The following is a 72,089-nucleotide window of genomic DNA, read 5'->3' as shown; positions in this document are numbered from 1 at the left end:
AATTATTTTAATTAATAGCTAGCATGCGCAAAAGTATTCTTCGTCCATGGGGTAGTTATTATATAAATCTAATTAATATGAATTATTCGCAAAGACATGTGCGAATTTATTCGTTTGTGTTTTTAGCCAGTACGTTCGAACAAAATGAAGGTTTTGGGAATACCCGGTAGCTTGTAAATTTGCTGACTACGATCCGCTAATTAGCGGGCAGGTAGCTACCGTCACTGTTTACTATTTGCCTTGGATGTGTATGTGTATAATTTATGACTATGGTTGAAAAATGGGGGTTGGCGAGGAATGTGTTCGTAGTGCATATGTATGTATATGTATAGGTATATACATATAGACAGATGCTGTAGAATGATGGATACGGTTGGGGTGCGTCTAGTGCCAATTAAAAGTTGCCGGTGCCATCGTTGTCGTAGGCAGTAATTATGTTAAATATCAAATGCAATATGATCATGGCGGTGGTGGTGCTGGTAAATTAAATTAAATCAATGCATTTTTAACTGATTGGAATACATATCTTTGTGCGTATTTTTCGAGAACATAAAAATGTCCATTGTCTAAATAACTGCATGATTAGATTCTTGGCTGTTTTTACAAGCCTCTTATATGTTTGCCTTTGCTCGTTCGTCTGACAACATTTGGATTTGATATCCTACATTCTTCAGATCGTTTTGAAAATTTTGCAATTTTGCGCGGTTTGGTTAACAAATTATGTATTAAAATCAAATCCGCCAGTACGGTGGTGAAAAATAATCGTAATAGACAAGTTTAAAAAATGCTACAATTTTGACCATCTCGACGACTAATGGTAAGTTGCCGTATTTATTTACCTTTCCGTGATCCTCTCGCTTTGTCAGATTTTAATTGTTTAAACACCTGTAACTTTTTCTTTTCACACTATATTTTATACAATTTGCATTATAGGTTCTCATTATCTCTCATATATATTTTTACTTCTCTCATAGGTTATATAATGAATTTTAAATTTTTTATATTTTAATGGTGATTCGATATGCTTGTTATGGCCAAATACGTTAGTCTCAACTATCATTGTGACACTGACATCTCGCTGTACGAATCGGTCGATCTTTTTGTTGTTGTTTTTTCCGTATATGTCGGAGTTTAAAAAAAATTGACAACTGTTAAATTTTTTCCCTTTCAGAATACTAACTCAATAAACTATTACTTACAGTAAGTGAAACATATCTATGTATGTATGTATATCTTCGTTAATTTTTTTTTACAATTCTCTAGAAGTGTTTACAAGTTTTCATTGGCTTTTAAATTTCAGTTTCAAATATTAGATTGTAGAAAATCCCATTTATATTTAAATACTAAGGGTCCCGTATCTGAGTATTCGAATACTTTTTATACGGACTTATTTTTTTATTTTAAATCTACAGTACATTTGATGAACCAGATAAGGATTCTCTTAAAATTTTAATAATATCTTGATCTTTCTAAAACTACATCTATATATGTAATTCTACCCCAATCCGGATAAGTAGGGTCCAACGGATCCACTCGCCTCTTAAAATTTCAATAACTCTATTATAGAAAAAAATCGTTAATATCGTTCTGCGTCTTCCTTTATTAACTAATTACATTATTTATTTATTATAATAAAACATTTTAAAACTTATACGTTCGTGAGAAAAAAATGAAAGAAATTTTTGCAACGTAACCGGATTCAAGGGTTCATTAATCAATATAAATCATATTATGACTTTTAAAATCAATTATCGTTCATATAAAACCAAAATAAGCAATAAAACATTTAAAAAGCAGGCCGATATACGCAAGGGTCTCACGGTATTCGTTTGTGTTATAAAATTGTAGTATCCGCAATAGGGTTAAAGATTACTGTTCGATATTCAATTATATTATACTAGTTGCCCGTGTGCACACAATTGTGCATAATATCGCAATTTGGATCAACAGAATTAATAATTTAAAATTTAATTAATCTTTTTGAAAACAAAAATTCGTATTTTTTATTACTTACCTCTTCTTAGCTTGCAAACGATTTGGTCGTGTGACGAAGTTTGGGTTCTTATCCGATCGTTTTCAAACTTTGCCATTTTGCTCGGTTTGGTCATCAACATAAGTGGAAATGACGTCGGCCATTACCATGGTGAAGAATAATCGTAATAGACATGTTTGAAAATACTGCATCTTCCTTCACGGTGACGTTTATCGTGATGTCTATCGTCCACACTGTCCCATTTGTCCACATCGTTTTTTCCCGTTTCGCACCCCTCTCGCAGATTGAGCACTTTGCTATACTCATGATCAAAGTTTACGGAGAGAATTGGTGATTTCTTAATTAGGTTTTTTATATATTGTCTTATTTTATAAACCAAATATAGAAGAGGTTAGTTTTTAAAAAAACATTATTTTTATATATATTTTTTTTGAGTTAGTTAAAATTTCTTACTTTTTTTGTGTGTATTTTTTTCATTATTAATTTATTATTTTGTTTTTGTCGGCCGATCATGTGAACAAAGTGATATGCCGCGTCTCTTTCCACGATATACGATTCCAAGGGGAGAAAGAGAGACGGAGCATGGTGTTAACAGCGAGTACTTCGTACAAACGCACGCACGCACGCATTAGACAATTATTATATACGATTTGAACATTTTATAGCCCTATTTAAAACGCTTTGATTTTTAAATTTTTAAATGCTTTTTATTATTACAAAATTATTTTCACAATACATCTTATATATATTTTAATAGATACTGATCTACCGATCATTTTCTATTTTACAATTTTAATTTAATTTTGTAAGTAACCATAGTATTATATTATTATAATGTTAATGTACAGCATAATAGAAAAAAGAGCTCAAAAACCTATGACCTTATTAACTTAAGTAGTGGTGAGGGTTGTCGAAAAAAGAGTTGTCCAGAGTTTTTGGAGAAACAATGGAACAATTCTATTAAATTAGGCTTTACACAAATTTGGGAGATTCAACTACATTGCTATGGCGTCTCTTAGCCAAGAAAACGACACGTTTTCGGAAACAATAAGTCAGCCGGTTAACGGTGGTGCAAAAGACATCGACTTACTTTATGTCTCGACAGAAATTCACTAAGTGAATACCAAAGTGCTTCAACTACTTTGTGAGGAATTCTATGAAACGGGTCAAGTTTCATAAGACTGTTTTATTTTTTTATTATTGTTATAATATTCTGAAGGGGTTTTATTTTGTGTAAATCTTCGAGGAGGCACTTTGCGATCGAGGAATTTAAATTTGATTTAATTCGTTCCAAGGCTGCACTCTCGGATAAAAGCCGCGTTAAAATATTAAACCGCGAGTTGACACTGCCGCGAGAGTACTAATTACACTTAAATTACATTAAATATTTAAGTAATTATTTAAGTTGCGCTCGCGAGCCTACTTTCGAGGAGGCTTTCGTGCGAGCTAACTTTTCGAGTGCTTGAAACGAAACGACCGGCCATTTTCCAATTTAACTTTATTCTCCATTAAGAATTAGGCGTTCGCACTTTAAAGCGAATTTTCACTAAGCACGCTGATTAGGGAATAATTATATGTAATTATTGGGAGTGTAAGAATGCACTGTCGGCCGTTAATTTTCTTCGGTTTCGAGAGGTGGTTCTTTATTTTGAAGGCAACCTTGTATCTTACCCGTCTAATTGTGTCCAAACTTACAAAAGTAATGTTCAATTAAGTAAATAAAGCGTAAGCGTTATACTTGAAAAGTTCTGACATTTTTTACTTACACTGTCAGCTTGCTTCTCAAACTTTCGAGTCAGTAAAAAGTTTTCACAATCCTTCGAAGTATCGGCTGTGAAGTGTATCAATATATTATTATTTTATGGATTCTTTACAATGAGTAGCATTTTTAGTGTCTTATTTTTCGTTCTTATGAGATTAAAATAAGGAATGGAGCATTTTTATACAATAAAGATATACGCAAATTACTGGTTGGTTTGGTGAGCAATCATCAAATCCTTGGAGAGTTGAGTTTTGATATTCCCAGCCAACTCTGGTACATTAGATGCCGTAGTTTGTTCTCTTCTCGTGTAGCACGAACCAATTTTATTTCTTTGTCACCGTCGAATGTGGCACAAACTCCTACAGACTTCTATTGGCTTGGATTTTTGAAATCTAAAAAATGCCGATTTGTTTGAGGGATTAATTTTAATTTGACATCGTAAATGTTTTTTTTTATATTGTATTGTTTTTATATGTTGATTTATTTGTTTCATATTTTATCTTATCTTTGTTTATAATCTTATTTTGTTTTTGCATCTATGATTATTCTTGATCCTTTTTTTTGCTTAGCCATGTCACTATTGCAAAATTGTAAATAAATACTTAAAAACAGTTCGTAAAGTCAAAATATTTGTTTTTATTTTGATATTTGACTCATGATTTATATATTTAGGAAATATAATAATTTAAATTTTGGACCAAAAATTCTATTTGCCAAACGATTATTCTTGCTTCAAATAGACATATTTATTTTTCAATTTAAAACGGCATATGTATGTATTTGATAATGTTTTTTTTTCATTTAAGAACTATGAACTATAAACTATGATGACTTTTCTGCAGGTGGAAATGATTTTTTTGTTCATTGAGATAATCCTTTGACATTTTTTATAACGTTGGCCACTTTTTTATATGTATGTATGTGCCTACAATGGTAATTCGAACAATGGTATATTTGGCTGCTCATACACGGCTGAATTTAAAAACAATCCTGGATGATGGAAGCCAAAGGGAGGTAGACGAGTTTGGGTGGGGGATGGGATCCTTTGAGATCCTCTAGCTTCAGGCCGTTTCGGCCGCTCTTCGGCGAGTTGAAGAGGAGTTTTGCGGTCGGCCGGGCAACGCCTGCCAGCTCGGACAGTACTCACTCAGTGGATGGGTGGGTGGGTGGGAGGATGATGGGTAGCTCTTTAGGCACTCTGTCAAGCGAAGAGCGACCGCTGACAAACAGGGGTGGGCTTTTTGTAGACAAATTGCACACCCCTCGCGGCGCCGCGTTTGTCCGTCCATCCGTCCGTCCGTCCGTTCGTGCCCACTTCTCGGGAACAAAACAATACAAGAGCTGACGTTCGCGCACTCATTAACTCGTGTTTTGTTTTATTTGAAAACACGCGAATGCATGCCTTTGACGTTTGACAGCAGGCTCATTTCCGTCGCGCGTTCGGTGCGTAATTTTTAATTATGTATGTACATACATGTGTACATACATCTATACATGTTTTCCGTTGTCGTCCAAAGCGGAAAACGTGTATATACGTACAAATGTCAAATAAAATATATCTAATCTACAAAAAGTCTATACTAAAAATAATGTTAATATTAAATTAATAAATTTAAAAAATAAATCAGAAAATTTCATTTCAAAAATAATAATTCTTGCTACATGTATGTAAGTATCAACCTAGAAATTCAGCCCCTTAAAATAACCGGTATGTGTGAATGTGTCTGTACGGTTCAATATCGATTTTTGTTTTGTGACCGTCTTATATTCCTCAAATACATAGATAAAGTCATGGATTGGTCCCATCCAAATTTTTTTTCTTATCACACAGATATGCCACTTGATAGGACGCTTTTAACAGGGGATTTTGAATTGTTGCGCCACATAATTTTGTGATTTTACCACTGGCATCAAATCGAGCTTTCTTTAACTTCAAAATGATTGATTTTTGAAAACATCTTGGAATATAAGATGCATTGAAGTCGTTGCATACCATATTTTTCTGTTGTAAAAGTGAACTCGTAACCAACATCTTTCCACTGGCGCACATGGGGTACGCGCACCCCGGCTAAAACCACTGGTAGTGCAAATGCAATTTTGTTGTTTCGAGAAAATCGAGTTTGAAGTATTGAAGAATTTTGAAATGTTTATTAAAAATCATATAACTGGAGTGTAACATGGCGAAAATAAAGGCTGTTTTAAATATTTTGTATTTTATTGATTTTTAATCAATATAAAATATACCGTAAATCCTTATTTTAGCACTTGTGGTCTTTTAGGGGTTTTTAAGGCACGTACGTCACTTTCTATTCTCAGGATGAGAACGGCCTCCCTAAATCGTCGTGAATTTTTATCGTTAATTTGTTTGCTTGCAGCTGCATCTTCTCATTTCCGTTCTTCTCTGTATGTTTGGTGGATGGAGCTACTCCAACGACCGCCTTAAGTTTTCTTTAACTTTCTTAATATTAATATTTATTATTATTATTATATGTACATACATATATTATTATTGTCATTTTATTATATTTATTTATTTAATCATTCATTTTTATTATCCATATATTATTTACATATATGGAAGATGGGGATTGCACTATTCTCCCTATCGTATGGAATAAAAAGTTATTATTATTATTTACAGATATGTCAATTTTGCACAGCAAAGATATGAAATATACGGGTATTTTTGCGTTCTCAGCCCAAAATTGCCATTTTTGCACTTATGGTCCTTTTGTGTTGCATGGTCGATATGTACATATACATACATACATGTGTGCATGAAAACAAGACGAAAACTAAAATTATTTTAATGGCCTCTAAAGAATTTTTTTATTTTCAATATATTTTTTAGTTATATCTATTTTAAATTTTGATTTTTTACAATATTTTATACACAACTTCATAAGTGGTTCGTCATAAGTGGTTGGTTCATAAATCAATATTCTGCATATTGACTTTATTCTATTAAAAGACTTTCCCAGAAATTTTTCATCGGTAATCCAAATAGCCTTTATGATGTTTTTTTTGTATAATACAAACATGCTTGTTGGCATAATATTATCCTCTATCGATGTTAATAACAGTTATTATTGAGTTTTAAATCAAGTTGCTTCTGTATAAAATGTGCCGGAACCTTAAATATTGTCTCGGAATATCATGTTTTTCCCCATAAGGCGATTTATAAATCTCATTACATTACAGCTTCATAAAATTGCATATTTATCACAAAAATATCAAATTAGATATTGCGCTTCTCAAATGTTTTCGAAAGAAAAAGTAAATGTACATGTTCATGAATAACATTCAACAAGTGTGAAGCGGACAAAGTGAGTGTTTTCATCATGTAATACATAATACATATTTCAAAGATAGGTGATTAAAATTTTCTTCCTTATATTATTCGCTTATAATACAATTAGCTAAGTGAAATTTAGTGTACGTATTAACATTATTTGTATATATGTACATAGGTAGAAATAAGTTATTCGACCTGAAAATATCAAGTAAATAGAGATAAAATAACAATGTACAAAATGCGGCTTTTACAAGGCACTTTTTCTGGTTGAAATTGGCTTTTTCCCTGCTGCTGATTGAATGGTCATTTTCGCATGTTTTGAATTTGTATTTTCGTTTACATCAAAAGCAACTTTGAACACAAAGCTTGAAATTAAAATGTCAAGTTCAGCTGAGGGGTGCAAAAGTGTGAAATCATTTTGCACATATACGAGATTTTATTTGGCCCTATATGTATGTAGCTATTGTACATGTGATTTCAATATTTAAGTGAGTTATTACACATATTTGTAATACGTTGTGTCAAAATTGCCAGATTAATGGTGGTTAAGCGATATGTGCAGATCAAAACTTTTACATGTCATCTTTGATGGTTAGAACGTTTCAAAGTGTTAACGGTGTGTAGAATAAGGCAACATTTATAATACCCGTCTCTTAGGTTCACTAGTTAAATCCTGACCTCTCGGTGAAGAGGGTTTATAGACTTCAACAAATAAATGTATGTAGTATATCTACATGTGTTAGGGTGACCATACTGTCGTATTTGTAAAATTGTTTGATTTGTCCATCTACCGAAGCACAGAAGATTTTTTTTTTTTTTAAATCGCTTTGTGATATTATTTTTATCATTATTATTTTTGAATAACTGTAAAATACGATATTATATTATATTTAATATTTTATCTTGTTTCATTTTCATCTGTTAAAGAAATGGACGCTCCGCTATAAATTATATTACTTAACAAAAGAAAAAAATAAATAGATCAAAATTTTCAGTTGCACATAATTTTCGTTTCGGAAAATTTGTAGTTATTTTAGTAATTAACTTTACACGTTTCAGAAAAAAAAATCGGCCAGCGGCACGTGAACATTGAATATAATGTTATTTTTTATCTTGTTTCTATTTTTATTGTACACAAGAATCGTAAATTTAAAATAAAATATAATTCCTTGAAAATATTAGTGATTATAATCGAGGGAAAAATTATTAAATTTTTGGACGTATAGCACATTTTTTGTTGCTGGACAATCCGGGGCGTCCCGTTTTGAGTCCTGCTTATTTAAGCGCACCCTAACTTATTTAATATAACCTATATTATTATTTACCTATATATATATATATATGCTATATACATACATATGTATGTTCGTTATATTGATATTTTCCGTTTTTACTACTTGAATTCTACATATGTATGTATATTTAAGTCAGACTAGATATAAATTTTTTGCTCATATATCAATACTTATCTGTAGAACGAAGTAAAATCGATTCTTTTTACTTACGTATATGTGCCTTATACCTTGAGAAATTTCGATTTTTATCTGATTTGTATCCAGTATCGATCCCTGACTCGTTTTTATAAAATGTATGTGCGTATCTAGGTAAAATGAAGATAGTTCAATCATCGCTAATTTTAATCACGATTAATCTTTGCATTTATCGGGAGACAGCTGATTGATCTACAATATTGTACAAATATTTACATACATATAATAAATCTTACTAAACGAACGAACACGCAAGGCGCTCACTCACGAATAGGGATTGCAAAAATACCGACATTTTCGATATCGGTATAACTGAAAAATAAATTTCGATACCAGTATTACCGGTACTTCCTGTATTGTTTATATCATTAATTAATTGACAGTAAAAAATACCTGTACGCCAGGGTAACGATCGATTTCGTAGTTTTTAGTCATGGGAGTATTGTTTTCAACAAGTAAAATGGATAATTTTTTTAAATAATCAATACAACCGGTATTTTTTAAATACCGGTAGCACTGAAAGCCAATGTCCAATTCCGGTAGTACCGGTATCGCTACTATCGGTATTGAAAAGCCTACTCACGAACATGGACACACAAGATGTGTGTCCATGGATGGACCGTAACTATTTCATGAACTGGAATTTTTACTAGCCTTGTTTTATGATTTGTTCCTTACTTTCAATACTAACATAAATTTTAAATCAAAATAAGGTGTAAGTTTCGTGTGTAATTGAATTCAAAGCATTTAAATTTGACTATCTACGGCAATGTTTTTGTACGAACGCGTCATGTCACTTTAGTGAATACAGCAACATTGTATCTATGTACATATGTAGATAGACCCACTTGGCACAAATAAACACACCCACATATTTCACAAGCGATGCGGCAGGAAATATCTCTTGTCAACTCCGATAGCAACCAGGTTTTGCAAAACAGATTGAGGATGCCGCCCTCTCTCCTCCCTCCCACTATACCACCCCCCCCCCTTCGCGGGGTAAAACCTGGGCGTACAATTCCACCGGTGGTGTCGAGCACAACGCTAACAAATAGACGTATTGTTGTTTTGACACAGTGCCCGGGCGTCTGGTTGTTGGTGTTGTGCTGAAAGAGATCAGTCACCCGTGATGTATCGCGTTATTAGGGGTTGGTTGTGGGAATGGGACAGTGGGGTGGGTTGGTTTGTCGGTCGGAAACGCGACACACCATTGTGCAACTCGAGTGCCACGAAGCTCGCGTATGTACGTACACGTCGAGACAACCCTTCAGGCGGGCCCTCGCTTTTCAGACCTGTTTCAGCCCTTGTTACTGATTTTTACCAGACGAAACGGTCTTATTTTAACAAACGCCGCAGTTGTGGGTCATCCCATTCAGAACAGGAGCGCGCTCCAATTATGCAAAAGCGGCACTCGTCGCAGATTTTGAATGGATGATGAGTGATTGCCGTGTATTTTTATTTTATCTTATACGGTGGTTCGATGGCTTGTTTTAAAATTTCACTAATGTCTTGAATGTTTCATTGAAGCAGCTATAGCTTTGTGAAGGCTATATGGTAATTAATATGCCGATTCCTTATTTTGTAGCATGTACATATGTACATATATATATATACCATATGTATATATATATGTATATACCTTTTTGTTCGTTAGCTTTAATTCGTACATTGTTGATTAAAAGTTGTACATATTATTAAATAATAACACATATTAAAATTTCAATGCTTTATCACATTTGATGTGTGTATATATATATGTATATATATATATATATATATATATATTGGAGTTCGGTCTTTCGTGTCATGTGAGGAGGACGTGCTTCTGCGTTCCTCCCGCTATTACTCGCTTAAACCCGGCTATTGCACGAAATTTAACTTAACCATCTAATCACTTATTTTACTAATTGCATCCTAGTATAATTTAAGTGTAAAAATAAACAGCAAATCGGTCGTAAAAAGCGGTTTTATATCAGTTATTTCGAAAAATTTTGTGCTAATTTTTGTGTCAAATCGGTGTCAAACGAGATACATCTCCCTACCTGAATACAAAAAAAGGGTCCTTCGCCAGCCAAGTCGGTCCCACAGAAGCAATAAATCTTCCACATAATTGCTTCCAGCCAAAAATCTTTAACGAACTTTACTTAATAGAATAATAGCAAACAGAAACGGTGTTTCCCAACTGTCTATCAGTTCTTTTTCATATTTAAATTATATTAAAGTAATTCGTGTAATTTTATATACTTTACTAAAGTTATTATTAAAATATTAAATTGCAAACCGCACTCACATATATAAATCCGTTGTCTCCAAAGAGGCGTCTCACGATAAAGATCTGTAAAAAAGTAGTATAACAATTGCTAATCTATTATTATCATAACTAACTACTTTCACTTACAAAGTAACCCTGTTAAATGGCATGTAATAACTCATAAGTGATCCAAGTGATACCTAGGATGACTATATGTCAAAGCTGACCACAGAGAAGAGTTTATGGCGGTAAGAACTCACTCCTTGAATGGAAATCTCTCTCAAGTACCGCCTTTTTCTCAACACATCTTGGATAAATGCGAGAAAAATAATATCCAAACCTCCAACAAGGTAAGAGTGACGATGGATGATAGCTTAGCTAATAGAAACCTGTATTTAGCCACGTACAATGTAAGAACGTTATCGAGTGAAGGAAGTGTGCTTGCATTAGAGAATGAACTAGAAAGTATCAAATGGGATTTAGTAGGACTTAGCGAAGTAAGACGAAAACAGGAAAACCAAATAATCCTAAAAAGTGGTAACTGTCTCTACTGGAGAGGGCTACCAAATGGTAGAATAGGAGGAGTAGGGTTTCTTATCAATAAGAGAATAGAAAGAAATATTATAGAAATAAACGACATATCGGAACGTATATGCTATGTAGTATTAAGAATCTCGAGCAGGTACACTTGTCAAATCTTCCAAGTGTACGCCCCCACATCTAGCCACCCAGACGAGGAAATAGAAGACTTCTACGAAAAACTACAGGGCGCATACGATAATAGCCGCCACCACTTTAAAATAATCATGGGCGACTTTAACGCAAAAATAGGACAAAAGGCAAACACAGAAAGAGCAGTAGGCAATTTTGGTACCGGCCAAAGAAACGACAGAGGCGATCGCCTCATAGAATTCGCAGAACACAACAGGCTCTTCATCACTAATTCATTTTTCAGGAAAAACACCAACAATAAGTGGACTTGGGAGAGTCCTAAAGGAGACAGAAACGAGATCGATTTCATCCTAACAAATGCCCTGCACTCCGTTAAAGACGTTAGTGTTTTAAGTAAAGTAGATATAGGCAGCGATCACAGATTAGTCCGTGCCAAGATGGCCATTAATATAAATTGCGAACGTAGGAAATTAATAAAAGGATGCAGTAACTCTCCAGATTTCGCTCAACTAAGGTCTAGGAAAAAGGAATTCGAACTCGAACTTGGAAATCGATACGGGAAATTAAACCCAGAAGCAGACATCGAGGAATTGAACACTGTAATTAGTTCGGTTCTAACCTCAACAGGTAAGAAATTAGGTGGTTTCAGGAAACAGATTAAATTAAGCAAAATTTCAGCGGAAACAAAAAACCTAATTAAGCATAAAAGGAATTTAGATAGGGATAATAATAAGCAAGAATACAATCTAGTAAATAAGGAAATTAAGAAGAGAATAGTCAGGGATGTCAGGGATTTTAACAGCAAGCTAATAGAAAATACCATTAAGAATAACCGTAGCCTGAAAAAGTGCAAACAGGATCTTTTCTTAGGCAAAAACCAAATGATCGCAATCAGATCAGAGAGCGGAGTAATAATTAGGAATAGAGAAGAAATCATAGACAGAGTTTACACGTTCTATGCAAAACTATACGAGAACGACAACGGCCAATTCCCCACTCTGGAATCGACACACGGCCAAAGGGTTCCTGCAGTATTGCCTAGCGAAGTAGAGGCCGCGCTAAAAACTGCAAAGAATGGTAAAACCCCAGGGGAAGATAATATTCCCATCGACTTACTAAAATGTGGCGGCCCCCCCCTAATTAATATCTTAGCTAGGCTTTTCAGCAAATGCATCCAGAACCAAGCTATACCAGAAGGATGGAATAACGCAACTATCATTTTAATACACAAAAAAGGCGACAAAAGCGATATCAAGAACTACCGACCCATTAGTCTACTTTCAGCGGTCTACAAGCTCTTCACGAAGGTTATTACAGAAAGGCTGAAGAATATCCTCGACGAGAACCAACCTATAGAGCAGGCAGGGTTTAGGGCAAATTTCAGCACAATGGACCACCTCCAAGTAGTTGGCGAACTAATCGAGCGCGCCAACGAATATCAACGGCCACTGTGCCTAGGTTTCGTCGATTATGAGAAAGCCTTCGATACAGTTAGTCATAATGCAGTACTTAACGCTCTAAAAACACAGGGAGTGCCGGAACCCTATGTGGGACTGTTAGCTACAATATATAAGAATGCCACAGCTTCAGTTAAAATTTTTTCAGGTACAGATAGATTTAGCATAGGAAAAGGAGTAAGACAAGGAGATACAATCTCGCCCAAGTTATTCAATGCGGTGCTTGAGGGAGTTTTCAGGAAATTGGATTGGGATACAGCCGGAGTAAGCATCAATGGTCGCTTTTTGAGTCACCTTCGGTTCGCAGACGATATAGTTTTAGTAGCTCGTGATTCAGCTGACCTACTTATCAGACTAACACAGCTGGACAGGGAAAGTAGAAAAGTAGGATTAAAAATTAACGTAGATAAGACTAAACTAATGTTCAATAGTTATTGCATGCCTGATAGCATCCCCTTAGATGATAAACCAGTAGAAGTAGTAAATAATTATTTATATTTAGGTCAAATAATTGACATGTCTGGTAGTAAAAATGAAGAGATAAAGAGACGTATGAAATTGGGGTGGAGTGCATTTGGACGGATGAATGCTGTTTTTAAATCAAAAATGCCACTCTGCCTGAAGAAAAGGATCTTTGATCAATGCGTTTTGCCAGTGATGACGTATGGATGTGAAACTTGGACACTGAACGCCAAGATGCAAAATAAAATCCAATGCACTCAAAGAAGTATGGAACGCTGTATGCTTGGCATAACGAGGAAAGACAGGAAGCGGAACACGTGGGTGAGAAATATGACAAGGGTAGTGGACATAGTGGATAGAGTGAAGAGATTGAAATGGCAATGGGCGGGTCACGTAGCTAGGAGGATGGACGAAAGGTGGACAAAAGAAGTGCTTGAATGGTACCCGAGAGAAGGCAAAAGAGTAAAAGGAAGACCGCAAGGAAGATGGGTGAACGAAATTAGGAAAATGTGCGGAATGAGATGGATGAGTGTTGCGCAAAACAGAGACGAGTGGAAGCGTGTTGGAGAGGCCTTCATCCAGCAGTGGATGGCGAATGGCTGTAAATGATGATGATGATGATGATATATATATATATATATACAGACGTTACTCAGCGAAGTATGGACACCGCGCAGATTACGCAAATTCTAAATTCACCGCTTTATTGTGAAAAGTAGGTTCGTGAAATTAAAACAAATATGTGTTTAAAATGATGATACATAGTTTATTTATAATATTATTACAAAAAATATATAAAATAATTAATATTTTGTATGTCCACCCTTATTATTTAGACACATTGCTATTCTCTTGGGCATACTCTCGATACAAGACGCAATGGTTGATTTTATTTCAAGATCTCCCTGCCACAGAAATTTTTTTTTGTTTTAGCATATTTTTATTGGTACATTGGAGCTTATTTAATTTCATTTTAAGGGTATGCCAGACATTTTCTATAGGATTTTAGGACATTTTCTATAGGATAGGGAGAAAGGAGAGGTAAATTGTGGTTGGACATGATTTTTTTCACAATTTTGGATGTGTGGCGGGGTGCATTATCTAGCATAAAGTGCAGGAGATTCCCATTGTCAATTTTGTTTTGCTTTGAGAGCAATAAAGTGTCTCACAATACAGTTATACATTGCGAAGCATTCATCATCTCTTCTACAAAATACAATGGCCCCAGACCTTCCCCACTAATTGAGCCCCAAATCATGAGTGACAGCGGGTGTTTCATTTTTTTTATGACGCAGGACTCATTTTACCGCTTGCCGACTCGCCTGCTTACGTATTGTTGAATTGGTTTCATCAAATGAATTAAGGACTTGTCAGAGAAGTGAACCTTAAAAATGTTAAAAATATCGATTAATTCAATTCATTCAAAAAAATTAAACAAATAATTTAATTTCAATTAAATTACCCCTTTCCAATCGTCAAGGGTGAAGTGTTGATGAAGTTTCGCCCAATTCAGTCTCGCTTTTCGCATTTTTTGGGTTAAAAGTGGTTTTTTTACTGGTTGTCGACTTTTAAACACAGCTTCGGCGAGGCGGCGTCGGATCGTATTGACCGAAATATTAATATTTGCTTCCCCCAAAGATGTTTTTATTCCTTTTGCTGTAATGAACCAATCACTGTTTACGACCCCGACGATTTTTCGATCAATTCGTGGACTGAATTTTCGAATGCCACGACAATTCGTCCGCCGGGTGACGGTGGGGTCATCATTATTTTTCAGTCTGATACTGATTTTATGCACAGAACCATGACTAATCTTCTCTTTTTTGGCAATAGACCAAAGAGAAAACTGTCCAGTCTTTAATAATGCCACAATACTGCTGATTTTCTCTTTCGATAAATCTTTATTCCCCACTATCTAAAAACAAAAACAACAACAAAGAGGGGGAGTTTTACAAGCAATTTTAAACTAATAATAAATTTATTTTAAAAGTATAAACACTTTAACTTACTTGGGAAATACCGTAGAAATGCAGGATAAAAAATATCTTTGATTCAATCTTCACAAACACTTTTTTTTCGGAAGGAAGCAAACATCTCTGCTGACCGGATTTCGGACACGAAGTGTGCTTTTACACTCAATTGGGTTTTAAAATATTTGTATGAACAATACTGCACAAAATGTTTTGTAGACTAATACAATAGGATACTGTGCATCGTTTAAAAAAAAAAGGAACCCAAAATGTCATTCATAACGGGAGCAGGTACAAAAAATACCCTTCTCTGACCACTGTATGAACTTCGATGAGTAAGCACTGTATATACATAAGTAACGGCTGAGTTTAATTGTTTTGTCAATTTGATCCCAGACTAATATTTGACAAAATAATTTTTGCCTCCCTATATACATACATATATGTAGGTAGAATCTACATATGTATATCTCCCGTGATTTGTCGATAACTATATCATATACATACATATGTATATACATACATACATATATAGCTACAGCCTTAGCTCTCTAACTATAGACTTATTAGGAAACCAATCTGTAAGTGGATGGCCACTTTAAGGCTTTTCAAAAACCTTGAATAGACCCGAAGCTTTTTAAGAAAATTTTTGACATCCCCAACTTCATGAATATTTTTGTATAATATAAAAGCAAAGCAAACTCATAAAATATTATGGCCGTAAGCAGTAGTATATTGTTGTTACTATCGCTTACTGTTGTAGAGTTTTATATGTAGTGTAGAAAAAATATTAAAGAAATTGTTGATGTTTCAAAAATACTCGCGAGGCTTGGGCCCATTACAAATAATAGTTTCACTCACCAAAAAACATTATTTATAGCCTCTAGTAAAATAAATATTTGTTACAGTTGAAAGGTACAACATTCTTAGGAAAATAACGTCAAAAGCTGACCTGAAAGAACATATCTGAATTTTTATTTACAATATGTTATTTATATATGTATGTATGTACATATGTAATATGTATTATAAAAGTCCCGAAGTGAATATTTTGATTTTTCCGGTATACACACATTCAGATTTATGGGTAAATAAATAAATAAATTCGGCAACGTTACTGCACTGGGGAATCGTCTGGCTTCAATGGCCAGTTTTATCATTTTTTTAAACCAATTCTGCGGTGGATGCAGCGAAAAGGGGAACGGTTTTGAAAATCACGCGCTGAACGTATGAAATAGTACAATTCCCAGCCGGTAAGCGCGGTGTATCGAACACGGAAAAGCCATTCTGACATTCATATTATGTGACGTTTTCGCTTTATTATGATTTATGCCCTTCTACGGTTGTAATAAAACACGCCGACTTTATCGGTCGTTCTTTTTTATTTTTATTTTATCACCGAAACGCATAAGTTTTCATCAGAAGCCGACGCTTTAGGGTTGAAACTATGTGAAACTTTTCATTTCGTTTGCGCGCTCCGTCTTACTTATACCCTTATTCTACATGCATAGTAATGAGTATGTTTGTCTTATTAGATATTACATATAATGTTATCTTTTTTCTTTTTATTATTTTTTTACAATATTAGTTTTTTTCAAATTTAAATTATTTTTTTTATTTTTTGTTGCAGGTTAATCCTATGCAAGAACAGAAATACCAACGGAGATTTTCTTAATACTGGTCAGTTTTATTTACTTTATTTATACTTAAAGCCTATTAGATTGGATATGATAATAAATCGTACTCAGTGGGCTAAGCTGTGAAGATATGATATTGGTTTATATTTGTTTGTGCGTCACCAAAATTGGAACTCTACATAAACATACATCGGTGGAATTTTCAATTTTTTTATTTGCAATCTGTTTATTTTTTGATAAAAATTATTATTGAAGACGTCCAAATAAATTCGAAAAGAGTTTTTTTAGAAGCCTCATATTCTCATAAAGGCTTTATTTTTATTACAAGCCTTATTCAATTTTTAGCCAATGGATAATGTTCGACAAGTGCTATTTTCATTCCCTAATACGCTCAATCGAAATAATTATTATTTAGCTCTTCAAGAGTCTAATATATGTATGTATGTTTGTATAATATATGTATGTATAATATATGTAAGTATGTTTGAGTATTTGATGATAATTTCGAATTGGGTCAAATTTAACGATACACACACGATAGAATGGGGATGGGGAGGGTGAGGAGGGGATGTGGTTTATAATGTTTAGAGGGATAATTTGCACCGTGGTGGTGGTCATTGTGGGGTGTTGAAGTGCGGAGCTTTTAACTCTCGGTGTCGTTACGACCGCTAAAGGCGTCATAGAATGTATGTAAATTTTGCACCCCGTACATTTTCAACGGCACGGACAGGGTTAACGTAACGGTCGGCCGGCACGTAGGTCACTGCATACCGTAACAAATTACGTTACATTCTTACAGGCCATCTCTTCTGCACATTCTCCCTCCTCTCCCCCCCCCCCCATCTCTTTGGTTCTCATACCGTATGGAAATAAGGCGGCTTAACCAAATTAAAAGCTCCGGCGGTTTGCGAGCTTCGGTCGCATAAATTGTGTCGGCTAATTTCGACAGGAAAATCGCCCGTTTTGCACAACGTTTCTGCGAAACGGTGGCCCGCCGGAAGTTTATGAAAATGATGTGTGTGTGTGTGTGTGTGTGTGTGTGTTTCCCGGTCGTGTAATATTGTAAGAAGTGACGGTGGTATTCATAATGAGACTAGCTGAATTGCCCAGCGTTGCTCGAACGGGTGAAAGCTGTTAAAAAACCACTCTAAATGTGCGGACAAAAACACACCGCAGTGAAACGGAACAAATTCAATATCGTATAATGTAGGTATTTATACGTTTATGGTGATTATTTAAGACATTTTTTTTAATCTTTTTAATATTAATAAGAAAAGTTTATGGGAATTTAGGTGAAGTTTCTAATTATATAATTTGTTTGATCTTTTTGAAAAATTTTCATTTGTTAAAATTTGACAGCTTTATCTTTTTTTAATTACCAAACCGCTCTTTATCCCTTTTTTATAGTTGAAGGAATCATTTTAAAATTAAGTTAACTGTTTGGCGAATTGAAATGACTTCTGTTTCAAACGTGCTGTTAATTTATTTGTGTATTTTATTTTTATTTATTTCCAAAAACAAGCTTTTTGAAAACGAAAATATAATAATATTTTTTTTATAAAAGTTAAGTAGTGGTTATGACGTTGAGCCGCATTCAATTAACTATCATTATTAATTACATTTGTAAAAATTCGGATTTAAAAATAGTCATTGGAAAAGACTTAATTCAATGGTAACAGATATTGTTTGACAGTAGAAAGTTAGTGGGTTAAAATCCCGACCAGTAGGCTGCTGGTGAAATCTAGATTGTTAATTAATCCAGATCATCGGCCATCTCCTGTTAGAATTTACGATTTTTAACTTCCTTAATTGTTGCGACAGCTCCAATAAAATCGGCATCCTTCCTCTCAGTGTTTCGCAAATTCGATGCATTTATTAAAGTTTAAAATATGTTTTTTAATGCTTAAAATACCTATGTACAATGTTTGTGAAAAATAAAAATTTGTGTATCCGTGTAAATAAATAAATAAAATATTTATATTAATATAGTAAATATACATAAGAATAAATAAATAACTTACTTATGGGGTTACAAAATTTGATACGTGTAGTACGAATGTGTGTAGGTGTAACGCTGTTTGAGCATAATAATTGGAATTCGGTTAAAATTCCATCAAGTTTGTTGTCGGCGTAAACTTATTTTTCCGTCTTCATTTCGCGCCAGGAATATTTCGCTGAGGGCTTTTTCCACCTTGAATTTTCAATTTTCCGCAAAATCAAACTAAGACACAAAATATCTCGGTTCGCTTCGTGCAAAACGTTACTCCCCCAAGTAACAACAACGGTGAATATTCGACGATGTTCACCCACAAAATTTAATTCGACGCTTTCGCAAATGGTTGGATAGATAGTAATAATAGTGAACGTATGTATGTATGTATGTACATATGTATGCAAATTTGCTGTGATAAATTACAATGAATTTCTTGCAGAACAGTCGCGTTGAATTCACCTCCATCCGTTGAGAGCGATCAATCTTGCTTTGGAGAGTTTCGCAGCGCGTAATGAATGTGCGTTGTATATTATGCACGATAGTTTCATGGGGAATTTATCGAACATATTTACTGGCAGTATCACATAAGTGTTCAGAGTATCGTGTATTTACCACCTATGTATAATATATCTACCATCGCCCTTCTTTTCGAAAATATGTTTACAACCCAGCGGGTGGGATGAGCAATTTAAAGAAAATTGGTTTCCCTCCAGTCCCCCCCTCTCGAACGCGGAAAATCTGCGCGTAAACAAGTTTCAGGAAACTTAGCTTAACCGCGTGTATCGTCTAAGAATATAATAGCGATGTATACTTTATAGATTATATTTTATTCAAACCGAAGGGATGATATGGAAAAAGTGATGTGTTATTTCTTCATACATATATGTATGGTATTTTTTGTTACTTTTAGTATTTCATAGAACAACAAATTTCAACAAGAAAATATAATAAGACATATAATATTTACAATTTTCTCATGTTTATTCATAACCAAAAGTAAAGTAAGGCTATTTTCATCTTTTGAAATCACATTGGTTGTTATGAAGGGTCTGTTCGAGCTCTTTTATCGTATATAAGAAGTTAAAAAAGTATTGACAAATCATTTTCAATTACTGACCTCCCATCTTCTCTTAGTAACTTGTCCGATACCGAACGTTGGTAATCATTTTTGCAATGATGATTTTGTTGGCCGCCACCTGGAATAGTGCACTTGATAGTGGTACTTGAGTTGAACTATTGTCTCAGGTTTTCCAGCCAGGACGTGCTTCTTCTTCCAAGGCCTCTGCTTCCTTAGATATTGCCTGGAATAATAAGATGCAGGAGTTGATATGTCTCAGGATATTGCAGTACGTGACCAAAGTATTCAAGTTTTTGTCTTGGTCACGCTCATTTGTAACCTGATCTGTTCAGCTTATAAGATCCACATTTTAAATGCTTCACTGAAAACCCAAAAAACTTAATTGGATCTTAAATAATTATATAAAACTATCCTTTTGTTAATTAAATATGTACGCAAGTATATGAGCCGTCATATTTGAAAGTGGTGGAAGTCCAATTTTCAGTTCCAAAAACACTACTTATACATATATATATATATACATGTACATAAGTATTTGGTATCAAATACAATGTTATCACAATATTGGGGTTTCTTATTAATCAATAGATTGAAAGAAATATCGATATTCTAGAAAATGATTCATAAAAAGGTGGAATCATTATAATCAATCTACTTAGCGTGGCAATGAAATGATCATAAATGAAACTACCGACATTCAGAAGTCATTCAATTCCAGATCGCGGAATATAAGACGGCCAAAGTCCATTCTTCTATTCACAAATTCAATAATGAAAATCGTAGGTCACATTGAATGTGGAATGTGTGTTTCTTTTTACTTTTATGTCTCGCTTGAGATACGTATAATGAAAGTTTTGACTTTGGATAATGTGTTGAACGTGCGATGAAACTGCGTGACAAGAGACAGCTCTCGTCGGTCGGCTAGACGACGTGTAAAATATTTGACACAAAGGTATTCTTTTTTGTGATGTTCACATATATGTATATGTTATATGTATGTAGACTATATCTACTAGATGAGGTGTATATCTGACTTTTATTTAAATCGAGTTCATGTTTCCGGAAATATCATGTAAAAATCAAAACGTTTAGAATGCTTCATATTTCTCGGGGGAGAAAAGCGTGCTTGACATGCCGTCGCGTCAAATGGCGTACGAAAATTGTTATATTATTATTTTAGTTCGGGGTAAAGAATGTTGAGACATGCTTTGAAACTATTTAATTTTCGTGACGAAACTTAGCGAGTCTTAAAGTTTTGTTTAAAATTTCGGCTCTCTGGTGAGCGAGCGTATTATCGTTCGTACCTTTTGGAGGAAAACTTGTCGTCAATTTGGTAAAATTTTAAATGGAATATTGTTGTATATAATATGCACATGTAATAATGTGACGATAACCGTTTTTTTTTAATCAATTAAACGGTCAAAGGTTTCGCTAACGACGGGAAATGTCGCCGGTTTGTTAGCATTTATCGGCAAAACGGTATGTCTGTGGGTCACGCATGTAATTTATTTTCGACTGAGCACAAAAAAAAAATATAAAAAGGCGCGTTACAGGAGATATATCATGCAAAATGACAGGCACAGACTGTGAGACCTCACGCCAGCAGAAAAAAGTGAAAAATAAATCAACTAGGGACTACATTTTTCACGGCGCGTTTCTTTACGCAAAAGGACTTGACTTTTATCTTTACACTCTACACGGATTTAAGTGGAAAGCGTTGTAAATATTTAGCGATTTATATATGTATTTATACATATGTTTATGAAATCAAAATATTAAAAATTGCTTCATCCTTGACCAAAATATGATTTGTTAACTAGCAGCTGGCTGGATAAAATTTTTCAATATTTCACATACATATTACAAATTTTCAAATTGATTTATACTTGCTATATTTTTTTATACCTGATAATGTTATTCGAAGATGCCATTATCAGGTTGCCCCTTAGTGACGTCTATAGTATTAAGCTTGTATATATATAAATGTATATTCTTAATTTATAATTTTTTTTAAATCATATTCAAATAGGGGGTAGGATGGTTTTTTTCAACTTTATGAGGAACCGTCTCAATAATGACATCAGATAAATTTGCAAACTCTGATAGGAAACCTAAATAATCAAGTTTGACCAGCAGCACTACACATAATACTCGGAACAAATTATTTTCAATTGAGGTCAACCCTTGGAACAACTTCGCGGTGCTTAACATAAACACCACCACCAAGCTATGCTGATGGCCAAATTTAGTATTTATTCATGAATTTTAGGTCGACGTGGAAATTTGAAACGTGATTTTATTTTTGTAATCAAATGTTATGTTAGCACTCGCAGCAATGTGATGGATAGCGAGTGACCAGGACTTTTATTTTATTTTATTTCTCCAAATACACTGAATGCAGGGTCTTCTTTTTTATGTATTCCTCATCAAAACCTCTATGATTCGAATTATGTAACTTCGAAATAAATACATAGATCAATATTAGCAGGAATAATTATTTTTGCAGGAAGCCCCTTTTACACATGCTTTACAGAAGTCAGAGAGAGGGGGAATACAGTACACGCCGCTCTCAACGGTCAGTGTGAGAATGATATCCGACTTGGAATGACTTCAGCCGTTATTTTTTAAATTTCTTTCATTTATTTTTTATTATTCAACGCTTAATGATTTTTATAGTTAATTATAATAATGAGCCTCGTAGATTTTGCATTATTTTAATTTAAAATACACATTTTGAACCGAACGCTTGGCGACCAGCACAATGGCCAACGGATTTTTTAGAATAGTAAGACAAGGTGTAATACGTAGATAATTGTCAGGTGTCATAAAAGTTAATTATGAAGTGGGTTAATACTAAAAATAGAAACTTTTGACATCATATTTAAAAAAAAAGTGTATTTTCATGAATTATTATGCTGGGGGCAACTAATATTTCACATAACCGTATAAATATTATCTTAAGTAGATCTTGAACGATATTGAAAATATTTACACGCTTTGTTAATTACGCATTCAGAGTAAAGTTTTCATCGTCTCTCCCCTTCGTTTCTCGCGTTGACTTCCGGTTGCGATAATAAAAGCATCAATTCTGTTAGCGCCAGGAGTGTAGATAAGCGCAGCGCGTAAAAATATGCTATAGTTAAGCGATAATTTGAGTTGTAAATCATTTCGCTCGCGTTCCCGGAACGAGAGTTGCTCTCTCTAACCAACCCCCGAAAGCCCCCTGTTTTCTCACCCTCCCCCCCCCCCATCTACGTAGGGCAGCGAATAAATTGCCCGCATAAATCAAGTAATTATTCCCGAGGGGGTCCTCGAAGGCTTTGGCCGAAAGCGACGCGGTTATGGTTGCCACTTTGGCCGTTTGAACCAATTAAAAAAAACGAGAGCTTGTTTGTTTGTTTTATTTTTTCATTTTTACTGTGGCGAAAAATACATTAGTATGTATTATACAATTCGTTCATATAAATAATATACACACATCGGAATCGGGTGTGAGATGTAAATATTTCACATATGTATATGTATATATGACCTGCGTATATTCATATTACATGCACACGTATAATATGTACATACATAGAGTATGATGTTATTGTTTGTGCTAATTCGTATTTATTTATGTATGTATGGAGGTTGACCTTTTCGTTTGTCTGGGTCAAATTTTGTAATAAAATTTTAGCCCGTTTTTGTTGAGCCGATTGTTTTTTTAATTTTACGCGCATATACATATGTATATGTGATAGTTCTAATGACAATTTAATATTATTTAAAAATATATTTTTTCCCTCCTCAACAGTCATATTAACTGCCAACAAGAGCTAATAGAAGTCATGTTGTATGAATGGCATCTGCTTACTAGGTTAAGATATCTATTATCAAATAACTCAATTGAAAATTTTGCCTAAAGAAAGCTTAACCATTTTGAGTCGTAATTTTATAATGACGTCATAATTATTCACAGCCATTCGCCATCCACTGCTAGATGAAGACATCTACAATATGCTTTTCAGTAACCCTCATCCATCACACATTTTTCTGATTTCATACACGCAAATCCTTTGTGGCCTTCTTTGCACATTTTACATTCTCTCGGGTACCATTCGGGCACTTCTGTATCCATCTATCGTCCGTTATTCTAGCTACGTGATCCGCTCATTGCCATTTCAATTTATTTACGCTCACCATTACATCAACCACCTTTGTCATACTTAATCTACGTATTCCATTTTCTACCTCTCCTCGTTATGCCAAGCATACAGAGTTCTATACTCGGCATAGCTCTACAGTGAAAAAAGTTAATAGGTAGATTTTAAAATTTACAAAGAATATGTCATACAGAAGTCTTGAACAAATCAATTTTATTAATGATGTTCATTAGTCATTCGTGCGAGCAAAATTCTAATTTGCTTTTCCTCCACTAGGATTTTCAAGAAAAACATGTTGTGCCAACCCTCTTTCCATTATCGCCATACAAAGTTGAATAAGAACATCCTATACCACTACAGTTTCGTATATTTTTTTTACCTCTTGGCGAGGTAAAAGAAAAAAGTGAGTAGATAGATGAATAGGTACTCGAACTTTGTGAACTCCACTGCCGAAAAAGGCCAATCGACGTTATAATGTTCGCCAATACTTCAACTGGCCTTATATTTTACATATATTCTTTGGAGTACAGTTTTATTTCGTATATACAGTATTATACACATGTGTGTATTTTAGCTTGAAAATTCAGTCCTTCATAAAGTCGCGTTTAAAAATTTACGAGTAGGGCCAATTGTGTCCTATATCCGATAGCAGATGTGTCTGCCGTCTGGCTGCCGACCCAACCGGTCGAATTAAATTCAACCGGATTTAATCCAGGGAAATTCCCCTCGATATGCCAGCGGATCCCGTAATCAATTGAGCGAGTGGACGGATATCGAGAGACAGGAAACTGCAATAACCGCCACTACCGTCTCATAAAAATTCAGGATCGAATTTAGCTAGCGATTTTTCCGCTACTGGAATTTACCTTCCCGGGGGAAACCGAAGTGCATTTGAAATATTGTGGATTCAATTTTCCATGCGATCCTCGATATAATACTGTATTTTATTCGTGTCGTGGTAATATTGTTACAGTAATATTAAATTATTCACAGTTCGAGTATCCTTATTTTAGATACAATGGATGAGGAAGATTACTTGATGAGCGATGAGTTTGTATTTACGTGTATATTCACAGTTTTGGAGACTTTTATTTAAATAAAGTAAAAATCGATAGTTAAATTTTACGAATCATATTTATATTTGCGCTACATGTATGTATAATATATAGGAGGGTTTACTACAATCCTTTAACGTTTGAAGAGATTTAATCATTACATAATTGATATTATATGTTGGTTACTTCAAACTTATTATTTTTATTTTATTCAATTAATCCCGTCTTACAGATTGCTCCAGTGTGATGAGTGTACTATACAGATCAAGAAATATCAATTATAAATACCTAGTTATTTTACAATTTAGATAAATACCACATCTATGGTCAAAAATTATACAGAAGCATTAGACATGGCAAATACGATCAAAATCCAAATCTATGGAAGAATTTGCTTCATTTATAAAAATCAGTGAAAAATGGAGATGCTGAATAACTCGATTTTTGCGAGAGAGTTGAGACTGGGATGCCAATTTGTAGGAACTGTTTTAGTGAAAATCGGGTAAATTGGCAAAATCAGATAGGAAAAGATCAACCTGGCGTCACATATCCAAGATCTGGCCAGCAGCACCGAACGGATTGAACCCGTGCTCACTTTGTTCGAAAGCATTATGCTAACCACTAAGTAGTCTATGCTTCTGGATACAAGTACATACATAGATGTACATCAATAGTCTGTAGTATAGTTTCGTTTTAAGTAGCATAGATAACCAACCACATAGACCAATTGTTAGCATGTAATGCTTTTAATTGTGTGGTCTCGAGTTCTCTCCTGTATGCTGCTGGCTAGATATGTAACTCCGAGGTTGATTGTTTCCTATCAGAATATCTGGTTTCATTGAAATTGTTCCAACAAATTTGCAACCCTGTCCATCACCCTTTCACAAAAATTCGAGTTATTCAGTATCTCGATTTTCGCTAGTTAGAAAATGATAAAAAAATGTCGATAAACGTATCTGTGGCTGTTAATCGTTTAACCCTAGATTTCGTGCTTAATAAATAGGTGTACGTACGGGGTTTGGTGCATCCGCTGTAAAATCGCCAGATTAACAGAACGGCAGCTTTAAACGTAATTATCGTTTTCTCGAATGATCTATTGCACATCAGATGATGAGTAACCTTTCGATGTGCACAGTTGCAATTATTAAAATTGAGTTGGATCTTTCTGACGAGTTTATTAAGGCAAGATTCGGAACTTATCGAATCTTCTCTTATTAAACTTGCTTGAAAGATCCTACTCAATTTTAATACTTACCATTTTAATAATTGCATCTGTGCACATCAAAAGGTTACCCGTCATCTGATGTGCAATCTATCATTCGAGAAGACGAGAATTGCATTTAAAGCAGCCGTCCGTTAATCTGTCGTTCAATCTGTCTGGCGATTTTAGAGCGGATGCACCGCATCCGTACGTACGTATACCTATTTAAATGTTTAATAAATTATTATTAATCTGTATTAACAATCAGTTAGATGAGTGTCCATGATTGATTCAATAAATAAAAGAAAGTGTATAACTAAGAAAATTTTGTAAACAGTTTAAAATAGATCCACATTTATCCTTAGCCTTAATTACCGTTAAGAGACTAAATTAGAAAGATTTAAGAGACTAAATTAGAAATTTCGTGCTTACGAGGAGTCTTCTGTTACTATTCTGCTAGATTTCGTATAATTTGTTCGTAAAACACTCCGAGCAATTATACAAATGTGTTCGCTCGTTTTACATCCCGGATACTCTGAAGGTGAGTTTTTCGGCGATTTTTCACGTCGTTTTAGCCGCAGATTAAAACTGGGAATTTTCTCCTCGTTATTGTGTCCATTAAGGGCACTCTTTCACAGTGGCGTTCGGTGGCGGGGGTAGTTAGGTGCTTTACGTCCGGAAAACTAGAGCTAATCTCATCATCATCGCACGCTCTAGGACGACTCCCTAGAGCTGCGACTACCCTCCCGCGCTGACCCCCCACCGTTAATAATAATAGAAGTCTCACTCTCGGGGAAAACCCCTTTTGGGAGAACAGGGTTCCGCGACATCCGGCTCAAATTACCTCGTTTGCAGACCGCCGCTCGTATGGGGCCTCTGTATGCAAAAATTAATTGAAATCTTTCGTAACGAGTGACATATGCGGCAAACGGTGTGAAAATACATACATATATTTTTAACGTAGAATCACTTAATTACGAGTATACTCGTAAGTATCACCGTTAGCCGCAAAACAATACATATGAGCTGTTATATTTGAAAATGGTGGAAGTTCAATTTTCAGTTTCAAAAACACTCGTTTGTGTTTGACTTAATTCACAAATTGCTATCCATTATTTTAAATTGATATGTCTAGAATATTGGAAAAGTAAAGTAAAGGTATTACAGGCCGCCAGTATTTTTAAATATTGTTAAACCTAAAACATTATATTTAATGTTTTGCGAGATATTTCTCGAAATGAAGCAAAGTGGACTATGTCCAAAGTCGCTATAACATCTATATTCTTAAATATAGCAGTAATTATTCTTTAAAAATAATAAATAATCAGTTGAATTTGTATTTTACAGTCGGTTCGTATTCGTCATCAACATCATTTACAGTCATTCTCCATCCACTGCTGGATGATCTCCAACACGCTTCTATTTGGCTCTGTTTTGTGCAAATTTCATCCATCTCACACCACACATTTTCCTTGCTTACTTGTACATTCTTTCGGGTATGATTCCAGCACTTCCTTTGTCTACCTTTCGTCCATTCTTCTAGCTGCGAGACCCACCCATTACAATTTTAATCTCTTCACTCTCTCCACTAAATCCGCACTCTTGTCGTATCATTTCATACTTCCAGTTTATAATATTGCATTAAAATGATGTAAAAAATGTATGCAACTTTGAAAACCCGTAAATTAAAAACTATTTAACTATACAAAATAATTCTAGCAATCCTAAATTAGGGCAGGGCTTATTTAGTCATGTGATTTAAACACAGTTCGGGCTTCGTATTTTATATTTGTTTTTTGGACAATTTCATGATTGCCGTTCAATTTGATTTTATTTGATCCAATTATTGAAACGGTTCGAAACAAAACCGTCGTTTTTTTTCTTTTTTTCAATCGCATTGAAGATACTTATTGGATAAGAAGACTTGTTAGCCCATGAGACTTATTCTTAGTCTTTTTACTTTTACTTTGCAATGTATGAAATGTACAAATATATGTATATAATTTCAAATTTTTGTGAAAAAATTAATAATTACGTAAAAGAAAACCAATCGAATATTTAATCTCGTTATTTTTTACGTGTGTAAAATATTTTAAGCGGCTGCACGGTGGTTGGCAAAAAATTTCGTCACAGTCGATTTTGCAATCAAATTACGAAATATTTTTACTTAAAAATAATTTTCCGTCCAAAAAATAAATAAAGCGGACCGCAATTTAAAAAGCGCCCAATGGAGTGTCGTGCGCGATTTCCTCCAAATTGATTTTTAAACGAAAAGATTGTGTCGATTTCCTCAAATTGGCGTTTTTCCGTTTCCGTCGACGCCGATCGGCATTGTCGCATCAATATATTTATGCTAATTTAGGCAAATTAATCAATTTGTATGCTGATGGCTTGTTTACAAACTTGCCGCGAAGACGGGACTATGGAAATTTTGCAGACTGGGAAATTCGCTCTCAAGACCATCAACTATGTCGATTCGCACTCCATAGATCACCCTCGTTTAGCAATAGAAACCTCACAATTCAATAACTGAATCCACCACTGATATCGCAACGATATGTGCTATTTTTTTTTTAATTTCGAAAAAACAAATATAAACACACAAAGCAATCGAATCAGTATGCGAAACCATGCTCATCGTTTGCAGGGTAGACTTGAGTGAAATTGCCGAGAGATTTTCTCCGCTGAGCATAAACCACACCTACCGTTCAAATGTATATTCGAGCGTTCGATTTTCCATTAAAAGTTTAATATTGAAAATAAAATCAGGTAAACTAAAAAAAAGTAAAAACGCGAGCGTCAGAGATAAAAACTAATTTGGTTTTTCGTTGCGAGAGCAAGATTAAATGTAGAACATCAAACTTTTTAAGCACAGCGAAAGCATAGGAAATGAAACGTGCTAAGATAAAAACCGTTTTTTTCTCTCGTTAGATTGTTTAATTTACAACCGTATAATCGGTTGGTATAATGTGGTGATTTGATTGATTTTTATTGTGCCTTATGAATTATGTATGTATGTATACGTTACAGTCGAAGTGTAAGTTTCAGTTGTAATATATTCCAACTGGCTGATCATTCATATTCGATTTCAATGAAACTAATAGTAAATTATAACTCTACCAGCGCAAATACACTTTCAACGATGTGTTCCAGTTGTAATATAATAATTGAGTTTTGACAGTTCTGATGTTTTTACGAATGTTTTAGAATTCAATAATGCGTTAATGTTTGCTAGGTATTACGAATAAAGGTAATGAGTACCGTTTTACAATAACTCTAAGAATGTGTTCAAAACAATAATGTGTCTTTTCAACTCAATTTACTAGTCGAGTGACGTTTTTACGAAAACCTAGCTCCTCCATCTAACCTGGTACCAACTTATAGTTGAACTATATTTTCAGTTGTAATATATTTTGAGCAGTTGGAATGCAATTTGTTATCTGAATCACTTACGTGGGTTAGACGGAACATATTCCAATTAGTTAAAATATGTTACAACTGAAAATACACTTCAACTATAACGATAGTTGGTACCAGGTTAGATGATATATATTCCAACTTGTCAAAATATATTACAACTAGAAGATAACATGCTGCAAGCCAGCAGCATGGCTCGGTGGTTGGGCTTTTACCTAGCATCGAGAAGTCGCCGGGTTCAAACCTGTGAGTTGACATCGATTAAAAGGACTTTATTCTGAGTATATCTGTAATGCTGCTGATCAGACTTGGATATTTATGCATCCAGGTCAATCGTTTCCTATCAGAATTTGCCAATTTTTCTGATTTCATTGTTGAAACGGTTCCTCAATTAAATTGGCTACAAACCATCCTTCCTACTATGTCACCACTATTTTAGTATGATTTATGTACAAGTTTAAATTCATATGTCTCGTTAATTTAGAGTTCTTCAGTGACATAAAATTGCTGCATTGTTTGTAATTGGCCAGGAAGGCGCATTGGGGTTTACCTGCTAGGCCTTCCTGGTATATATGTATGTATGTACATATGTAAAATAACATAAATATGAAATGGTTATACAACACAACTTATTTCATACATTAAATAGCGGTGTCGCATAGAAAAGTATGTATTTCATTTTTAATTCATGCTTTTTTATAGTAACTATTAAATACGACCAACGTTCATCTTTGAACCGTTTGTCACAGACTAATATAGACAGATCATAAATATCACATTTATGTATGTGTGTATGTACACATGTATTTCGAGCAAAACTTAAGCTCGGGTCAAAACTTTTAATTTGCGAGATCGTCTCTTTTGCGCCAGGCTGTATCGGTAGGATTCCGGCAAAAATGAGCTTTCAGCCAATATTTACCCAAGAGAATGGATATTACTCGAAAATAAATGAAGGCAAACCCTTTCATCGGCCTGGCATGTTCGATAATGTGGGACGCCATATCACCCTCGCCCAATCTATAAAACCCGATATCTAAAAAGTAATTTACCCTTTTAGGCTTTTTCGTATGAATAAAAAAACATAATTACACGAATATTTCATTTAGTATTGTCGTATCTTTGAATCACTAAATTTTTAAATTTAGTGATTACATGTTATGAATTGAAATTTGAATAATTGTAAAGCTTGTAATTTTGCACAAACTTGAAATTACGTCTACTCTAAATTATTACGTACACTATTTACATTAGCAAACTTTTAAGTAATGTGCTCAGCTTGCGGACGACGCGCTTTACGAGTTAACTTGTTATACGACCGCGGATACCGAGGACAAATTATCACATTGCATTCACTATGTAGTATATAAGACACTGTGTAAATATTTTGTTTGTTTTGCGAAAACGACGCAAATGATGATCAAAATCAGCCAGGGCCAATATTGGCATCCAATTTACGTAGCACGCGCTTACGTACATAATTCAATTTGATGTAACAAGGTTTCGATGCATGCCGACAGTAGACCGACATGCTCAGACCTATTAATGGACTATAATTTACCTTGCTCTATCTATGTACATATGTATATAGATATAAGGGTGTACGAAGTGCATAAAGTACACCATTTCCGTGTCGTTTGATGTATATTTTATATTTAATGATAGTTTAGTAAGAGTAAAAACGTTTCAAAACGAAAACTGCACTTGACGTTTCCTCGACATGCCGTGTTGTATGAAATTGTAAATGGAATTTTTCAGTTTATTCGCTTCGTATTGGACTGAATTTATATGAAAATTTCAAATTTGTTTATATATGCAAGTGGAAATTGAATAGGTTTTCATGCTGTTATATTTTAATACTAAAATACTTTTCATATTTTAGTATTTAAATATACAAGTTGTACATAATACAATGTGCTTGCTTATAATTTATAAAAATAAATACTGTAAATAAAATTTAATAATAATAATTTAAAGTTTATTATCAATAGATATACTGTATTAAATAATTTTTAAATTTCACCGGAAACAATTTTATCGCAAATTAAATGCATAATATAGAGGCATTTTATTGCGTAATATTACATAAAAAATCAATGTAAATTGTGTATTGTGGATTAAGTATTCTTGAATTTGTTTATTCGCAGTATTAAATATAGCAATTTAAAATTGATAAATTCACTCGCAACATAAGACCATAACAAATTGTAATAAATCCAATCAGATGGTTGTTTTAACTATTTTCAAAGTTAAACAAACTTTCAAATAATCAAAACTCTAAATAAATAATTATGACCTTTTAAAACATAATTTTAAAATAAAAAAAAAATAATTTATTAGTTTTTATTAATGTGTTTATTATTTATTTTTATTTATTTACGATTCGATCATGGTTAACGTTTTAAAGAAAAGTAAAAACAAACAGTTATCTAATCCACGTAATTCTTGCTCATTTACCGGTAAATACCTGTATACCGGTAAATGGAAAAATTATTTACATTAAAATAAAATTGCAATCCCTGACTATAATATGGTTACTTAACTTACATAGTTGATCAATCATAGGAGAATCTTGGAGCCCGGGATTGAGGGGCTCTCATCCGCTATTCAACCCCACAGTTTTCAATTTAGCTCCACCAAATTTGGTATAATTTCTCACAGAAACCCAAGCTAGATTCCGGAAAATTCTCAAAAATGACAGCTAGTTCCATTATGTTTATAATTCGTAGAAAGTAAAATATAAAATTAACACCGTTTCCTAACGATATTGGAATATATGTACATATGTAAGAAGTTTATATATGTACATACGAATATGTAAAGCAAAATTGATGTTGTTTTTAAGCTAACCTTTAGTTAATTTTTATCGTACCAATAGGATGGTTTTGAAAATGATCCAGGTATTATTGAAATTTAAATTATTTCCATTATACTTATGTATGTACATATATTAAATATATTGAAATACGCACATGATTATGAGTGAGTCATTCCTGTGTTCGCTTTGTGTATAATTTGACTAAAAATGCTTTCAACAATATGTGATGTAATTAATTTCGTGCATGAGTGTACATATGTACTAGGTTGAGGTTTTTGTTGATATCCTAAAAGCATACGCGTCTATTTCAATTAAATAAATTCAATGTGAATTTTATAGTCAATAAAGCATGATCCACTCAAACGAGTGATAAAATTCGTTCAAATAAACCGGTTATATTGCAGTCATTTTATTTCAACGTTTTATATATACTTCACGTTGGATTTATCTGAATACAAATCAAATTCGACCGAATTGTGACCGGCGAAGTTATCTGCAATGATGGTATTATCCGATCCTAATTACAGTTCTCAGTTTTTTAGGCAATGATTAATTGCTCGATGTCGAGCGATTGTTTTTATTTGATGTTCAAATTTATATGTGACGTATTCAAATTTGCTGTCACTTTCCGAACAGTTGCTGCCCGCTTTTCCGTGACTAAGTTTTCCTACCTTTCTCTCTTTCTTTTTTCTCTCTCTATTCTACTCTCTGACGTTCTCTTTCGCTCTATCGCCAAGCTCAGCTTTTATTGAAAGCTTCGGTGCCGGAAAAATGTGTTTGCTGGAAGCGAAATGTTTGCTTTTGGCCCTGGCGATGTCAGATTCTAGAGCATTGATTGCTTCCTACACATTGTGCTATTGACGATACAAACAACTTTGAAGACGTTAGAATATATTCGAAAACGGTCTTGCCATGACGAAATCAACGCATTTCATAAAATGAAACTACATACATCTCTAAATTAATACTATAGTTTAATTATGCAATGTACTACATATTTTGTCATGCCTTTATTCTTTACTTTTTAATTTGTTTTCCTTATATTTATCTTTTTCATTTTTGTAAAAATCTATTATTGGACTCGGATGTTACATATATTATTTATTTACTTTTTGTTTTTTTTTTATACCTATCTCTGTACATCCTGTCTGTTGATTTTTCAATTAATAAAATAAAATAAAAAAATAAAAAATAAATGCACAAATTTCTTAAATATAATGCTATTTATCGTTTTATATTCCACTAATGTCCAATTCTGGCAAACTTTTTCTGTCATACTTAGCTCATCAAAGAAACACATTTTAAATTTTAATAAAACAGTTATCATGTTTTTTAATTTTTATGCCTCCATCCAGTTGACTTGGCAGAAGACAAACCCGATTAAAATTGGTACACTATCATAGAAACCCCTAAATTGACGTTTAAATTTAATATGTTTTATTTTTATTACATGGATACACATATCATATGTGCCATGAAAAGAATTACCCCAAGGTGACTAGATTAGATTAAATTTTAACTAGAAATTTTTCTAACATAACATTACATAGAAGCATTTATAGACAGCCAATAAAATTTTTGATAGACAGTAAATTTATGAGAAATATATTATGTAGGCAGCATTTTAGAAGTTTCAACGAATTTCAGATGTTAATTACTCAAATTTGCGAGAAACTAAAAGGGAATTATACCAATTTATTGGATCCATCACATCAATTAAGCTATAAAAGTTGGAAAATTCTGCGTTTTAACAACCACTAGATCTTGTCCGAAGCGTATTTGGCCGGTATCGGTTTGCACTCTTCCAATGTATTATTCTATTGCTTTATATGCATATGATACATCTTTAAATATATAAATGTACTGCAAAGTTGGCTGAAATAAAGTTAATTAACTGAAATGATTTAATGCGCTTTGAAATTATCTTAATGAAGATGTGGAAATGTAGTAATAAAGTTTGCAACGACTGGTGAGAAAAATTAAAAGAACTTTTATATTATAAGTGTGTTTATAATTGACACAACTTACACTTTGACATAATTTTTTGAAGGTTATGGATGTAAGGGTACAAATTGTTACCGATTGTTTGGCCACAATGTGCCTTTTCTACATTCTGGCGACTTTTCGTTCGAAGTTCCCCACTTTTCCGCAAGAAAATGAATGATGACACTTAAATGAGCAGAAAAACTTTCCTTGGAGAGAAGCGCACATTATAAGAAAGGACGAGCTTTTAATACGGGTTCCAGCGTAAGGCGTGTAAGACGAGGGTTGTAAGTGCACCCCCTCCTGGTCTCTTCTCTCACCCCCAGTGGAAGAAGCCAGCGAGGACAGTTCAAATAACCGGATGGAAAGTTTTTTCAACACAATCCAACTAGTTGGAAAGTTTTAACCACGGGTTAACATTCAATTACACGACTGGGAAATACTGGGTTGGAAAATAATCGGTTCACGAACCCGCATAAGCTTTCCAATGTACACATTGAACAATTCTACTATTTCCGATTTCTAATATATTTTATAATGTACATACATATATACATAGCAGATTCTTTTAGTTTGCGTCTTTCAATTCTAACCTTTAACTTGTAAATTAAACTGAAATTTGATCTGAAGCTCTTTTCTATTTGTAATGTTTAATTTAAGCTTTTGGCTCTTCTTATAAGACCTGTTTTGTTATTTTTGTGTTCGATTTGTGCAAAAGTTTACCGCCCCTGGCTGTGTATCAAAGCTCATTGTTCCGAGCTAGAAAGAAACGGCGTGCTAATGTAAAAAGTTTCACTAGAGTTTTGCTCACCTGCGAGAGTAATAAGGTATTTTAGATGGCCGTGTGAGTGGATTTGTCGGACAAGGAAGATTTGTTGGAATGTTTACCTTAATTACCCAATAAAACTTGAAAATTTTTAATTAGATTTCTCGTAAAATTCGCATTTTATTACTTAGACTTTAATTACATCAAAATTTGATATCTTTAAACGCAATTGGAGCCTTTTAGATTGCGGAAATTTTAATCCATTCTAAAATAGACATTTTAAAAGAGAAAACTTCGAGCTTACGTAAAAATTACATAATACCGAATAAAACAATAAAAGTTTCTCAGAATTTTCGTTATCTACTGTAAAATTGTTTTTTAATTAATCTTATATATGTATGTATAATATATAATTTCATTGGCAGTTTTCGTCTCAAATGAATTTGTGATTATTTATTTTTTCTAAAAATCTTATTTTGTCTCCAAAATCGTAATCCGATATACATAAAAAATAATTTTATTTTCGTAAATATCGTATTGAATGTGATTAAAGTTTTCATCATGATATATACATATTTATATAATATCGCTATTATTTGTGTCTGTCTATCTGAGATAACGCTCGGCGTGCTATTGTAGTCGTTTCGATTCGACATACATATAATATAACTATAATAGCTATAATATAACGTATACGAATATAATAACAAAGAAAAAAACTTTTATATATATATAATATATACATATATACTGTTTGCTACCAATGTTTCCTGTAGGCAAATAAACGGCGCTAAATCTCTGATCGTTTACCGCCATCTATTGAAAATTTATTTTATTAATAAATTTTTCTAGTGGTGTTTTATATTGTTTATATAAAGGTAGGTAGGTAGTTTTTACTATTTTTTTTTTCATATTAAAAATTTAAATATAAATATTAAATTAAATATATTTAAAAGGTATTTTAAAAAAATTCAACCGCGTGCGGATCGAACACAGACCGACACATTACTTTTATTTTTTTTCATTTAATAACTCAATATGCCAACACCCATGCGATGATATTTAATCGGGTACAACACTAGTTTCGTATAAATATCAATCATTTTATCAATAAAAATAGGATTCGAATTGAAAAGCTGAGATAGATTCTTCATCCTGTCCACGTTTTGTCAATAAAAGGGAGTGGACCTTTTGTAGAAGTTTTGACCTTTGATGTGCGAAAGCTTTTTCCATACGTTACATTCTCTTATCGGGGAAAATAAGGATCGTGTGATAAAGCTTACGTCCGGTCGGAACTGTTTGTAAATCGAATTGGATATTAACAAAAACCAATCTGTTTACTCAAACTTTCTTATCGTGTATTTTCATTTCAAAACTTAAAATTAAATAAAAATTGAGCTCGGAAAGTTTTTCCAAGTAAGCGACCGAGTGTGCGGTTTTTCCCCAGTTTACCCACATCTTTTAGGAATTCCCACAGCCATTAGTTTTGATTACTCGTTTCAGATGGATTGCGCCAGTGGAGTAAGTCGTTTTCGAGACAACATTTTCACATTGCCTCCGTACGTGCTTGTATCTTATATACGCGGTTTATGAGACTGTATCTCTCTCCGGATTGTTTATAAATTATACAAAGTGCCCAAAAATATTACAGTATTCCATCTAAAGATCAGTATATACGTTTCAAAATTATTTTCATACACATTTTCCGAGCCTTTTCATAAATTCATACACGTGATCTTTGTTTATTTTGTATGTGTATGTACATACGTATGTACATATATCAAATCATTATCTTTAATTGTGTTTTTAAAATAATGATGCGAATGCGGCGATCGCATGAACATATTAAATATCATACAGTGAATGTTTTGCGGGCAATTGAATGCTATTAAAAACTTTTTCGTATAATACAACCATAAGCGAGTGGAAACTTCTTTAAAATATGCTCATTATGGTGTTTTACTGAAAAAAATAATGGAAAAAACTTTTGCCCCGGCATGAAGTTGAACTTTTCAAGTTTAAAAAAATAATACAAGGCTTTTAAAGCTCGGCAAACGTAAGATCGCTCTCTCCATTAAGCTGCTGACGTTAATAAATAGCCTCAGAGAAAAATTCATTAATCGCAATAAGAGAGAAAGAGAGAAAAGGTTGCCGGAAACTGAACTATGGAGTCTGTAGGGAAGGGGGTGAAAGAAAAGTATGGAAACCCCATACCACTTTTGTTACTGTTATTTTTATGCAATTATCCCTCTTCGACCGGAAGCTGCCGCGGAACGACTCGACCGGATATCAATCTTCATTTTCCGACTAGAAGATATCTTCCGTGTCACCACTATTTCCGTAGTTGATCGCATTAAATAATTAAAAATTCGCTGGCTTTAGTTTCGTTCCCAATAGTGAGCCATATAAATTATTTACTTATTTCATTAAACAATTCATTTTTAAATCGCAATTTCACGTTCGATAAATAATGTAACTAAAAATTTCCCCAAGGCGAGGTTTTAATTTCGTTTTTATTCTCGTTTTGTTCTATTTTATTATCGTTTCACTGAATCATAAGTATGTTTTATATGTATTTCGGCGAAACCTTTTGTTGTGTAAATAATATCCTAATTGTAAACAAGTATCAAAGAGAACACAATTTCATATATTATACCTATTTAAAACACAGAGGGAAATGCTATTACAGTTACGTAATTTACCATCACGGTTCAAAAGTGGACTAAGCATTAATTAATTGTTTTATTTTTAATTGAATATAAACGAAATTGTGATAAATTGAGTGGTAGTATGTTTGTAGTATTGTCTACTATTCGAGATTGGGTTCAGCATTATTTCTGATATCATACAACTTTGCAAACACAAAAAAAAAAATTAAGCTTAGTGTTAGTTTTGCATATGCAAAAAAAAACTGACACGCCTTATCTGTACCATCACGTTCCTTTATAAAACTCACCCCCTGGAGTGTTTTCGGTGATATTTTATCTGTGTATTATTATAGGTTTGAGTATGATAGATTACCATTGATTACCATGTGTTGATTACCATTTTTGACGAAGTGTAGGAGAACCGTCTCGAAATACTAAGATCAGTACATGAAGACACGCCCATCACTGCTGGATTCCATATACGCATCCGGTGTCGTACTTTTTACTGTGTTATTACCATTATACCTTTCATACATACAATATCGTGTATATTTTATTTAGACAATGACCCATTTGCTAATCGAGACAGTCGTCAGGAAAGTGCCTCCATATATAATTGGAAAAATTGTATAATCAGGTCAAATTATTACTAAAATTACTCGACGTATATTAATTAGTTAATAGAAAATAAATAGTATTCCAGTCTAGTCGTCCATTACAATCGGTCGTTAAATTTTTCAAACGAACTGCTTTGATTATGGATTTCCAGAATATGAGATATGTTTGTACATACATACATACATACATATGTATTTGTTTATTTATTACAATTTTGCCATATTTACAGAGTAGTTCGAAATCGACACTATGCCAAAACAAAAATAGAAAAAAAGTATACAATAGAATAAAAATAAAATAAAACACAATAAAAAAACAAAAATAGTATAAATATAAATTTAAAAAAAAACAATAGAACACGTTACGATCCCAAATCAAAAAGTGTATGAACATATGTAGGTATAAAATAATTCCCATTGTTTGGTTTTAATTTTAATTTATAATTCGAACCAAATTTAAAAGGAAAAAAAACGAAAGAAAAGACGGCAATACAAGATTCACACCATCCGATTTGCTGAACCGATTTTGTAAATTTAAAGCAATTTTGTGACACCAGTTGATAATTACAACAATTTAATACAAAATTTCACGACTGAGGTTCTACAATCATTCAATGTACATAAATGCATAAATTGAAATTGTCCAGAAAATCATATGGTATGATTGCCGTGTTGCAGAAAGAAATGAAAGTCAAGATATTCTATACGACGAATTCGTTTAATTGCATCAACTATGTATATTTTCATAGTTCAACTGTCATTAGATAGAAATTGTTGACTTTGGCATTGTGAGCTTTCAATCTGCTTATTCGATTAAGCAATCAACAAAATTTCCCGGCTTAACCCACAGTTAATTCTGAGTAATTTCTTGTCGACTGACCCTCGCCTACCCGATCTACCTACAAGCACATACATCCACACAACGCTCAATCAAAACGGAGAGTACGTTAGTCATATCGACACGTACGTACATATGTATATAATATGTATATCTGACATATGCGACTTTCATTAAAATTTCCGTGTTTCAACGTCTGTCTGTGTGTGTGTGTGTGTGTGTGTAAAGCTTCAGTCGGTTGACGGGCGAGCTTTTATCGAAAGCTCTGTCGTAATCGAATGTATTGTCCGAGCACTCGGCCATAGCGGTGTATGTTGCAGAAGGCTTAATTAAAAACGATCCCGCAGAACAATACAATGATGATGATATAATAATAATAACACGAAACGATATCGAATGTCGGACAATTAACAGCGACCGCTCGAGATGCCCTACGAAATCGGACGAAACGTTATTAATACACATGCCCATGTATTCTGTGGGTGCCTTTATTAAGTTTCAATTTCAAAAAGAGTCTATTTTGGCTGGCATAGTAACTGAAGATATATTTTAAATAATGCTTTTGATATATCATATATTATATTAAATTGCGTCCATACGATGCGCACCGATACACAAGACCAGCACGGAGACAAACGTTTTTCTCTGTATGTTATGGAATTCTATGGATCCGAGGTTATCTTTTGCTATTCGTATTAAGATTGTTGGCACTTTCAAAAAATAATAATAATTATCATGACGATTTATAGTCAACGTTGTTTTGCCCGGCTTCGCTCAGCATTTGTAATATAAACAGCGTAAGCATGGCGAATCTACATAATAGTAAATATTAATTATTTTTTTTATTAAATTTATTTAAATCGAAAAAAAATTACATTCAACCAATCGAATCGTCCTCATGCAAACTTTTACTTGTTTTCGATGTTCCCAACCAAAAATACTTACATATATACATATATTGTATATACAAAGTTTTTTCGAAATTATATATATTTTATTTTTATTTTTTGTTTTCTCCCTCTCTTATTTTATTATTTTATTATGTAGGCCATTGTGGCGCATTAGGTTCATCCTGTAATGCCACAATGGTCAAAACGTTAAATAAATAAATAAATATTAGATTTGCGACATTGCATCAAAATTAAACATATGTACATATGTATAAGTCTGAAGTAAAACCTCTGCTAACGTTCAAAAATAGAAAGTTACGTGTATTTAAAATTGAATATTGTTCTGTTCCAAATTTATTTATTTATTTTAATATTTAGATTTAGCATAATAATGCAAAATCTGCGAGGCAAATTTTTGTTATTGACTATAAAAATATTTATTAATATTATCTTGTGTTAAACGTCGAATAATATAAAATAAGTGCAGGAATTGAAAAAAATGATTGCTGAAGCACAGCCATCATTCCAAGACGAATATCATTCTCAAATTGTATGCGGAATATAGATCTCAGATCGGTGTGTGACGTTTTGATCGAGCGTGTCACATATGAATTCACATAGTACATATGTATGTATGTGTGACTGTAAAGGGGGAGGTGTGAGATGACGATTATGTGCGTGGTAGACATCATCATTTGATAGTTGTACCTCCTGCCCGCACAGTACTTTATCGGATGGCTCCTGATCTAAGATCTTTCCGACTTCTCAATGAAATCGTTTCTGCTGTGCCTGAATGTGATATTTTCCACCGCAGTGAGCGTAGGTTATCGGAGATTATTTTAACGTACATATCTGTCTAGTAGCCTGCACTCATAATTATTTTTATAATTTTATGTGATGTATGGGTGGAATTTCGATCTTCTCTCTTTCATTTGGGCCTCGCAGGGATGCTTCATATTTACGGCTGGTTCTTATTTTATTTTATTATTTTATTTTATTTTATTTTAAAATGAAAACCAACAGTCTTAAATCAAAAATAGAACAAATAATAAAATACATTACATTATATGTATATTGGTGCTGGATGTAGATGCAAGACATTCCATACAATGTATTGTTGATTTGATATTTTTACTTTATCATCTATTATTATAATTTCTTTAGTTATTATTTTTTTTCTTCTCTGTTATATTTTTGACCATTGTGGCACATTAGGAATTCCTGTAATGCTACAATGATCTAAACTTTAAATAATTGTTGTTACGATAATGCTATTGTTGATACGATAAATGTATTTTTGTCTGTAAAAGCCACTAAATATATTTTTTCCTCTTCTCTGTTTTATTTTCGACCATTGTGGCGCATTAGGGATTCCTGTAATGCCACAATGGTCACATTACACATTAAAACTGACACTTTCGTATTGGTGACTCATTCGAGTATGTCATTTTATTGTTGTTGTTTATTATTATACATATAACTTTACCTATGTATAACTATATAACTTTCATATATCAATTCCTATCCAAAACCACCCGTTGAAATATCATTGGTCACAAAACCAGCTATTTTTTTAATTCAGTGCATGTTGTGGGAAAAATGCAGTGCAAGAAAAATTCGTTTGAATTCTATTCCCGTTTTATCGTTAGATTGAAAAATAACATTTTCATTTCGATGCAATTAAAATTCTAATTATTATTTTTTTACCTTTGAAATTGAATAACTTCACCGCGAAGGATTAAAATAACTAACTTATTTAAAAGTGGCGAAGATTTATATATAGGTTTAAATTGAACGATAAAATGATTTCGATGTTGCTTTTTAATCCGACTAATTGGTGCATTTATAGATTTAACGAGGAACAGACAGGAACTGTACATAAATACATATACGATATTCAGTACTATTTCAGCTTCATGCTATCTTCGTACCTGTATTAGAGTAGGTCAATTTTCTCATGGAACATATTGCGTCAAACGTGTAAATTTTCCACTGTTGTCCTCAAACTCCAAATTGTGCAAATTCAACGTCACAAACACGCGTTGTAATTTGGACCGAATGATATTACACGAAAGCAGTTTACAGTAGTTGCGTGCCAAATACGTCGTACCTGTCGTCGCTGATGAACTATTTAACCCTCTAACTAATTTAGCCGACAATATCCTTCACGCAGCCGTTAAATCTCCTGCTCGATTCACTATGCAAGCACTCTATATACATAATTTTAATGAGTTCAATTTCTCGCCTTTCCCTACGACCTACTATCGCATTACGATATTGCTGGTCTCTTCTTCTTATTATGCCTAAATATATAGTGAACTGGGTCCGAAGACGTGTCAACAGGATATAATCTGTTGGCATTATGTTACTGTCGCTCGCTTATTAGAAGGCTTTTTCGTTGTGAGGCTAATCGGCTTTCACGTGGTAAGTTTGGTTTCAAATAGAGCCATGTGAGGTAGCCGGTTTAAAATATAAGCATAGTTTCTCGGATAGTTTCTGATCTAACAGTCTTTAATCAAACATGTTCCGTAATGTGCATCCGTATCCTTGACAGCCGTAACCGACATGATCTATTAATATTATATCACCGAAACTTTTCATGCAGAACCGGTTTTCTTTGGCCACTGTAAAAATATTCAGGCATGACATGACGTCATAGTGGTGAGTGCACACGTATTAACGAAAGTACTGCTATGCGCATATGAATATTTTCGTACTGTGACATATTTGCGTCGATTTAACTAAATTTAACTAAACTAAATTTTACCGGTGGCGTAGACTAGTGGTTAGCATATTATGTTTTCGAGCAGAGTGGTCACGGGTTCGAGTCCCACTAGAGTCCCGCTGCTAGCCATACCTTGGTTTGTGACTCCAGGTCGATCGTTTATTACCAGAGTTTGCCAATTTTTCTGATTTTCATTGAAATGGTTGCTGTAAAATTGGCATCTCCTTTCTTATCTCTCTTGCTAATCTCAAGTTATTCAGCGTCTTGAGGTTTGCCAATTTGATTATAAAATGCTGCGAAAATTTCTCCACAGATGTCACTGTGGATGTTTGTATGAATTCGCATTGTATAAAATGCTTATTTATATTGATTGATTGTATCTTATATGTTTAAGTGCATTCGTCACTTTATGAAAGGCGAGTGATTATGTTCTATGAAATAAAATAAAAATAATCTAAGAGTACGAACAAACAGCGGTTAAAATAATGCGAAGCTTTTTTTTTAAATAGGTTTGCGCATGTAAAAAAATGTCTGACCCACATCTTTTTCCACGTCAAATACGTCCATCGATTTCTGCTAAAATTATCCCTATCCTTACGCTCAATTTTAGGATCGCATACACAGGAAAATGACATGTCAATGATGAATACTGTTGAAAAATAAGTTCTATATTTGTATGTGCAATTATAGAACTGTCCGACAATTGATCGACTCGACTTTTTCCATTATGGCGTAAGGGCCGGGCCGCACCGTGCAGCTTTGTCGGCCGACTAGTTGCGCGACACGAAAAAATGTATGGAAATTTGTGCGACAAACAAGTTGACGGGTGTGGCATGTCCCATCTATCTGCATGCATTGGTCTGGTCGCCCTCAACCAAGTCGCTCGCAAGTCGCACGGTGCGGCCTGGCCCTAAGGATCTGCTCCGCACGGATGATTTTTTACCTCTCTCTAATAAGATATTATGATACAATGATGGTTTTACAATAATTTTTAAAGTCAACAGTTTTAAAAGTTATCATTGGACTGCCAAATAAGTAATGATCTGCTTCTTTCTCTTATTCACTTATACCACCAATCATATTGCGATTGAATTTCATTATTTTTCAATCTCGTTCTGAAATACCTGTGTACATATACAATATATAGGTAGAAGAACGCAGAAAAAGGATAGATACTTGTATCAGTAGACTGATCATTTAAATAAAGTTCTTTCCACCCTATGTAATGATTTAAATGTACGTACATATGTGATGTCTAGTTTGATTAGTAATTTGGCATGATATTTGGAATAGTACACCACATCATTAGTCGAATCAATGAAGCATTGCGTAGATTTTACTAAGTTGCGGTTTCAATCTGAAAAAGTGTCCAGGCAGGGCTGGCACGTGACGATAATCAACAATTTTCGTTTTGGATTGCCATCGTTTGCAGATAAAATATTTAACGAAATTAACGCCGCCGTTTTTCCGCCCCTACAATTACCTCTGTCGTTTCCCCCACTCACGCATTCAGTGGCCCTTATTATTAAGCCACCGCGTCATACTACACGCATAATCTCGGCTCATTAGGTGACGTCACGACGGTTTGGTAGTTAGGGTGGCTGCGAGGGGGTTAGACTGCTCCCGAGTGCTTGTTAAGAGGGTGTCTAGTGGCTCGGTGGGTGGGTTACTAGAATGGAAAGGGAAGAAGGGTCGTTACATCCTAGCTGGAAGGGCTTTCTGGTCGACGTGACAATATGTCCTGTAATGACCCAAATATTGCTCAGAAACGATATGATATCCATTCGTACAGCCACTTTCCAATCATAGAGGTTAAATATTAATAAATTTATAATCGTATTGAAATAATACAAATATTAAGATAATGTTTATATAGTATAAAATACATATATTTTAGGTTCAATTAAATATTAATAAATCTAATTAAATATTAAAAGTCTTTATACGTTGTATTTATATTCTTTCATATTTGGTGTTATTATTATGATAATATAATATGGTATTATCCACATGGCCGTATTTATGTTTGTATGTTTAAAAGAAGTGTAATAAATTACCGTTGAAATGCAATCGATCAATTTCCGCGAGTATTTTCCACTTTCTAATCGACCTTCGAACTTTTCCGCATGTATACATATAATACATATAATTCTGTATGTGCATATTTTTAGCTTCACTTAACGTATGATGTATTCATCGTACACACTTGCATTAAATATTAAATGCATATTTACTAAAAATTATATTTTTATTATCAAAATAACTTTTTTTCAATATTATTATCACCAAGCAATATTATCCTGTTGAAATTTGACCTATAAATTGTGATTGAAAGTGTCAAGTGTCATTCTTCATTTGAATTCTTGATTAATTTTTAACATATTATATTCAAAATTATCGCAAGGAAATGTCAGAAATTATATGAAATCGACAAATTTTTACATGAAATACAATATTTTCAGTAACTTAGACATTTTTAAATCAAATTTATCACATTGGTATTGAATGCCAAATTTTCTGTAAACGCAGAGAAGTGTAAACAAAACGCATAAGTGAGAGGTGTGGCTCAAGTAGCCGGCAGTGTATCAAGTGATGAGAATAAAATGGTAATAAGAAGGACATGCTAGAAGAAAGGATGAAAAGTTGACTGGAATGGTACCCAAGAGAGTGTAAAACGTTCAAGAAAGACCACAAATGAGATGGGTAGACGAAGTAGAAAGAACGTGTGAGGTTAGATGAATGACTTTTGCCCAGAGTGGAGATGAATTGAAAAGACCTTCATCTAATACAGGGTTTCCCAAACTTTTTCTGCAATTGAACACTTCCATAAATCCGGAAATTTTAACGGAACATTTGTGTTGGGTAATTCATAAAAAAAAATAAAATATGTTATCAAAACACTTGTTATTTATTTAATAATTATTTCACATAAAAAATATGAGTAAATAAATCTCTTAATGACTTTAATGATTTTGACATCTTGAATCGCAAATCTTCTTGAAATCATGCACAATATTCGTGCGTTGAATTATTTTATCTGATGTGACGTTGAGCCTGTTTCTGCACTTTTACTTCATTGCAGCATAATAATAAATATAATATTCACGTAAATAGAATGTAGAAAACAGAAGTAAAATAATAATAGCTTGTTCTGACATATTGGGGTACTCTTCTGACGAACTCGCCAAGAAATTATTTAATGGCTGATCTTTGTATTTTTGTTTCAAATCAGAGTCGTATTTTTGTATTTTTGTATTTTTGTTTCAATAAGAGTTGGTTAAACCTACTGTTTTAGTTGTCACGGAAAATGAATTCTGAACCCAGAAATCGTTCTTACTAGTTTTCAGAAAATATTGCCAAAGAGCTATTTTAAAGTTATGTGGGTGTTCTAAAAATACTTTGGAAACTAATTCATCTACTTTAAAATTCAATTCATTCAAATATTCATATAAGGCAGGAAAACAATCAAAATTATTAGATTCAACTGTGGAAATCCAAAATTGTAATTTTTTATCAAAATATGCAATTTTATCCCTGGTATTAAAAATTGACATACTTTTTCTTGATATCATTAATAATATTGTAATACTTTTGTAATAATTTTATTTCCGTATCCAATTTCTATGCAAAATCTCCGCCTATACTTACATATGTACATAGATACTCGTCATAAACATCAGTGGAGATTGTCCAATACTCACCTTTCAATGTGAAATAGAAAATGTTCAAATGTGTTGTAGCGTATTAATTCATTCCAAATTTTGACGCAACACCTATTTACATTCTGTGGAACATCAGTCTTCCACGGAACATACTTTGGGAAACACTGATCTAATACATACATACGTAGATGACGGAGACATTATACTGATAAATAAAACCTCAAAGTTACACTCGTATCCTTTCAAATGTTCGAAGTAATTGACATCAATGTATTATACTCGAGATAATTGCCTTTAAAATTGAATATAACATTTTCCTCGGAAAAGCCACATGCGTAGGTACATATGTACATACATACATACATATAACGCTTTTGAGATACTCAATGCCAATGTGGCGCATGTCATTATAACGACCATTTATCGAAGGTTGTAATTTTATATCACAGTTTCGTATCGGTTTTGTTCACTTTGTGCAAGTTGGCTCGTGCCACCTTGTTCCGGCTGCTTGAAGCCCAGCCAGGGGGAATAAATCTGGGGCGCGCGGTCAGTGGCACGGAACCATCCCGTGTCGCATTAATAACAGGTGAACCGTGACCAATATGCCCACCGAAACCGATGCCTACAAACTGGCCACTCAGCATCCCAACTTGGGCATATCCAAACCGGGAAAGGGACTTTCCAACTTCTGTTTTACTGCATATGACCCCAACTCGATACGAAGCGGCGTCTGAATCACTGCGTCGAATATGCACTTCGAATACAGTGCAACTTTTCGACGATCGTAAATTTTGCACCGGGTCGACGAATATAATTCGCAATATGGGAGAGGCGTTCAAAAAGTTTGCTTGAAATGCAAATTGAATCTTCTAGTAGAAATCTGTATCACGACAGAGCTCCATTGATTTTTGGCTCAAATACCATACGTCCACAGCAAAAGATCCAGCCGACAAAATATGTTTTGTCTTGGACGTATAGTCGTTAGACCAAAAGTCTGTGGACCTTTTTTCATTAAACCTGATTTGCTGTTATGTTTTTTAAGCTTTTTATTTTCTTTACTCTGTTAGTTCGGTGACATTCCTGCTCATCAAAAATTTGTTATCTGATTTTGAACCACTTCCACTGTTTAGATCGCTGTGATACTTAACCAAGATTTGGGGGTTGGCTAATATTGAAAAAAGGTAATGTCTCTGACATAAAGCTAGATAAATTTAATGATTAATGAACTGATTAAAAATTTTATCGGAATCTTGTGTCAGATCGAATCGATGGCAGCTAGCTATCAAAACGCGACTCTCTACCGTCTCTTCACAACTCAATTAAACAGTGGTAAATCTCTCATTTACTCTCATCTAATATAACCTTAATATTAACAGCTTTTATACTTTCTCATATACGTTTTTAATCCACTACTTTGCTATCGTTGAAAATTTAACTAGGACTATTATCTTTTTATTCAATCCTCATAAAAATAATGAAATTCATTAATAGCGTGTTGCTTTCTTTGATACATTGCATCTTTGAACTTTTATGATTGCCTTAATAATATCAGTTTTTCGTTGGAAAGCATTTTCCATTAGTGAACAATCCATATTGTAGAATCCATGCTGCCATGCCGGTTTATTTCAAAATGACAAAACTTTACCTATAAAGATTGATTTATACTATACATACAACACCGCTCGTTTTGGGCACGTTCATACTTGTTTTGGAAGAGTGCAAAGCATAATCGGCTCATATGTGTACATACATTACATATCGTGTCGTATCGTCGAGTCAATATTGTCACAATATAGCGTTTCCAAAAATATTCAAAAGCACGTGGCAACACTTTCGTTAGTACGAGTGGACTCGCCACTATAACGTCACGTCATGCATGAATATGTCCACAATGGCCAGAAAAAAACAATTGTGCTTTATATGAATAGATTGTGTCGGTTGCTGCTGTTTTGGATACGTACAGTAACAGTGCTCGCCACGCGAGCTACATTTTGGCGTAGTTCTTTTTTCTAGTCTTACATATCTTATTGGTTTTTTTTTCTATAGATGCAATTGACGGAGGTTTTCAATGCAAAATATACATATGTAGAGCACTGATCGCCACGCAAGCTAAATTTGGCCTTATTCATTTTTAAATTTGGCCTAAATTTGGCCTTTTCCAGGATTATTCTTTTGCCTATTTTTTTCTATAGATACAGTTGACAGGGGTTTTCAATACAAAATATAATATGTATTTTAATAAAATAAATCACAATAAAATAAATAAACAAGTACTATGTATTGAAATAAAATAAATCAATAACAATGTAAATATTTTCGTGCTAAATATTTTAAATATGATCCGTTGTTTCATTTTTCTCTTTACTGGGGGAGGTTTATACCTACTTTTGTATTTAGGCTTGCACTTACATATATTTAACAACATCGGTCCGTCCTTCCGTAATAAATATTAGGTATTTCCTTTTTTTAACTATTCGGTTCCTTTAAGAGTATATTTTTTAAATAAAATGAACACCCCTGCTGGCAGCTAAATAATGTCTTGCTTAGAGAAAAAAGTATTTAGTAAACAGTAATTGCATACAAAATAAGTCTTAATGAATTAACGAAGCAGGTACTAAATTAAAAGTATTCCAAAGTATTCATTGAAGTTATTTATTTTCAAAATGTGCGAGAACAATATATTTCTTGACTGATATTCGTCCGTCATTAGTCAAAAAAAATAAAAGGTTCACGCCGAAAATATAAAATACACCCGAAAACAGCTCACTTGGCGAACACTGATGTAGAATTTACTATAAAGAATGTTTTTCGTACTACATACTGTTGTTTACGAGCAATCGCAGGCTTAAGCTGTACTGTTATAAACGAACCTTTATGCTGTACTGTCGCGCATTCCTAATAAAACAAGTCTCAGAAAGTTTACGCCAGCGTTAATTAATTTTAAATACATATAGCGTATAATAAACCCTTTTCCAGGAACTTTTTGAATGCGTCGCGCATGGCTATAGGATATTATTGTTTGTCGCATATTTCCTTGGAGCTGAGCCCGAGCGACGATTAAACAATTTGGGCACATTTCCCAGTTTCATAATTAGGTACGTGTTCTTGCAGATCGACCGTACATGATGATAATTAATTTCATAAAAATATCTGCGATGGCTTTTTGTATTATATTATATTATATCTATGTATCATAGAAAAGGACTCGAGGGTTAGTCGAACTATCACGAAAGTGATTATTGCCGGTGAAATCCCATCGGGAAATTATATCTTCTGCTGTGTAATTTTAGTGGTCATATTTGACCCTCAATAATCGATACTTAAACAAAATTGACACGATCGTTAAGGTGAACATTCCAAAGTTTTGCTTAAAGTCTACTAAATGGACGATCGATATTTCTTGTATTATTTGCCGAAAATTATATTATATTTATATCAAAATTATATAGAGTGTATAAAGTTTAATGGAAAGACTTTTTTTTTCAAATTCTGATTATAGTACGATAAGTTTATAGTTATCTTAACTACGATAGCTAATAATTAAAATTTCATAGTTATGAAATACGTATGTATATAAAAATTGTATACGATATCAATTAATTAATCGGCCTATCGAATGATCAACTTGACCTAAATATACATATTTAATGTTCATATTTGATGTGTGCTATTACTAAAATAGCGATTTCAAAATCATATTTCATGAAAAGATAAACATATTATATATGTACATATATCAGTAAATATTTTATAAATGTACAAAAGATATATTTGAAATTTCGCAGGAAGTTAAAATAAGAAATAAATTTGAAATTTGAAAGGAACAAGTATGTAAGTTTAACGTGCGAAATTCACCGTATATTTATTCACAATATATGTATATTAATTGAAAAATAAGCTTTTAGATTATGAAATTAATTACTAAAGTTTGAACGACTGCAATTCGATGATATATGGATATCACGTTCTAGTTGTTTATTGAATTCGACTGTTCGTTTGATGTTCGGCGGTTTAGTGACCGGATGTGGTGGCACAAACCGGAAATTAGTCGGTATTACGACTGCACTTCCATAGGGCATATGCAGATATACTCTATGCAATTGCAATGACGGTCCTCAACATGTTGCATGCTAATTATATACGTTCGTTCAACCAACTAGCCTCTCGCACCCCTTCGGCATGTAAATAGCGTCGACAAATATTTGCATGGGTCAAAATAAGCCTGACCGATGCGATAGTCGAATTGCATATTGCATTATGGAACATAGTAAAGTCATTCATAATATTAATATTTATGTAAATATTAAAAATAAAATGTACATATACATATAATAGGTAGTTTATTAAGTCCAAACGTATAGAAAAGTCATTTATCATATGAAAATCTTCATACATAAAATGAAAAATAATTGAATTCTTTTTTTTTTAAATGTATTTGACACTGGTACATTACAATAACACAATTTTTACGAAAATTTCATTTTGTTTATAAATATGTGTCAACTATACCCAGAGCCGTATCTAGGGTGGTTTGCGCTTAGGGACAAATATGATATTAATCCCCCCCCCCCTATATTATTAATTTATATAGTTTTGTATTCATTATTTTGGAATACGCCCACTTAGTAAAATGTTAAAATTACCGTTTTGTCATTCAATACGAGCAGCAAATAAATTTAAATTCAAAATAATTAATTCAATTAAAAAGAAAATATTGTTTTTTTCATTACATATGACCATTGATTTCAATATTCACTTTTGTCACATCAACACTATATTTTGAGTTGAAGTCTTCAAAAGCCAAACATCTGTAAAAAAATCTCATTTTTTTTTAATGCTCATATGTATGTATCTCATAAACAAGAAGAAACCAACAAACATCATTGTTATATTTGAATTCAGTGGGTTAAATTTAGTACAGATTAGTCTCTGCTCTGATAACAACATTTTGTCAGCACCCCCCTGGTCCAAATCAAATACCTAAGAATTTATTCAATTTTCTAATAAGTACATAGTTTTTACTTTCCACTTCGTCGAATTTTTTTTTAAATTAAATACATTTAAAATTACTTATACTAACAAAAATTAAGTATTAGATTTTTTTATGAATCTAATGAATCATTGTTTGTTACAGATCAAAGCCGAACTTATACGTGAAAACAGGTAATGAATATCTTATTATATTTACATATATTGATTATTAATATGACATTCCTTTCGACGGGAAAGGATTTTTGCAATTCATAATAATTATGTATATCAAAAAATTTTTATTGAATATTTGCTTAAATATACATAGATATCCGATTATACATAATATAATATTTTAGTTTAACCTGTGGTCAGTTAATCGATATTCAGCGCTTGAATGTATAAAAAGTTTTTTCAAATTTTCAATTCTTATTTTTATTTATACATATGAATAAATATATGTATATGTATACTAGGAAGGCCTAACAGGTTAAACTCAATTCGCTTTCCTGGCCAAATATAATACAATCGTCGTTCAAAAATTATGTTTATATATGTACAGTATCGTGAAGAAGTGTATGGACAAATTCGATCATACTAATATTTAGAGAAATACATACATTTTAAAAAGTGGGTAGCATTTATCATATCAACAAATTTGAGATACCATAAACTCGAGATTTTGTGAAAGACAGATATATTCACAAAGATTAATTGTCTAATCGAAAAGTCAAAATTTATACAACTACTACATCGCAATTTCCAATCTGCCACTTTGATTCTTGCGATTTTCATAAACCACCCCGTCGTCTCTCCATCACCTCACCCCTTTAGAGCGTTCGAAGTTTATTTAAATTTCGGGGCGGGGGTGTGGTCCACGATTAAGTTCGCTGGATCTAATTTTGTGTGTACACACGAAAAGGGCTCTCGGCGCTAATCGGCCAAAGGATTCGACGTTATTTACATAAAGGCGGACTCACAAAGAAAATCCTTTGACACGTCCGAGGCCGAGGCCTAACGTGGCCAATACACCGTGACAACTATTTCGTCATGTTGGTGGAAAAGGAAGGGGGTGTGTGGGCCACGCAGCCTCCCTGTCGGTTAACCCTTTTTGATCGCGAGTCGTTAAATGCGCGTTAGGCTTTCTACACCCGAGCGATCTCTAGCACGTAAATAGGTTACAACGGATTTGATACCCAACACTTCGATGTGTCTAATGTGTGTGTAAGGTTTCTTTACGAACATATACTAAATATACATATGTATATAGCTTGAAGTTATGTAGTGGGTATGAATTACGATGTGTAACACTGTAAGCGTGTAACTGAAAATCAATCCACCCCTTTTATCTTATCGGCTTACGGGTTGTACAACACGATAGGAAGAGAAGAGGAAATCAAATTGAGAGGATTGCTTGCTCTCTATCAATTCTCTAGTTTGAAGTTAAGTGAAGTTGAAACGACACAAATGTATCTGGATTTACCTGTTTCGTTTTGTTCACTTGGTTTTATTGTGTGATTTCTTACGACAGCATACTATTCAAAATAGGATACAGTTAAAAAATTACTGTTATAACGATAATTTGTAGCCACGGTATAGTACTTATTTTATTTAAGTTGAAAATTCCATATCAACTATTATATACTTAAATGAGCCATAATAATTGAAAGTAATAATCAAAGTAAATAATAAATTAAAAATTAAATGAAGTATTAATTAATAAAGTAATAATTAAGTGAAGCATTCATTATTTAAGTAATAATTAAGCCGTAATAATTTCTTCATTTCGAAATATATCTCGCAAAACATTAAATAAAATGTTTTGCGTTTAACAATATTTAAAAATACCGGTGGCCTGTAATACGTTTATTCTGATCATATCGAATTAAAAAAAGTTATAACAATTTGTAAATAAAGTAAAACAGAAATAGTGTTTTTGGAACTGAAAATTAAACTTCCGCCACTTTAAAATATAACGGCTCATTTATAAAATTACAAATCACGATTTTTCTTATCCATTTGCTTTATCAAAATAATTGAAAATTAAGAATATTTTAATTTATATCATATAAAATTTCACACTCTTTTTGCATAGCCTGAATCATACATATGTACATATATCTATTATGTTTAATTGTTATTTTGTTTTTTTTGTGTTATATTTTTTGACCATTGTGGCGCTTTAGGAATTCCTGTTAAGCCACAATGGTCTGTTTAGAATAAAATAAAATAAAAAATAAAATAAAATAAAAATATCATCGATCTCGGATGTATCAGCTATGCGAGAGGTAAACTTGGATATTAAAGCAACGCCTAGCCCTAATATGAACCCCCATGAATTCAATATCAAAAATTAAATTGATCAAATTTTCATTTCCTTAAATTTATCACACATTCCTTCTATTGAGTAACTCTCGTGTTTTGAAACATAATTTCCCCACGCTTTTGCATCGAAATGTTATTATGAAAACGATGTACGTTACAAAATTCGTAAAGCCTCTTAGAGCTTTACCACATCTCGAGAAGGTACCAGCTTTCGCCAAACGTGTTCTACTTTTAAAACCGATTTTACGTCTCTTATCGAGGAAACGTGCGATCGGCCATATTGTTTCCGGAAATGTAGGGAACACTTAAGGCCTCTCAATATCGACGCCGCACACCCTCACCCCTTCGAACAGTTGTATATTTCATTAGGCCACCCTCAAGGCAAGGGGATGGTGCGGAACGAAGGGATATTCGCGGCAAGGGTCGTTAACGGCACTGCTGCTCGAAAATGTTAAGTACATGTTTTCCCTGGAATACTTTCGGTCGCATGGGAAAACTGTTTTCCGTGGAACCTCGTTATATTTCACCGTTAGCCGTAATTCACCTGGGCAAGGTCGTTTTTCTCCATTTTATTTTTTTCCTGCTATTTTTTTGTCGGCAAGCTCTCTCACATGTAATTCGAAAATTAAGCTTAGATAATTAGTATTTTTCCGTGGTTACGAGAGGACTACATATTTTTCTTGCCAAATTATGGCGTCTTGATTGTATGCCATTCATTCTCAAATTATATGTATTTATAGTACCGTATCTAAAGGGTATTATAGAATGGTATACACATAAAGTAGCACACTTATTAAAAATACATCAATTTCATGAGATTTTTCTTTTTAAAGAATACAATGAAATCTCATAACCATACGAAAACATAATTTTTTCATGATTTTCTATATGTATATAAGAGAAGTCAAAATTTATATATATATATATATATATATATATATATATATATATATATATATATATATATATATATATATATATGAAGCATTTAAAAAAACCGTCCCTCTTAAACAGGTAGCTTGAAAAAAATCGTTGGATCATAGAGAGTACTTCTGAAAAAGTTGGTTCCGATTAGTCAAACGGTGTGGAAATTTATAAGGAACACATATACATACATATGTACATATTATTGACATATTACCCTTTCAGAAGCCAAATTGACTCAACCTTTGCTTATATATAATTTTTTTTACTTTAGTATACATTAAAATATGTACGTACATATTTATGTACGTTAGAGTACATCGAAAACAGTGAATTTTGGAAACACCTTGAGGTAGAAAAGTGGCAGTGCAAATATATTTTTTTAATTTTTGTATTATTTTTTACGGATTCCTTATAATATAGAACATCTTTTCCACCTCAAGGTGTTTCCAAATTCCAAAATTCACTGTTTTTAATAAATCCTAATGTACATACATACTTACCTTTTTTCGCATCATGGTATGTATGATAAAAAATAATAAGCTTTGTGTTTTGAAAGCCACAATTTTCTCCCGACTATTGGTTTAGCGAATATCCCGAGAAATAATAATTTTGTTATTTTATACTTATCACCATACTATTCCACCCAGAAGTGTTTCGGAAATCGTCGATTTTTCCTTCTAAGAAAACTTTTTGCTTCGTAAAGTTTGTCGACTTTGCTTCTAAAAGGATCATAACATTGTATGTATGTTGTTCTCAAACTTAAATAAAAATAAATGTAAATTGTGAATTGTATGAAAGGACGGAGTTTATCTACAATGTTTCCTTAATTGATAATAAAAATACCAGGAATAGAAAATAATACTGGACAAATGATAAAAAAATATCTTTTGACCTTTTCGTCTACTTGTTAGAAGTCCTCACGCTATTACAACAACCTTAGCGACCTTCATTAACTTTTATTACTATTTTCGTATGCGCAGGAACTTGACGTGAAAGGAAAACCTACCGAATTCGACGCTCGTTTTCTGAAACTAAAAATGCTCCTTTATTGCCATTTGAAACGTGCACATACACACAAATACATATAATACATGCGGGATAAGGACGTCTCCTTAAAGATATAGAGTTATTTTATCTGAAAACAAGCCGAGATAGTTTCAATTTCTTTCGCTCGAGAATTTACTCACACGTCTCGAGATTCTGCCGAGAAATTCAATTATGAGTGCATCTTGCACTCTCGTGTGTATATACACACGTGCATGCAAGCCTCTTGAGAGTCTCCGTTTGCGAAATGCGAGCCAAAGTGCAGTGTCACAAGTTTTCTGGTCCAGAGGAGGTGGAGGATGGGGGTGACCGCTGGAAATTGTGTTTTCACGTTTCTTTACGACCGTTACTCAGTGCACTCTGGGTGCATTGAGAGCACGACACCTCTTCTGGTGAAGTGCATCGTTGCATTCACGCAAATCGGTTGACTGTCAAGATCGGTAACAATCGGGCTTACTGAATTGTAAAGACTCGATTAACGTGATCCAGTTAGTTTGTTGTATATCTCCATTCATACGACACGAAATCTATCATATCAATTAAATGTTTCTTGATTTTACTTATTCCCATATTTAATTACGTTAGAATATATTCTTCATTTAGAGTTAATTTGAATTATGTACATATGTATGTACTTATTAACTTATTTCATTGTTTTGAGTTATATATGTACTTGTATAACAATTTCACTATAAAATAAATGTCGGTTTTTAATAGCTCATAAAGTATTCTCATTTTTTAGTATTTTCATAAAAATTTAAAAACGACTTGCAGGTTATAAACACGTGCGTATATGGGGCTAAAACACTTGCTTAAGTGTCAAAACGCGAAGTAAAATTTTTGAGGTTTTTTTTTATTTTATTTATTGGGATATCGTTTAAAATATTATATAATCAAATGAATCAAAAATCAATAGGTTTTATAAAATCTTGTATCGAAAAAATATTGTTCTATTTTAGATAAAATTTTTCGATATTAACTTTTACCTGTAAAATACATATCAAAAAATAAAATACTCCTATACATGCAAAGGATTATATATGAATGTATATATATAGTAGTATTTATATACTCCTATTAAAGTATTCATTTAATTATTTATTTTATTTTATTTATACAGGTATTCACCAAATTTTATGTTATTAATACGACATCTATGGCCAACATTGTATTTCAAGGTATTATTCAAGGCCAATTAAGAATACCGATCATCAAAGATTACAATCATAGAGACATCTACTGACAATAGTTTTAAATGTCAACAAATTATGAGATGCTATAAGCTCAAATTTTGTGAGAAATATGACAGGATTGCCATTTTGTTGGAACCTTTTCCAATGAAACCAGATAAATTGGCAAACTCTGGAAGGAAACGATCAACTTTGGAGTCACATATCCAAGGTTTGGCTAGCAACAAAGCCAGGTATAGAATCCGTGACGACACAATCGAAATCATTACATGCATTAATTACACTGATCTATCTTGGTGGTATACTATGTATGATGTTTCTGCCTATACGATATTAAAACCAAATATATTATATATTTTACTTTTAAAATAAACAAAGGCGTTCTTTATCATAATAAAATACTAAGGGGGAAGTTTTTCATGGAAATTGTAATGCCATTATGTGAGCTAAAGGCATATAAAACATTTTATACCGTCGTAAGTAGCACTTAAAAATTCTATCCCAAATCGCTTCCTTTATTATTGCATTTTTTGATTTTCCTCAAAGCTTATCTTTTCGACTTAAAAAATATGAACTATTTATGCTAGGTACTTTGACATTTTAATAATATTTTACCTTGCAATATTTACATACACTACTTGATTGCCCTTTTCGGTTCCGAGTATTCCGCCATAGTCCACTCGAGTAATAAAGTTATTAGAATTTAATTGGCCAAACACTTGGAGTGCACGTAATAATGATCGTGATTTAGCCGTTTAATACGAGCGTGTCACGACAACATGTTTTGGACCGGAAATTCTACACACAATCGCCTCGGGTCGGGCGAAGGGGGTGCTTACGGGTGGGGAGGGGCCCACGAGAGGGTATTAATATTAAAATCGTTAATAACAACGCAAATTGGAATACGGATTATGAACACTTTTAATGAGATTTTGACCCCCTCGATGGTTATAATAATTCGCACATCTTTAGCCGCGAACAGTGCGATGAATTATTCATGAATCTATCGAATGAATTTATTATGTATGTATGTACATATTCCTGAAGATGTGTACTTTAGCCACAGTGTGGTAAATTCACTAATGTACCGAGTGCGTGTATTGAGGTTCGTGGTTCGGTCGACGTTAAGGTTGAAAATTGTATTCGAGTTGATTTGTGATTTGATGCTACTGTCTATGATGTGTAGTTACCGACTAAGTTTTTATCTTTAGTGATTTAGAGAAGGATTGCGCTAGTAGGCTGGATTTTTGGTAGCATCAATTTTGTCTAGAATATAGAATGTAGAGCCGTTATATTTGAAAGTGGCTGAAGTCCAATTTTCAGTTCCAAAAACAATATTTCTGTTTGACTTAATTCACAAATTGTTATCACTTCTTTAAATTCGATATGTCCAGAATCTCGGAAAAACAGAATAAACGTATTACAGGCCACCAGTATTTTTAATATGGTAAAACGCAAAAATTTATATTTAATGTTTTACGAGATATTTCTCGAAATTAAAAAGTGTACTTATGTCACTTTCAATTATAACGGCTCAATTGCTAAAATGGTTCGAGACAAAATTGATGCTACCAAAAAACCAGCCTACTAACCCAATATTAAATCAGGTGAAAACTATCACGAAACAGTTGATGTTAATTTTATTGATAGGCGTTACTCGTAATCATCGAAAAAATCTAACGAATCTTTCAATTTTGGCCAACTCGATTACAATACGTTTATATTATCGAGCACTGCACGTCAACAACTCCGCAAAGCAGTGTACGAAAAAGACTACTTGCCGGGGTGGTTTAGAATATTTAGTCTATTTTTACAAGCTTTAATTTTTTTAAACAATTTTTTAAATTACAATAAAAGGCAATAAATTCAATCTGTTATTTATTGTATTTTATTCTATGTACTTCATAGTTTTGTTTTATTTTTAAGTGTTTTTTTTATTTGCATTCTTAATTTGTATAGCACACTCGTAGCGTTGGAGCAATCAGTTAAACGAGTGTGCATTATTGATCGAAATTAAATAAATACTTTACAGCATCGCCCATTTTCGTGGTTTATGACGTTTCCAAAAATATTCATTTGCGCATGACAGCAATTTCGTTAGTACGGGTGCACTCACCAACATGAGGTCACATTGTGCGTAATTATTTCCACAGTGGCCAAAGAAAACCGGTTCTGATCTGGTCTGATAAGTTTCGGTGACTCTAATGTTGTATAATATGAATTAATTCTATTACTGTTTTGAATACCCTACGTACATATTATAGAACATATGAATACGTCCATATATTTTTTGATTTGGTGATTATTATGCATAAAGCGATCTCGCGCACGTAACTAAAATCTCGATCACGGAACATCGGGCACCTGAAAATTCCATTCATCGAGAGCTACGCACGTGAATTATCATACTTCTCTCGAGTGCCAGATATTCAGTATTCGCGATTTTCGCGGCAACGATTGTCTTGTGTGCGATCGCAATGTGCGGAATAGTCCATTTTCCATATTTTTCGTACTTGTACGTGCAGTTTCCGGCTTAAGTTGTACTGGTATAAGCGAACCTTTACAACTACTTCACGAGAGATTTACTGTAGAAAAATGTTTATTATTTTAGTTTTTGAATTTAAAACCGTCTTTTTGTGCACGAAAAAGTGAATTCCTGGTTTGAAAAAGTTGCAGCCCCATTGTGCATTAAGCTGGAGTGAGATGTTGAGAAGATGTCCTTGACTCTACCCACTTTGAGAATTACCTCACAAACCTTACCGATTTCTTGGTTAGTATGTACGTAAGTAAGGAAGTTTCAATTCTGAAATGCGTCGTGAAAAATACATGATCTGTTTTTTTTTTATTTACTAACCTACTAGTGGTGCTACCGGTTTCACTCGGTTCCACTTTTGACGATGTCTTCCGTTTTAGCAAGGATATAATAAAAGTAACTTGAAATAGAAATGCAGTATAGTAGTGAGAATACCGTCGAAGCATGAAAAATATCTTCATTTGTTTTTTTATTAAATTTATTAGAATCGAAAAAAAAAATTATTTAACAACCGTCTTTGACCTATCTAGTCAATCAAAAACGACTTTGACGACAGCCAACTAGAAATGAATTACGCCGTTTCAGTTTTATGGATAAGATTATAATTATTTTAATTTTATATAACTTCATCCTTTTAATTGTAAATGCGTATAAGCAAGCAAATATGTAAATATTCAGTAAAAGTCTATCCAGTCAATTTTGAAGCTTAAGTATGCTATAGGCCAGTTGAAACACTTTCATCTCTCATATATTTATGTTTATAATTATATTAAATAGAATTGTGTACTACTCTCTTCACTTTGAGTTGCGTAGATCCGAATCTAATACTAGAATCGTTTGCAAATTGGATTAGGCGGATTCGCGTACAATGTCTGAAAATGGAATTATGTAACATGTATGTACATGTTGGTGCGGTATCCAGAATGGAGTCTGTGATATCTCGATTTTTCCGTTTATTGTCCACAATCATTATCGGTGCCCGACAACAAGATAAGCCACATCCGAGATGCGCGTTTTTGTTCAACGGATCGGTCAGGGGCCCCTGCGACCGACGGGCCCCCATTCGATTCCTCACGGTCGAAAGTGCTGCGATAACATCCCCTCGCAGTCGTTGCCATTCGTTCGTTTCAATGGGCTAAGCCCTCTCTTCGGAGGGTCCCACAAAGGAGACGGTCCAAACCTCGCCTATGTCGCTCCCTGTCTTCCTTTTACTCCTCCCCCAGTCTCCCCCGCTCCCCGCAAGCCGTGTTCCGGGAAAAAAATAGCCTTTAGGCCCGACTACATCGTTTCAAATTGATTCGACGCAGAAAATGTAATAATAATCTTTCAGTGGCACAAATTTATTTATATGGAAGAATATTTTTCGTCGTTTTGTATGGATTGGTAGTGATTTTCAAAAGCTGTTGTATAAATAAAATAAATATATATATATATCTGAATACACAACGTATTATTGTGTTAAAATTGAATTGAATCATGACAATTCCGTATGACATTGATTGTCTTTGAAGATTTTTCTACTGCTTTCTAAAACAGGATGAAGCCAGAAATGTAATCCAAAAATGAAATCAGATAATATGGGAAATTTTGATAGGAAATCTAAATATGTCTTTTCACCATTGATGACGGTTCTCAAATTTTCTTTGGATTATCCAGCTGTCACCACAGTTCATCCTATCACCGGGCGAATCTCATTGGCTTAGCGAAATAGAGGTCTGCCTCTTCCTCTTGTCCCCTCGACGCTGAAACTTTCTTTGTCACCGAACACTGGCCGAATCACGTCTATAACGGGTTGAAATAATAATTCCTAGTATTTTTCAAATGTTGATTATTTAAAATCAATAATAAAATCGAAAATTTCCGGTCAGATTGTATTCAAGAAAATTAAGTTTTTTAAAATATAATATGAAGAGTACACAACCAGGAGGAAATTTTTTGCCGTTGCTTTTTTGTTATTATGGGGCAATGCTTTATTGTAATTTGCAATAAAGCATAGGTTCCCATATGACCCCCTTCAGTCTGCCTAATATTGATATTTTTTAAACTTATGAACTTCAAATGTGAACATGATGCTGCTTGATTTGAAGTTCTGAAAAGATAATATATTGTTAAATATTGAAAAAAAGATAATATGCTGTTACATACTGAAAACAAAATGTAAGTGGATTTAAAACGATACAAATCAGAACTGTAGGATTTGTTCCATAGTTCGCTTCAAATAGTGAGGTATTGTCGTAAATCTCTACGTTTAATGATTTGCGACGTACTTGTATTTTTTTCGAAAACAGATTGGTAACTTCTCTAAATCCGCTTTCCACGAAATATGAAGATGTAGAAAATATCAAAAACTTTCTTGCATTAGACCATAATGCAGGAGAAGCAACAAGAATATCTTTTTGAAGTCAGAACTGCTGGTAACCCTTTCTAAACTATGCCTTAAGTTCTTCGTTTATGCTTATGCTTATTATCCAATCAGTTATTTTTATTTATTTATTTCATAGTTTTGGACCATTGTGACATTACAGGAAGAACCTAATGGCCTACATTTGATAAAGATAAAACAAAATACAAAGATAAAACAAGTAAAATATAAAATAAAGGAAAAAAGCAAAAGCAGAAAACATGGTAAAATAAAATTTAAAAAAAAGTAACAAATGAAAAATAATACATCAGAAAAAAAAATGAACAAATATGTTAAAATCAAAAATAAAATCCATAAATCCCATTCTTTGTTTACATTGAACAAAATTAAAATAGAACATAGAAATCTACATAAGGAGAAAGAAAAAGAAAAAATAAACTAAAATAAAACAAAATATGAATAAAAAATAAAATCACAACGAGGCCCAAATGGAAGAGTGTAGATTAAGATTCCACTCATACATCACATTCAAATTAAGAAAGTAATGATGAGCGCAGGTTACCAGATAAATATGTTAAAATAATATCCGATAATCTACGCTCACCGAGATGGAAAATATCGCATTCAGGGACGGCAGCAACGATTTCACTGAGTCGAATAGCTCTTGGTATAGGAGCCATTCGAAAAAGAACTGTGCGAGCAGGAGGTACAACCATTAAATGATGATATCTACCACGCACATAATTATTAGGTACATAAAGTCCCAACTGTTCCAGCAACAACGGGCGTGACGTATTACCACGCAGTAGCTGGAGAACGAAACGAATTAACGAGAAGTTTCTTCGAAGTTCAAGGGAATTATACCCAAGCATGCCCAAAAGGAAAGGAGTGGGATTGAGATATGGGAAATCCCCATATCTCTATCTCACTTTTCGTCATATAACATCCAATTCTCCGATCCGATTCAATCATCCAATATAGCAGCATGGATTAATAATCCACTGAGGTATTTCCATAGCCAAAACATCGTCAAACTTGTTTTAAAAATTGAATGTCATCATCATCATCGTGATCGTTTGTCAATTACAAGTTTGGAAACTGGGAAAATTCATGCACCCCCCATTTACATCTCTTGCGCCATAATTTTTTCTCCCTTGCAAGTCTTTATTGACCCCTGGGGGTCCACTTTGGGAACCGATGCAATAAAGTAAGAGGCTTGCAATTTTCAAGAATTTAAGCATTATTTTTCCTCTTACATGTATACCCACATGTGAGTACAAGGATGTATGTACACTAAACTACCTTAAAGCTATCTGAACGAAAGTGCTTAATGCAGTTTTGCAACAACCGTCATACTATCGCATTCGGCGAGAGAGAGAGTGACCCGCAACCGAGTAATGTAGTTCCGATGGCCGCTAAATTACCTCTCTACATCCACTTAGCGGAACACCCTCTACCCACCCACCCACCCAAACACCCCCTGGGGAGGGTCGGAAGGGCAGCAGCCACTCCCACCGGTGGAGTTGCCTCGAGGACCCTCGCCGGTCTCCTCCAGCCTCCCGCCCGCCCAATCCCGCCTCTATTCGGGTCGCGTCGGTTTTCCACGCACTGAAAACTTGATGAAAACTCTCGGTCGCCCACACACAGTAATACACATGCGAAGGTACACACACGCAAGACTTTCGCTTAAACAGTCGACTGGTTCCGAAATTAAGTTCGTAATGTTCCCGTGATTTCGGCATCCTTCGAAGGGTACATACTAGATGAGTATCGATTTCGGGAACGTTGGGTTTAGTGAACATTTTAAATGAAATGAGTTCAGCTTTTTGCGGGGAACTTAATAAGAAAAAAATATTCAAAATTTTATAAAACAAACAAAGACGCTCTCTTATAGGGACATTTTTAATGAAGACTTTTTTTTTCGTCGAAGCTAGCGTAGACTCTAAGATTATATTAAAAGTCATCTAATTTCTTAATCAAATTATAATCGAAAACTTTAAGGTATGAATGATCTATTTATTTACGCCCTTTAAAAAGGCTTTTAATAAAATACAAAAAATATATATAGTTTACAGTTGTACATACACACACACATACATACATACATTCGTACCAATAAAATAATTATAAAGAATTAAAATATAATACGAGTCGGGTTTGTAAAATATAATACGAGTTTGTTTTATAAAATTTTGAATATTTTTTTCTTATTAAGTTCCCCGCAAAAAGCTGAACTCATTTATATCCAGACTTATTCCAAAATATCAATCAAATCGCCATACTAATTGCCATTACTAATCAATCAATTAGGAATGGGAGAATGGAGATAATATGTAACTACGATAGGCACTACTATTGTTTACAAATAATTGCAGAGATCGAGTATAGCGAAGAGGAAGTTTTAGTTGGAAAACAGATTCAAATTATATTTATTTTGACTGGAAGATTGTATGATTGAGTCCACTATACATATAAAATTGAATTACCAATTTGTCAAAAATATATTAAAAACATAAATGAGCCCTATGATTCATTATTATTTATATATTGAACTGTTATTGATTATTTTATTCGTTGCTTCTAAATAATATTCAAAAGTACATAGGTCTAAATAATATTCAAATTGTTCTCGGCAAGAGTCGTCAAAAAAAATTTTTTTCATCGGGAATCAACAGGAAATATCATCTTCATATTTTACGGCGGCACTTTTCGCATTTGTTTATGTACATACATACATACATAAAAATAATTTAATTTTTTCCTTCGCGTGTTACTTTATCCTTTTCAAGTGGGAACCATTGTGATGACAGAGGCGATTTTTAATAACGGTTTTTGCGTATATACGTATTTGTGCGAGCGGCTGTCGTATTAATTTTAAGTGGCGAGCCGCTTCGCAAACTGAAAAGTCTTTCAAATGCTACAACGAGGAAAGGTTTTTCAAAAATAAAAAAAGGAAAAACCGAGAGCTTGTATCGCGTATACATACGAAATGGCGTGTCCTGGCTCTGAACAAAAATAAAGAGTAAAGGCAAAAGAAACCGGTCTGATTGACGCTAGGGAGAGAGTTTCTGGCAAAGGAAATCTCTCCTGGTCGGTTCGTTTCGCTCATAGGTCCGTTTTACTCATTGTGATTGCGAAAGTTTCCTTATTTTTTTTTCAAAATGTCTACTGCCCACCATTTTGCCCTTTCCCCCTTATTAAATAATTTAAATTCAATTCTAAAAAAAGTTTTAGGTGATTTTTTTTATTTATTACATATGTACATACATTCAACTAGATATTTAGTTTAAACCAGTAGTTAAAGTTTTAATACCAAACCAGTAGATTTTGAAAAGTTTTCAAAATAAATGAACCACTATATTTGAAAGTGACATAAGTTCACTCTTCTTCAATTCAAGAAATATTTCAAAAATACTAAATATAATGTTTAACAATATTTACAAATACTGGTGGCCTGTGATGCGTTTATTCTGCTTTTCAGAGAATCTGGACATATCGAATTAAAATAAATGATAGCAATTTGAGAATTTGAGAAGCCAAATAGAAAGAGTGTTTTTGAAACTAAAAAGACTGTTGCAACCGAAATCTCTAAAACGAAAACTATGTATGTTTACATAAATATATGAAAACTATATTTAGAACACGTTTCCAGTCGTCTCTATTTTGAGCAACTCTCATCCATTCTACATATTTTTCTGATTTCATCCACCCGTCTTCCCTGTAACCTTCCTTTCACTCTTTTACATTCTCTAGGTACCATTCGACCACTTCTTTCGTCCATATATCGTTCCGCTTATCGTACCAGCTCATTGCCATTTCAATCTCTCTACCCTCATAATTACCTCAACCACATGTGTATTGTTACATACATACATTATCTTTAAAAATTAGTCGTTTATTTTTTACCATTTGGCTTTTTCAGTGCAAAAAAACCTCAATCACACCAAACAAAATACTTATAACTGAATTTTCTCTCAAATTTTATATTAATCCCAAAATGCTATTTTTGGATAGGTATGTACATATGGACAGATTGAAATTTGAGTAAGAACATATGTATATACATACTTGCATATATATTTTAGTCTTATCGATTCTAGTAAAACAATAGCCTATTTTTTTCCAATTTTAAAATTAGATATGTATATTGGATAGTTGCATATGTTCATGGTCGATATTTATAGATGGCGGTCAACATTTTTAACGGTAAATGGGAAGAAATTTATCCAATCATCTAATGGTATTATATGTACGTATATTTTTATGGAGGGTAAGTAGGTATTCATATAAGTATTGAGAGTAAAAATAAGTAAAAATCCTGGCTTATTGGGGTTATACATTTTGAACCGGTGACATTTTTTATAGTAAATATAGACATATACCACATAATGGATTAAGCGTGAGTTGTTGTATAAGTTAAGGCACTGTTTAGGCTTCGTATCGTGACAGGTTCACATACCGAACTCAATTGGAAAATATCCGGCATTGTAAGGTTTCGCACACAGTCGACTTCTTTCTTCGTGTTTATTTTAAACGGCTCTATTTTTCTTGCACGACTCCGTTGCGCTTAATATTGTTTTCAAATGGCGACATACATCGGTAATTTTTCTCGTTCTTTTGTGTAGACTTTCCCGGCGGAATAATAAAAAAAAAATAGGAAAACCTTAGAGAAAGCTCGAGGCTCGGGGCGCGTGATAGTAATCCTAAGGGACCTCTTTGTGTATTGCTTTTTGACATGATGTGTGTTTTCACTATTTTCACGGTACGTTTAATCAATATAAATATTTCCAACGCCACAGGCATGTTTTTCCGGAATTGACATATTTTCGGCGAGAGTATATTTCAAATATACTCGTGTATATGTATGTAGGTATGTGAAATTTAATACTGAAAAGCGCCTAAATAACGACGAGGCTCCTTTGTATCTCCGATGGCTTTTTAACAAGCGCTAAAATACACAAGGTGCATATTCATTTTGTAGGGTGTGACGTTTCGATATCGCGACGAAATATCACCGTACTAAAAGTGCTTGTTAATTAATAATAAAAAAAGGGTAGTAGGCGAACCAGTGAGCGGCACCTAGCTCAACAACAATGGAAGTCTGATAGGACGAAAGGGGAAAAGGGGGTTGGAAGTTTCGTGATGAGGGAGGCTGCATGCTCAGAAGGTGGAAAACAGACAGGGTGAAAAGGGTGGCCTTCCCCCTTCATGGAAGAAGGAGGCAGACTGCTAACCACCCCACTTAATATAACTATCCATTTCTAGTATATCCTATTTGGATTCACTTACGGAACTCTCGGATATGATTTATAGTCGAGGAAAAAAACGTTTATTCCGAGTTTCGAGCAAAGTCATCAACTATTTAAACGTAGTATCGGTCATACTATTCTGGGTCGATTTATAGGCTTGATGTGACTGTAATTCGACTTTAATGTGAATTATCTATTTAAATCATGTTTAAATTGAAAACATATTAATAATACATACATATGTATGTATATGCCATATTAATGTTGTAATAAATAGATAGCTTAATATAATAACTAATTATAAAAATAGCTTAATAGCACTGAAAAACAACAAAAAATTACCGGAGCAGAAACTAATTAATCTTTACTAAGTTTGACCTACTGAATTTGAATATGATTTTTGTTGGTTTCTTCTCGTTTATTAGATGTGAGTGCTTGAAAAAATTCGCAATTTTTACAGATATTTTGCTTTTACTCAAAATATAGCATTTATGCAATATACACATAGTAAAATCACATTTAATATAATTTGATTTTTCATTGCTTTATAATGTGTATAATAATTTACCTGGTAAATTTTCAAAGTCAAAAATATATATTTTTTACTAATTTTTATATACATTGGGCTATTTTTATATTTTACTACATTTACAAGGATTGGTTTTCAATCTCAATATTTGTTTTATCGGAACGTACTAAATCGAGCGGTAAATGAATTCATTACAATCAATAGAAAAAACACGTGAATATTGATTACAAGACTAACTTTTGTCACAGCAATACTTGATTTTGAGTTAAAGACCGCAAAAGCCAAAAAAACTGTAAAAAATGCGCATTTTTTTAAATGATCATTTCTCATAAACGAGAAGAAGCCAACAATAATCATTGTTATATTCGAATTAACTGAGTCAAACTTAGTAAAGATTGATAAGTCTTCGCTCCGGTAAGTAAAAAGCGTGATTTTTTGTTACTCAGTGAAATTGAATAGAACTGAGTTGAAAAATTAAATGTTATTAAATATTCGATAGTTTAGTTAAAAATATAATAATTTTCATTTGCTTATGTACTATTATGTACAATTATAGTTGTGTGCAGAGTAAAGTTAAAATATATTCCAGAGGAAATTGAATATTAGGATGAAGCGGAAGCTAATATTCTCGAAAATATTTTGAATACGTAGCGAAATCCTGGAAGCGGAAATAGAGTTTCGAAAACAACAAAAAAATACTCCACTGACAAAAACTATGCATATAAATAAGTTCACAACAATCGCTCGAATGTAAATTCGATGACCGTACTATTTACATACAACATAAGGGAATACATTATTGATATGTTTCTACATGCAAATATTATCCATCATTGAAAATATTTAGCGATGATTAAAAAAGCACTACAAATTCATGATTATCAGATTTGTAGCTATATTATATGAAAATGATATGTAGCTCGTAAACAAACTCAGAGCTTTGAAATTTGTGCATTCTATTACATACCACAACTAGGCTTCCGTCATAATTTATACCCGGTGAGAATCGAAATTCTATCCCATATAAGCTTTGAATCCATTATAGAAAAAGGAATTTTATATACACATATATATGTATATTATTTTATTGTTGAGATCTAAATTTTCCCAATAAAAACACTCGAAGCTACTATAATATTTTTAAATCCAATGCATTTATTTTACTTGATTTTTATTATATGAAATCAAATCTTAGAAGTTCATCCAGAGCCTGTATTCATTCTGGTGTTTATTAATTCATTCAAACAAATTAATCAATATTGCACACATGTATAGTACAAATCGTATCATCAAATACCGTGTCACGTATTAAATCACAGTTATGCATTGCACGTGATTGTATCACATGTATCACCAAATCCACTCTAAACCAATTATCTCGATATTGTTCACAAATTAGCAGCGATAGAGGACGTTCGATCGATTTGAAATATTAACAAAGCCTTTCGAGAAGACGTTTATCTTACAAGTGTGTGTGTGTGTGTGTATATGTTGGAATTTACAGCCCAGTGAACCGTCTAAAGAGGCCTCTATAAAATATTAAAGGCTTTATGGTTCAATAGTTTACCGATACAATGACCGGGTCTACTTGGCAGCAAATAATCAAACATATATTACACATAAACGCGTTACGGGGAAAATTCGCCACTCGAATTTTCCGCGTACGAGTCGACCCCTCGTTTTGTTGAAATATTTCGATATTTTTTACTGGATATAAGATCGGATTTTTACTGGATATAAGGTTTGTTTGGCGTTCTTCGTGATATTTTCAACATGTGCAAAATTTAATAAAATAAAATACAATATAACGCTACTTTTTACCCAAAGTTTATTATATTACATATATGTATTTATTTACATACGTATATTTTGTATATATGTGAAGCTTTTTACTTTATCTATGGACGTAGAAACAATAGATGAAAAGCCATTTTTTTTAGATATGTGTACTCTTCACGAAAACATTCTAATATAATCCTTATATAAATGTGACGAAAATAAAAAAAATCATTAAATTAAAAAAAAAACGGAAATAGGATTTTTTTCTCTTAGAAACGTCAAAAGTATTGAACATGCTCTCATGCCTGGTATGTATGAACATGTTTCACTATTGATTTTTTTTATACATATATGTACATCTTATATTACTTAAATACATACATAGATATAAAGTTATGGGTTGGTTACATTAAATTTGTTTTAATGTTAAAAAATAAAATGGATTCGTCTTGCTTTAATTAACCTGAATTGAAGGTATTTCATGGAAATGAAAATATCAGATTTTAATAGGTTAATTTATTTTTTATTATCTCAATTGCATTGGATGTTTGCATTGAACATTATTTGATTTAGTAATTGTTTTGTTTATTATAGGATTTTATGCAAGTTTTCATGTATTTTTCACATAGCTGCAACTATTACTACGAACTTAAATCAACATGCTACTTTTAATTTTTAGAGTCGCTTTTGCTCCATTTAACGATTTCAAAGACATTTTTTCATGTCACGGCTACAGACAGTTTATATCCCTACGAACAGACGTCAAAAATATTCCTTTGATATAGGCAATCACTAAGGTAAATATAAAAAAAATATATACAGCGATCCTTTTCCATCCGGGTTTGGTTTTAAATTCTCAGAAATAAATTCGTGTTTTCATTACAAATTTACAAATCGAGGATTTGATCGATCGACATTAAACCGTAGAGCGAATGCGTAAAGGAAAGACAAACAATTGAAAATTAACAATGAGCCTTAAATTCGATAGTCTTCAAACCATGGTTGGCGAGGGGAAAACGGAATTGAGCACAATGCTAGGATGGAATCAATTCGGGTTCGGATGTCCCAAAGGGGGAAAGCATTGGTCATCGGATTTGTAGCAGAATTGTTAAATCAAATCCATTGCCGGAAAAATACGTATGTATGTACATACATATGTATATCCATGCGTCCATATTAATATATATATATATATATATATATATATATATATATATATATATATATATATATATATATATATATATATATATATATATGTATATATATATATATATATATATATATATATATATATATATATATATATATATGTATATACATATATATACATATATATATATATATATATATATATATATATATATATATATATATATATATATATATATATATATCGTATGCCGAATGGGGGAGAGGCAAGATGTTGAATTATACAGACATGTTGTGAATTTATCATACATCAGAAGAGCGTCCAGGGAAAAGTTTGCGTATTCAACTTCGGATGATGTTAAACTTTAATATCGTGTTTTATGCTCTTTCCCTCTCGTCGAGCTCACATGCTGTTTTTATATAGGAAAAGAACGACTTTCCATGTTGAATATGTAAAGTGTTATTAAATTACTAATGAGACCGTTCTGCTTTTCAATTCTTCCTCAAAGTTTATAATAGGAAACGTGCCGTCCGTATTATATTTTCGTAATATTGTTGTGTTTCAAGTAGTTTTGCAAATAAACGTATTTGTTTTGCTATAAACTTGCACGTTATTCGGCATTTATACTCTGGCACTAAATTGTTTTATTCTTTTTTTATGTTCCGACGTGCTTTATACTAAATGCTGTTACGTATTTTATAGCGTCAATATTTACACTTAGATATTGCCGGATTTTTTTATGTAAATAAGTATCCCAAAAATCACATTTTTTGTAAATTCACACATTTATATAAGAGGAAAAAACTCGACTTTTTTTCTATCGTTAAATTTTTACGTGCTGAATTTCAATTTGTATCTCAATCATCAAACTAAATTAAAACTTCTTCAATTGAAAATTTCTATATACATATATGTACGTACATATTCTAATTCAAAATTGATTTTCATCGTTGTTTTGATTAAAACAAAAAAAAAGCTTTCAACGACGTATTAATATTGATAATTAAATAAATAAATAAATATAATACGTATCCGAGGTCCGTTTATACCAGTACAGGTAAAGTCGGAACTGTACGTAAACTCATTACGGGAAATATATTCATATTTCTCGCAATGTGTACGTGACGTATCCGAATCAGCAGCAACCGACACGATCTATTCATATTATACAGCAGTATATTTCATCTAAATGTATAAAGCGGAGC

This window comes from Arctopsyche grandis, chromosome 11 (assembly GCF_051622035.1).
Source record: "Arctopsyche grandis isolate Sample6627 chromosome 11, ASM5162203v2, whole genome shotgun sequence".
NCBI classification, from domain to species: domain Eukaryota; kingdom Metazoa; phylum Arthropoda; class Insecta; order Trichoptera; family Hydropsychidae; genus Arctopsyche; species Arctopsyche grandis.
The sequence above is the reverse complement of the archived record's forward strand: the minus strand, read 5'-3'. Positions refer to the sequence as shown.